The following is a 72,089-nucleotide window of genomic DNA, read 5'->3' as shown; positions in this document are numbered from 1 at the left end:
TTGACATATTATGAATTGTGCCTTTTGTGAGAGCTTTGGAAACCCTTTGTTGAACTATTACATTTGTCCTAGAGTTTGCAAGTAAGGTTACTACCTTCTTGAGGATTCTAATAGATTAGGTGCCCTTCATTCCCAATTAGGTGGTGTTTTGGTTAATTTCTCCATTACATTTTTTAATTGTTTGAATTTATTTGTGTCTATCTTTCTTTAATTTTTATCTTTCCATTTTTATCTTGTTCTTATTTCTTGTTTCACATCAGACACGCCTGGAATATCTGACAGTTGTGGAATAATATTTTGGTCAGGCAGATTTTACTGAAAGAAATTCTAATGTTTTTTCTAGCCCTAGAAGAGATGCTAGTTACAAAAGACACTCTACTTCGAACAAATACGTTGGAGGAAGATCTGGTTGTGGCCGTGGTGGTAGAAATGGTAATAGTTCTCATGGGCAGAACTCAAACGGGCCTTCTCAATGTCAAGTGTGCAAAAAATTCGGTCACATGATCTCAATTGCAATCATTTCAATCATGCGTATCAAGCTGCTTCCAAAACTCATATAGGAGCCTATGTAGCTTAGCCTAACGTTGTGTCCGATGTTGCTTGGTATCCTGACTCGGGTGCCACAAATCACCTTACTAATGAACTCAATAATTTGACAATCAAAGGTGACTATAATGGCACCAACCAAATCTTGGTTGGTAATGGAGAAGGTTTGTCTATTTCTCACATTGGTGAATCTAAATTAACGTCCTCTTTGAAAGCTTTGCATCTTAAAAATATTTTATGTGCCTGCGATTACTACGAGTTTATTAAGTGTGGCTCCATTTACTTCTAATAATAATGTTTGTTTTGAATTTCACCCTCGATTTTGTGTTGTGAAGGATCGGGCTACGAGAAAGTACTACTGGAAGGGAGACTTGATAATGTCCTCTACAAGCTTTTCCCCTCTACAAGATCTCACTGGCTTTCTTCAAATAAACTACAAGCATTCCTTGTGTTCAATTCCTCTTTTGATATTTGGCACAGTCGTTTAGGACATCCTTCAATTAAAGTATTTCATATTGTTGTTAAAACACTCAATTTATTAGTTTCAATGAATAAAAATTCTAGTGTTTGTTCATCTTGTCAATACGGCAACAGTCATAAGCAACCTTTTCCTATATCTTCTTCTTTATCTTCATATTTGTTGGACTTAATTCATTCTGATGTATGGGGTTCGACATCTTACTATGTAAATAATAAATTTCGCTACTATGTTATCTTTATTGATAATTGTACAAAATTCACTTGGCATCTCATGTCCTCCAAAAGTGAAGTTTACTCAATCTTTTTGCGTTTTAAGTCACAAGTTGAAAGTTACTTTGAACACAAAATAAAATTGATCCAGTTAGATTGGCGTGACGAATATAAAAAATGTTCAATTTTTTTTTTGAACATGCTGGAATAGTCCATCACATATCTTTCCCTCATACACATGAACAAAATGGCTCAGCGGAACGTAAGCATCGTCATATTGTTGAGACTGGCTTGACTTTGTTGGCTCATGCTGTATTACCTCTTCACTTTAGGGATGATGCCTTTTCTACAACAGTACATCTCATCAATCGTATCCCTACTCCTCTTCTTTAGAATATTTCTCCTTTTGAGAAATTGTATTAGAAAGTTCCTGATTATAATTTCTTAAAAGTTTTTTAGTGTACTTGCTATCCATATTTGAGACCCTATAACTCAAACAAGCATACGACCGAATGTATCATAGCGCGCACGAATCATAACCGGCCCGGGAACCGGTGAACGAAGTCATAATAAGGGCACGAGCGGAGTCGTGAGCAAACAATGCAACTTATAAGTCAAAACACCTTTTGAAACTTAATAATATCATATGCTAACTCATTAATCAAATAGTTCGAATAACTAGTCAATACGGGGTTCGTTTCACAAAAGTATTTCCAACATAGTATTTATGGTTCAAAATATAGTTTAGAATATCGTGGCAGTCAAACATTATTTTATGATAGCCAAATTCATAACCAAAAGTGTTTTGCCGACATTATACAAGAATGTGCATAATAGAGCAAACAAAGAAGTCTCGATGCTAGCGGGCCCACCGCGGGTCAAGTCGAGGTGGCGGACATGAATCACAGACATTTGGGGTCTATGGAATCATACATGGAAGTCTCGAGGCAACTTGATTACGTTTACAAAAGTTTCGGACATTAGATCACTTTTCAATATAATATGAGTTTTATAATTCAATTCAATTGAATGAATAATACTAAATTCCCAATTCCGATTTCTAGGAATAGAATTGCCCTCGGGGCTCCAATATCGACCTAGTATACCTAAGACATGCCAAAAGAAGGAATGGGTAGCCTTACATACCTTTTATGCGTCTTACGCTCGCCCAAAACTCAAGTCCCGTTTCGCTCAGAATCTGCAAATGGTCAAAGTTGTCAATTAGGGATTTCAAGGCTTAAGAATTCACTTAACCTCATTTTTGTCTACCGAAATTTCGGCAGCATTTCCCCTATATATATAACACCCCGAGACTTAGCTCGGCTCCATATACAACAACAACAACAACCCACAATATCACAGACATCACAAGTCATAACAAAATCACTCTAACGTCACTATTCTTTCTTTCTACATAATTCAACAACTTTCATCCAAACTTCACAACATCAAACCAATATCAACATTATCATATTCTTTTACTCATTCAAAGTTATTCAAACACATTCCAATAATATCCCAAGCGATATACATGAATTTAAGCAATCTGCTACTTTCCATATTCTATTCAAAACGTCCACAACTACGACGAACATACTAACTCGCATTATTTCCTTCCAAATTTATTAACAACAACCATAATCCGCATTTTAAGTCTTGCTTCCACAATTATATAAGAATATACAAAAATCATATAATTTCCCATAAAAACCCGCAACTATCTTCAATGCCAATTCGACTCGCTAAACGTTCATTTACGTCATAAATGCCACAACGACGCAACTAACAAACTAAACAAAATCAAATTCACCTCCCCTTCCACACCACATGGCTCACGGCCAAACACACCCTTCACACACACACACGGCCATGCTCAACACAACACAATCCCATAATCTTCATGCAACTCTAATCACTATAACATATATATCCATTCCATAACATAAAAACATAGAAATCTTACCTTTTTCTTGAAATTCCGACTTGCCGCAAACGTCGCTCTCTCGCTAAACTAATTGTATCCCGTCGGAGAGCGTCTTGAACTTACTACGATTACAAGAAGAACAAGATTTTTAGGATCAAAGCAAGGCTAGAGAATCGTTTTTTTGTTTTGGAGGGTTCGGCCGAGAGCCTCTTTTGAGGTGTTCTTCAAATTTTTTTTTTGTTTGTTTGGTTTTCTAGAAAATTCTAAAAGATGAGCATGAATATATCTTGCTCATATGGTCACATGGAACTCACATGACCACTTAAAGTGGGGCTTGGGCCTTGGCTCCTTGGCCGGCCACCCCTAGCATTTGGGCTTCAATTTTCTTCCAATTTTTCTTGGCTCAATTCGTTAGAGATTTCATTTGTAATTTCTGAAATTCCAAATTTTGCCCTCGGCCTTCCCCGACGTCTTTGCACCAATACTTTCATAAACGACATAGGCATATTAACTAAAATCAAAGATATGGCCTTATAACATACAAGTCTTAATTATTTTCAAGATTTCAAATTATGCGAAAACACGGGACATAACAAAACTAGTATAAAATCTCTTTGTCTCATTACTTTCTGTTCTCTATTGTTTACTATTATCTGTCTGCTAACTAGTGTTTGAGTCTTTGCAGGGAAGTCGACTAACTATCCAGACAGTCGACTAACTTAATTTAAAAAGAGTTACCATTCACCCCCCCTCCTGTGTTTCAATTGGTATCGAAGCAGGTCTTGCAGGAAGTCGCCTAACAGCATGTGAGTAAAGATCAAAATGTCCAGTTTTCACATTCCCGATGCAATTCTGCAAGATGGTCACTCTCTATTGAAACCACCATACTTCAATGAATAGCATTACAACCACTGGAAAGAAAGGTTAAAAATTTTTGTTATCTCAACTGACTACCAAGCATTGCTGGTAATAAAAAAAATAGACTTAAGCCAATACCTAATGTTGATCCCAAGACCAAATTTGACAGTGAATCATTCAAATTCTCAAAAGAGCAGCAAGAGGTAATATCAATTAACTCTAGAGCTATTAGTTTGCTTTATTTTGCAGTTAGCGGTGAAGAATTTGGAAAGATCTCAAACTACGAAACAGCTAAAGAAATGTGGGACAAATTGCAAGTCACTTATGAGGGCACATCAGAAGTCCTCTCCAAAAGGAATATGAAATGTTCATGATGAAAGATGACGAAGACATCGAATCTATATTTACTCGCTTTAGTAAGATCTTAAGTGAACTAAAATCACTTGGGTCTGTCTATACGAGTAGGAAAACCCGTAAGGAAACTGATAAGAAGTTTGCCTAAGGCATGGGAGACAAAAGCTATTGTCCTTGAGAGTTCAAAACTGGATGATATGACATATGATGAACTCAGAGGAAATATTATGGCCTTTGAGACAAATCATATCAAAAGATATGCTCACGAAGAAAAGAAAAGGACTGTCGCATTTAAAGCTATCACTGATGAAAGTGACGATGATGATGACAACAATGAGGCCTTTGCAATGATCAACTGAGGAGTCAAAAGTATTTTGAAGAAAAGGAGACAGAAACCACGAAGTGGTTACAGAAACAATGATGAACAAAAGAATGATGACAGATGCTATCAATGTGGAAAGCCAGGACAAATTAAAGCTGAGTGTCCAGAACAAAAAGAGAAAAACTATAGAAAACAGTACACCTCGAGATCATATGGAACCTGGAGTGATGAAGATGAATCAGAGTCTGAAGATGTAGCGAACATTTGCTTCATGGTAAAATCAGATACTTGTGAGGTAAGAACTCCTACTTGCTCTAAATGCATCGATCTTCATGCATCTCTTGACTGACTCACTGATGAAATTCAAAAGATGATTGATGAATATAATAAATTGGCCAAAAAAAAAAAATTGGCAAATTCAACTAGAAGCAAGTCAAATTGAAGTACACTTGCTCGAAGAAGAACTAGGTGAAATCAAAATGCAACTGAATAACATTAAGAAGTCACCTACCCACAGTTCTATTAGATCGAATAGAATTCCTTTTTATACTAATTCTAGATTTGGAAGAAACTAGTCGACTAATGATTTTTCATCAACTGAATTCTATTCTACTTCAAGCACTTTTCAAAAACCCTTCTCATGCTATACTTGTGGCAGAATAGGTCATAAATATATTAATTGCAAGTACAAAAATACCAGATCAGGTAAATGGATTCGGAAGCCCAAAAACACGAGTGTTGGGCAAGACACCACTAACCCTCCAAGACCTAAGACAACTTGGGTACCTAAGAGAAACTAAATTCTTTGTCTTGTAGGAAAAACCCAAGAAGACTTTTAAAAAGGATATGTGGGTAATTGATAGTGGGTGTTCCAGACATATGACGGGCAAAAGAGAGAATTTCAAATCAGTGAAAAAGATAGATGGGATTAGATTTGGTGACAATGCAAAAGGAGATGTTGTGGTAGTAGGATGCACCACTCTCAGAACTTCATGTGATCTAGTGGGAGTGTATCTGGTAAATGGACTGAAATACAATCTATTGAGCATCAGTAAACTATGTGATGCATGATTTAAAGTTTTATTTGATGCTATCAAATGCACACTGAGTCATGCAGCAAGGAACCTTATCATCATTGGCGACAGAGTAGATAATATTTATGTCTTGAATAATGTTGATTTACCTATTCTCACTTGTCTTGCATCCATAGCCAGTGACCCTTGGCTGTGGCATAGAAAACTAGGACATGCTAATATGCAGGTTCTTGAGAAACTCTCTAAAAATGATTTGGTCCTTCGACTTCCTAAACTAAACTTTTCTAAAGACCATATATGTGATGCATGTCAATTAGGAAAACAGACTCGTTCTTCTTTTAAACCAAAATACATTGTTAGCACCACTAAACCTCTTCAACTTTTGCATATGGATTTATTTAGCCCTACTAGGACTGCTAGTAGAAATATGGATTTGTCATTGTAGATGATTATTCAAGATTTACATGGGTTATGTTTTTAACTCACAAAGATGAAGCTTTCACCCAATTTGAGATCTTTTGCAGAAGAGTACAACGAGAAAAAGGATACTTTATCTCAACCATTCACAGTGATCATGGAAAGGAATTCAAAAATAAATCATTTGAAGAATTCTGCGCTCAACAAGGCTACACACAAACTTTTTCTTTACCAAGATCCCCTCAACAGAATGGAGTCGTTGAGAGAAAGAATAGATCACTTCAAGATACTGCCAGAACAATGCTTCTTGAACAAGGATTGCCCGACTGCTTTTGGACTGAAGCAGGAAGCACAGCTTGTCACATTTTAAATCGTTGTCTGATAAGGCCAATTATGAAGAAGACGAGTTATGAGCTCTGGAAAGGTAAGCGGCCAAATATAAGATATTTTCATCCTTTTGGATGCAAGTGTTTCATTCACAACAGCGGTAAGGACAATCTTGGTAAATTTGATCGTCACAACGATGAAGATATTTTTATGGGCTATGCTCCTATTAATAGATAATTTAGAGTATTCAATAAAAGAACCATGACTATTGAAGAATCCATTCATGTTGTTTTTATTGATACTAACCCAAATGTCCAAGACACAAGTGTTGTAAGTGATGATACAAGAGAAGAGACTTCTGCACCAAAGTCAACTAATGATACTATCGAGTCGACTACTAAGGTGCCACCACCTAAAATATCTCAAACTCATGAAACTGAAGGAAATCATGTTTAAGAAAAAGTTAACAAAACTACTTCTGAGTCTTAACAAATAAACGTCCTACGAGAATGGAGAAGCGAGGCTAGTTTTCCAAATGATTTTATCCATGGAGATCCAAAAGCCAAAATTTAAATCGGAGCATCTCACAAGTAGATGACTGCAGTCGCGCTTATATCACAATTGGATCCCAAGAAAGTTGATGAAGCCTTAAACGATGAATCATGGATAACTGCCGTGTAGGAAGAGCTTGATCAGTTTGAAAGAAATCAGGTATGAAAGTTGGTTGCTAGACCCAAAAATGTATCTATCATAGGGACAAAATGGGTCTTCAGGAACAAGCTGAATGAATCTGGACAAGTGGTAAAAGATAAAGCATGACTTGCAGCCTAAGGCTATTCACAACAGGAAGATATCGATTACGATGAATCTTTTGCTCCCGTTGCAAGGTTAGAATTTATTTGCAGCCTACTAGCATATGCATCCTTTAAACGTTTCAAATTGTTCCAAATAGATGTAAAGAGTGATTTCCTATATGTGTTTATTAAAGAAGAAGATTTCGTAAAACAACCACCATGTTTTGAAAATTCCTCCTGTCCCGATCATGTCTTTAAGCAAACCAAGGCTTTTACGGACTCAAACAGGCCCTAAAATCCTGGTATGAAAGACTCAGTTCTTTCTTGTTAGATAACAATTTCAGAATAGGGAAAATCGATACCACTCTATTTATACAAAAATCTTCCAATTGCATTTTAATTGCTTAAATTTATGTTTATGATATTATTTTTGGAAGCTCTGACCGTCTTTTATGTAAGAATTTCGCTGATCTCATGAAAGGAGAATTTGAAATGAGTATGATGGGTGAACTTACATTCTTCCTAGGACTTCAAATTAGGCAGTTGACTAATGGGACGTTTGTAAGACAAACTAAGTACACCAAAGAACTTATCAAGAAATTCGGTCTGGAAAAGGCGAAAACGTATGGAAAACCTATGAGTCCCTCAACATGCCTCGAAACAGACGCCCCAGGAAAGAATGTCGATAAAAGAACCTATCGTGCTATGATAGGATCTTTACTATACCTTTCGGCCAGTCGACCAGATATAATGTTCAGTGTATGCAAATACGGCAAATTCCAGTCAACTTCCAAGGAATCGTACCTCACTGCAGTAAAGTGAACCATTCGCTATCTTATTGGAACTCAAGACTTTGGCCTATGGTGTTGTATCCCGTATTTTTGAACGTCAGATTATTTGCTGAGATGGGACCCACACATTGATATTTTTTTGGGACATCTGAAAACTCATATGAATCACATATGAGAAGTTAAACACAACTCAAGAAGGACCCTTGGGCCAAATCAAAGTGGAAGTCCTCCAAACGAGTATTTTAAGAAAACGTTTTCCGGTGATCTGACTTCAAGGGGCAAAAACGGTATTATACGTTTGGAATTTGGAAAAGTACCAAGAACTAGAGGTTGTAGATAATTAAATTAGCTTTCCAACCATAGGTCGTGGGTGCCCAGGTGACGTCGGTACAAGGAGATATGAACGTTTTAAGGTCGAACGGTCAGTGGGCTAGGCCCAACTCGGGACCAAACCGAGTTGGCCCAAAAAAATAAAAAAAATAATAAGGCCCAAATTTGTGAGGCCCAACCGGCCATGGTTATGGCCCAAGCCCATATTAAATAAAATTTGGTCAATAAATAAGATGACTAAGTCATCTTATTCCACATAATGTTCTAGAAATTTCAAGAAAAGCAAGAACAAGAGAGAGAGGAGAAAAACTTAAGGCCATTTCGGCCAAGAGCAATTTTCACAAGAAAAATTTGCAAACATTCTCCAAAAATCATTTTCTACCAAGTAAAGGGTGATTAACAAGGTGGAGTTGTTGTTGGAGCAAGAAAAATTCAAAATCATACAAGTTGTCAAGTTGTAGTCAAGTGAGAAGTTGAAGAAGAAAGGTGAGTTTTGATCTTGTTTTATGTGTTATATATGGTTTATATGTGTTGTAGTATGCTAAAATGGATGAAATTCATGAAGGAGAGAAATATAGTATATGGCCGTGTATATATATATGTGTGTGGGAGTCATGCTTCAATTATTTTAATTAGTGTTTAGTTGTTATTGTTGTGAATGATATGTGGAAAATGGAAGTTGAATGAGTTTGGAGAGATGGCAGCAGTTCCTGGCCAGCAGATGGCAGAGGCCATCCAGTTATTAACCCAGCTCGTTGCCGCACAGGCTCAGCGGCAAGATGTAGACCTGGGAGGCAGAGCGATAAGTGCAAGGGCCCGCGACTTTATCACCCTGAAGCCTCCAGAGTTTTATGGATCAAAACCAGAGGAGGACCCGCAGAGTTTTATAGATGAGATGCTGAGGACTCTGGGGATCATACATGCTTCGGATACGGAGTCCGTAGAGTTGGCTTCATACAGGCTGCGGGATGTGGCAGTTCTGTGGTACAGTAGCTGGATATCATCGAGGGGAGAAAATGCACCCCCTCCGGTTTGGCAGGAGTTCACTGAGGCGTTCCTGCGACATTTCCTACCGCCAGAGGTTCGACGGGCTCGAGCCGATATGTTCTTGAACCTGAGAAAGGGAAATATGAGCGTTCGAGAATACAGCCTCCGTTTTAATTCATTAGCTAGGTATGCCCCAGCCATGATAGCGGATAAGGGAGATCATGTACACCGATTTGTGAGTGGGCTAGGGCCACATTTGGTTAAGGAATGTTTGACAGCTTCACTCCAGGACGGGATGACTATTACTCGAATCCAGGCCCACGCCCAAAATCTGGAGGAACAATATCAGCCACGGCGAGAGGAGCGTTACCCAGATAGGGGTTCCAGAAAAAGGGGCAGGTTTTCCAGGACTAGAAGCGAGTACAGAGGGGGACAGGCACAAGAGCTATTCAGGCATTCAGAACAACCGGCGGCCAGTGCACCGCCTCGATTTACGGATAGGGGACTTGACCGTTCTACTCACTCACGACCAGATCAGGGTACTAAGGCGTCAGGATCCCAGTATAGAGCTGATTCTAGCAGGATGATGCCACCCCCGCCACGGTGTGCGCGATGTGGTAGACCACATTCTGGAGAGTGTCGCGCAGGTACAGGTGCATGTTATACTTGTGGGCGGGTTGGCCATTTGATGCGTGATTGCCCACTGAGGTATGAGGGAGACCAAGCCCAGCCCGTCGGGTCCGCGGTAGGTTCATCGTCGACCGTACGCCCTCTTGGACAGACCTCCCAAGCTCCAGCGGGCCGCGGCCGAGGTAGAGGAGGGGCACCTAGTTCAGCTGGTCCTCCGCACCGCCTATATGCATTGACAGGACGACAGGACCCTGAGCCTTCCGCAGACGCGGCCACAGGTACTTTTTCGGCACCTTCTATGATGTGTATGTTAATTGATTCGGATTCTATCCTATCCTACGTTGCCTTTATATTGCTGATCATATTAAGAATTCAGAAATTAGGACGAAAGGTAGCCATACGCACAGGTAAAAAGACGAATACTAGAGATTGCGGAGGTTAGAACCGTAAATAAAAGAAGAGATGTGTTACGCGGCGTTTCGAAAACTGCTAAGACCCCAACTCGTTCCATAAAATGTGATATAAGTAGTGCGAGGGAGTGCGGGCGAAAATACTAACGCTAAGACCCTGAAATGCACTAAAGTTTCAAGGTTAAGCGTGCTAGGGTGAGAGTAATTTCATGATGGGTGACCCCCTGGGAAATATAATGAAATTTTCACAAATGTGGGAACAAGAGACGAATGTGAAGCTAGGTAGTCCAATGTAAATTAGAGTGTGTGGAGTGGTTACAAACCCTATAAAAGTCATGTAGGCTGAGACGGACAAGACTAACGGAAGAGGAGAAAGCGTGACAGAAAGGGGACTTATTAATGTAGGGCCAACGTTCAGAGCTTACTCAATGGACTTACGACATAAAAGCGACCTAAGCGACATGTGAGATGTCTACGAAGGAGACCTCCCCGAAGTATTATGATACACTATGAGGCCAGTTTAACATTCGAGGACGAATGTTCTAAAGGGGGGAGAATGTTGTATCCCGTATTTTTGAACGTCAGATTATTTGCTGAGATGGGACCCACACATCGAGATTTTTTTGGGACATCTGAAAACTCATGTGAATCACATATGAGAAGTTAAACACAACTCAAGAAGGACCCTTGGGCCAAATCAAAGTGGAAGTCCTCCAAACGAATATTTTAAGAAAACATTTTCGGGTGATCTGACTTCAAGGGGCAAAAACGGTATTATAAGTTTGGAATTTGAAAAAGTACCAAGAACTATAAGTTGTAGATAATTGAATTAGCTTTCCAACCATAGGTCGTGGGTGCCCAGGTGACGTCGGTACAAGGAGATATGAACGCTTTAAGGTCGAAAGGTCAGTGGGCTAGGCCCAACTCGGGACCAAACCGAGTTGGCCCAAAAAAATAAAAAAAAATAATAAGGCCCAAATTTGTGAGGCCCAACCGGCCATGGTTATGGCCCAAGCCCATATTAAATAAAATTTGGTCAATAAATAAGATGACTAAGTCATCTTATTCCACATAATGTTCTAGAAATTTCAAGAAAAGCAAGAACAAGAGAGAGAGGAGAAAAACTTAAGGCCATTTCGGTCAAGAGCAATTTTCACAAGAAAAATTTTCAAAAATTCTCCAAAAATCATTTTCTACCAAGTAAAGGGTGATTAACAAGGTGGAGTTGTTGTTGGAGCAAGAAAAATTCAAAATCATACAAGTTGTCAAGTTGTAGTCAAGTGAGAAGTTGAAGAAGAAAGGTGAGTTTTGATCTTGTTTTATGTGTTATATATGGTTTATATGTGTTGTAGTATGCTAAAATGGATGAAATTCATGAAGGAGAGAAATATAGTATATGGCCGTGTATATATATATGTGTGTGGGAGTCATGCTTCAATTATTTTAATTAGTGTTTAGTTGTTATTGTTGTGAATGATATGTGGAAAATGGAAGTTGAATGAGTTTGGAGAGATTGTAGTGGTGTATACATGTTGGAGCCGTGTGAGTGTGCATGGTATATGTGGCCGTGTATACTTGATGTATAGTCGTGTATATTGGTGAGTTGTGAAAGAATAATGAGCGAGTTGTAATTAATATCTTAATCGTTGTGTTGTAGATGTTATATCGCAAATAAAGACTTGACAAGTTTGGTGAAGTATTGGCAATTGGAAGTTTGTGTAAATTGAAAATAATGTTTTTGTATGGAAGACATGTAATGGTATTACTATGATGTTGTTGGAATATATGTATTATAAGGTTATTGTTGTTTCATTGGAATTGGAGAGTATTGAAGGAGGTAGAATGTTAATTGAAGTGTTGGAATGCACCTTGAATGGAATATGTGAATATTTAGTGTGATTGTTGAATTATGTTAATAGTTTGGTCGGGTTTGAATTCCCGGATTGTGATTGATGAGAATTTGGCTATGTTGAATGTTGAGGATGGTATATTTACAGAGGAAGTGCTGCCAAAATTTCGGTAGCCAAGTGGTTCCTTAAGATTCTAACTCTAAGTACCCTAATGAAAGTTTGGGTAAATGTGACCAATTTGCAGATTTTGACGAGATTGCAACGTGAATTCGGAATAGCAAAAGAAGCGGAAAGAGGTATGTAAGGCTTCACCCTTCTTTCTATGGCATGTCTTAGTTGAAATAAGTTGGGTACGAGCCTCGGGGACAACTCGGTTCCCCGGAATCCGCACCTAAAGTTTTCCACTTTTTGTTCAATAGAATTGAACTAGAAAGTGTGCCAATTGTTGGAAAAACCTCCTACACCCTTAGAACTTGTATAAATGGGACCCGATTACCCTAAGACCCTCACAAGTAACGCTATGACACGTAACATACGTAAATCGTATACGCTACCTCATACGGCCCGAGGTGGGCCCGCTACTCTCGAATTTTTCCTTACAGTCTTGCTTGACTTACTTGAAGTGAATCCAAAGGGAACCTTTGATCCCGATTTCGATACCAAATGATAAATACTATGACTCCTCTAACGAGGGCACTTTCATGACGATAATGATAACAATGATGTTAGATAAGAGAATATGCCTATGATACGTACTACCGGAACGACTCTATGACTTAGATGACTAAGCTAAGTATCTTATGTAAACATGAAAATGATAAACTAATTTTTGAATCTTATTTATATTTCCTAGCTATGACTTTATTTTCTAAAAGATTTCAAAGTCTATGAACCGTCATCTATGATGCCCCGATTTCATTCTACGTTTACTTTAATATTATTCCCCGTTGGTAGTCTCACCTTAAAATACTCGTTCCTTCAAGGTGAGACAAAGCGATCACGAGTATTCTATAATATAATTGGAGGTCACCGACCTTACGTCACTCCGATGACTACATGATTCTTCTTTGGGCTTTCCTGCGTGCCTATGAGACATATGTATATAGGATACGTAAATGCATATAAGACATGTAAATGTATGTAAGATATGTGTATATATTTTTTTAAAACATGCACATGACGAAAGAGCTAGAGCGCTATAGACGCTGATGTACCTACACGACACACGTATATGTATATGATAAAAGAGATAGAGCGCTATAGACGCTGATATATGTACATGATATATGCATGTGTATACGGGGAAAATGGAGGTAAGGGGAGAGCGTTATGAACGCATATCCACCTGATCAGTTGGCATTACATGATATGATATCGTCCTGGACGCGGGATGCCCGGACGCGGGATGTGTATATTTATGGTTAAATGGATCGGCTGCCGACGCCTCGGCAATATGAGATGTCCTATTTTATATGTATATGTATATGAACAAGGAAAGATTCTTAAAGGAAAGCTAAGTACGCATAGCACCTGCCAAGGGTATATATATATACAGGTTATGTTTCTATCCCAGGACATGTGTTGTAACTCTCTTTTGTCATTATACATGATTCATATTTTCTGTATATTACTATTCATGCCTTACATACTCGGTACACTATTCGTACTGACGTCCCTTCTTGTGGACGCTGCGTTTCATGCGCGCAGGTCAGCAGACAGGCGGATTTGATCCTTAGAAGCTCTACCAGCAGTGTTGACAGTGCTCCAGTTATTCCGGAGCCTCACTTCCTTGGTACTATTTTGTGTATATATATTCGGGCATGGCAGTACTCAGCCCTTTCTATGTATAAGTGTACTACGTCTAGAGGCTCGTAGACAGATATGTACAGTCAGTTAAGTATAGTTAGGTATATGGTGTTTTGGCATGCTAATGTTGATGTATAAGTGATAATGAAGTTTATTAGTCTATGTTCAGAATGACGCCGCTAATGTTAATGTTCAAAAAACAAAATGGCTCTGTTTACATGGCTTGCTAAGAGGTAAAGGTAAAACGATAGACAAGGGGTGCTCGGTACAAGTATATGGTACTCGTCACGGCCCCTAGACGGGTCGTGACATATGGTATCCATATTCTACTAATTTTAATCTTATTGGATATTCAGATGCTGACTTTGCAGGTGACAAAACAGATAGAAAAGGTACAGATGGTACTTGTCAAATTCTGGGAGAATCAATTATATCTTGGCATAGCAAAAAGCAAACATCTGTTGCATTATCAACTACTGAGGTTGAATATTTAGCCTTAGGAAGTTGTGGAACACAACTAGTATGGATGATGCACCAATTGGTTGATTATGAATTATCTTATGACTCTGTGCCTATTTGTTGTGATAACACTAGCACAATTAGCCTTTCCAAATATACTGTTCATCATTCTACAGAGCGTATAGATATTAAGCATCATTTTATTAGAGATCATGTAGAAAATGGTGATTTTTCATTGGAATTTGTGGATTCTGAAAATCAACGTGCTGATATTTTTACAAAACCCTTGCTTGAAGAAAGATTTTGTTTCCTCAGAAATTGTCTAGGAATTATTTAGTTTAAAAAAAATTAAGGAATCTCTTTGTTTGTACCATAGTTATTTTATTTACTTGCCTTAATTATCGTGTGTGTCTTTCATTAATTGTACTTCCCGCCTCCTCTTCCTATCATCATTACACCCCTTCCTAATACACCGTTTCGTCACATCAGTCACTTCTTTTCATCTTCCGACACACCTTTACCCTTTCCATCTTATCCTCTATAACTCCCCTTCCTCCGTCATTATTCTCCAAAAACCCTCAACCTTCCCTCCCTCTTCTAACCCTTCCTCTTCTCTCAAAATTGTTCTTGTCAAAGGAGAAGGTTCTGGTTGTAGATGCTCCAGCCGTCGTCTGCAAAGCCTAAAAAGGCCTGATGACTATGTGAATCTCTCTGACTACTTCGATGATGAGACCATCAGAATCTTTGCTGAAAAGAAAAGAAGTGCTCTTCTTCCATCCAAAGAAAATACTTCAACGAAAATCAAGAATGGGGAGGATGACGATTTTGGACCCGAGGAGATGCAACTATTTTGGGGATCTGCTGAGAAAGAAAAAATTAATCTTTTCAAAAAGTGGCGTATTGCTAATGGTAGACTCATCAATCTTGATCAACTCAAAGACTGTCATTGCAATGTAAGTGCTATTTTCAAAACCCAAAAATTGCCTCTTGTGTTTGCCCTCTCTGAACTAGAAGTTTTTGAGGAACCCATAAGAATATTCTATGCCAATCTTAGGGTCTCTAAGGCTAGTGGAGAATTGGAAACCCTAGTTATGGGAACTAGGATTGTTGTCAACGATTTCTTATTTGAAAAGGTCTTTGGAGTCAAGTTTTCTGGTAAAATTGAGTATATGAGGACTGTTTAGCTAGAAAATTTTGAAGTTACTCTTGAAGAGGCTACGACTTTTATATCTAAACCTGATTCTGACATCTCTGATTTCAGGCCCTCTAATTTATGCTTTATTAACCGTGTTCTTGCTCATATTGCTGCAACTATCCTGCTTCCTCGAGTTGGCTCCCTTAGCTCCATCGCTACAAGGGATGTGTATGTTGTTTATTGTCTACTCAAGAAACACAAAGTCAACTGGGCCACTTGGTTCAAGGAGTATATGCTTGAGAGCGCCTTAGACACCTTTCCCTCCACCACTTCCTTATAGTATGATCATTTCTCGCATTTTAAAGGACTTGTTTGTGGATCTTATAGATTTTCGTCCTTTTGTGGTCACTGACTCCTATGATCATCGGGCCTTTGCAAGTATGTGGTATGTGTTCTTAAATGGTGAGTGGGTAAATAAGGAAGTTGCCAAGGTAAAGGTTGAGAATCCTGCTGAGCTAGCAACTCTTCAAACATATATTTCAGAGGTGCTTCGAGAGATTGCAGAGGTGAAGCACAATGTTGCTACTTTGGATACTCACCTCCAGCAGGTGTTTAAGGTTCTTAAGAAGGTCTTGAGCTCTTCAAAAGAGGTTAGCGCTAATGTGGGAAAGCTGCGGGTAAGCATGCAGGGTCTACAAAAGGAGGGTGTCAAAGTTGTGAACAAGCTGACTGCTCGAGTCGACTCCCTGAGCAAGGAAACCACTACTTCCAATATTGATCTCGCTGTTGCTGTTGCTGTTCAGGACTCCTATTCCACCCTATCCCATAACGTTGAAACCTCCTATAATACCTTCTCTTCAAACATTATCAATACCCTGAAGTACTATTGGAAAAGGGGCTATTAATCCCTTGATGGTTTATGTGTATGTTTAAGACTATGTTTTTTTAGCTAGACTGTATGTTTTGGATTACTATTTGGTTGGGGCTGTTTGTGTCCCCTACAACTATGTGCTAACTTAGGTTTCTTAGTTATTATATACATATTTGTGCTTGCTTGGTATTTACTATGCTCGTATGCCTGTTATTGCGCCTGTTTTTTCTTTTCTTTTCTTTTTTATGATGTCAAAGGGGGAGAAAGAGCTCAGGGGGAGCATGATAGATAGATGGACTAAACGCAGGGGGAGCATCAAGTCAAAACACAGGGAAGTAAAATGTCACACTCCTTTTTGGTTGCAATCATCAAAAAAGGGGAGATTGTTAGCCCTGTAGGTTAAAAGCAAGTAACTGTTTTAATGATGACATTGTATTATGCAGGAACCAAAAAGGAAAACGAAAGCTGTGAAGGACTAACTCAGCAATACAAATCAAGATAACAGAAAAGGAAAATATATTCCAAGACATCAATCAGAGAAGAAGTATATGTGAGTCAAGATCTAATCTAGCCAATCAAGAAGACGTATATGGAAAGAAGTAAAATCAGCAGGACAATACTATACAAGATCTGAAGGTTAACAAAGGAAGATTTATCTCGTCACTAAGGAAAGAAGGTCAGCAAGATTTCACGGCAAATTACATCACTGTCACAAAGGAAAGAAGACCAGCAGAGCAGATTCATATCTCGGACACAACGGAAAGAAGACCAGCAAGATTTCAAGGCAAATCACATAATTGTTACAAAGGAAATAAGACCAGCAGAGCAGATTCATATCGCGGACACAAAGGAAAGGAGACCGACAAGGAAGATCAATCAGGAAATCACTCAAATTCCTGATTGAGGATAAATTCCCTTGGGTTACCTTAGAACGAGCCAAATCAAGATCAATCCTAGGAAAGATTAATTCACTGCCAAAATCTCCAGACGTGAAGCCAGCTATAAAGAGTGACATCACAAGCCAAAGACTACTACAACTTCACTTGAGCAAAAACATCTATTCATTCTTCATCTTGTAAAAAACATTATAGCTTGTAAAAGTCTGTGAATATTAGAAAAAGAAAAGAGAGAATAGATAGCTATACAGGTAGAGGCTGTCACTAAAGGACAATTGGAAAACTGTCCAAAATAGGAACTATGGTTCAAAACGAGCCACTGCTATAATCAAGTTACCACCAAGGCTCTAAGGAAACCCTTGTAACCCAAGGGAATTGGATTGGGCACCAGACCGGTGATCCGAACCGATATAAAATCTCTGTGTCTCATTACTTTCTGTTCTCTACTGTTTACTATTATCTGTCTGCTAACCAGTGTTTGAGTCTTTGCAGGGAAGTCGACTAACTTAATTTAAAAAGAGTTACAATTCACACACCCCCCCACTTGTGTTTCAAATCTATCTTCTCAGCTTAAACGTACCACTTCCTCCAATTTTGTTCCCCATCATATGATTACCCACTATAAAGCTAGGAATTTTCAGCCTGATGCAAATTTATCTACCAAATAACCGTTACCTAATACCACTCTTCCTTCTCAGATGACTTACTTTACTCAAGCCTATAAAGATGTTCAGTGGACAAAATCTATGCGAGAGGAATATAATGCTCTCGTACAAAATGTCACCTAGACCCTTGTACCTGTATTAAACACACAAAACATTGTTCGCAGTAAATGGGTTTTAAAACTTAAACTCAATTCAGATGGTTCCATTGAGAGGTACAAGGCTCATTTAGTTGCGAAGGGATTTAATCAACAAAGTGGGATTGATTATCATGACACCTTTAGTCTAGTAGTGAAGCCTATGACTATAAAGGTGGTGTTAACTCTAGCTTTGTCCAAAGGGTGGTCTTTACGTCAACTTGACTTTAAAAATGCATTCCTACATGGTGAGTTACAAGAAGAGGTTTACATGACTTAACCATCGGGTTTTGTTGATCCTAAGAACCCGAGCATGTTTGCTGCCTTCATAAAGCTCTATATGGTCTCAAGCAAGCTCCTCAGTCTTGGTTCAATAAATTACCAACTGCCTTGTTGGATGTTGGTTTCATTTCCTCCAAGTCGGATACTTTACTGTTTATTCATAATTCTTGTGGCATTTTCACTGTAATTTGGTCTATGTTGATGACTTTCTCATTACAAGCAATTCTGAAGATTTTATCAATGATCTAGTACAAAAACTTTCCTCTTGTTTTGCATTAAAGGACTTGCGCAAACTTCATTGTTTTTTGGGAGCAGAAGTTAATTACACAGGCTCAGGTTTGGTTCTCTCTCAGTCTAAGTATATTCATGATCTTCTTCGTTATGCTAACATGGACGGGGAAAAGCCTATATCATCACCTATGGTAGGTGGTTTACAACTATCTAAAACTAGTAATGAGTCTTTCTCTGATCTAGTTCTGTATCGCAGCCTAGCAAGAGCACTTCAATACCTTTCTATTACTCGTCTGGATGTGTCCTTTTGTGTCAATAAATTGTGCCATTTCATGCAACCCCACTCTTTCTCATTTTCAGGCTATGAAACGTGTTTTACCGTATTTGAAAGGTACTATGACTCATAGGTTGCATCTCCAGTGATCTTTGAAGTGCTTCTCAATGGTTTTACTGATGCCGATTGGGCTAGTTGTTTGGATGATATGAGGTCTACACATGGATACCGCATTTTTCTTGGTCCAAATTTGATTTCTTGGTGGTCAAATAAACAACGAGTGGTTGCTCGTTCAAGTACTAAATCTGAGTACCGAGGTTTGGCTGCTGCTACTGCTGAAATTAATTGGCTTCAACACCTCCTCCATTAATTACATATACCTCTTCCTGCTGTTCCAAAGTTGTGGTGTGATAATTTATCTGCTACATATCTTGTTGCTAATTCAGTTTTCCATGCTCATATGAAGCACATTGAGTTGAATTTTCACTCTGTCCAAGAAAAAGTTGTGTCAAAGGATCTTGAAGTTGGTTATATCAGTTCACTGGAACAGGTCGCGGATACATAAACAAAGAGTTTATAGACGCTTCTTTTTCCTTCGCGACAAGCTTGCTGTGGTTGATTCTCAGCTGCGCTTGCGGATGATGTTACGATAACTATTGGAGTAAAGGATAAATAATGATCCCTCCATCCCAAAAAATTTGTATTAATTTGATTTGACATGGAATTTAAGAAATAAAGAAATACTTTTGAAATGTGCGGTAAAAAATAAGCCTTAAATATTTGTGTGGCTGTAAATCATCTATGAAGTTAAATTGTTTCTAAATGTATAGTTGTGTCAATCTTTTGAAACAAACTAATTGTTACACCTTGCACTTTTAGAGCATGAGCATGCCACGTACTTCACCGTATTAATGGAGTATTGAAGACGTCCCATGAAGTTTTGGAATGTACAAGCCATGGGAAGTACGTAAAAATGAAGTAAAGGATGAATTACGATCTCGTAAGTCGTAACCGGGAAGGACAACCTTGGAACCAAAGGACATGACTATTATCAAGTATGATTAATGCTAAATATCATGTATGGTGAGTTTCGGAAGATTCTAGGACCAAGCAAATCGAAGAAAATAAGTTTGTCAAAAATTTGGAAAAAAGTTGGCAGAATTTTGGACAGAATTTTAGGTCAACTTTGGAGGGGTATATCTCCAGGTATATTAGGAGTTTTAAGGTGTTTCAAAATCCTAAAATGAAGTTCGTCGAGTCTAGTTTCCAAGCAACAAACCGCTCGTCAAAACGACATCGGAGTAAGGAGTTATGGCCATTTTAAGATAACCTATCCAAGTTGCCAAATGGCTTTTGTGGGTCCCACTTGGGAAAGTCGGTGGAACCGACCTATGAGGGGTATAAAAACCCCCCATCAACCCATTTTTTCATCATTTTACATTCCTATGAGTCCTAGAAACTTCCTAACACATCCCCCAAACATTTATAGCCCATTAAATCAAGAATTTAACAAGATTACACCAAACTAGTCCATGAAAGGTGATTGTTCTTGCTTCTACTTGATGTTGTGGTGAGTTTGGTCTTGAAGAAAGTTGGTGTGGCTAAAGTTCTTCAAGTACAAGGTATGTTCTTCATCCTATATCTTATGTTGAGTTGATTTGAAGGTTTAGCAAGTCTTAAAAGTGAAAGTAGTTATGGAGGAAAGGTCATAAAGTGTTGTGTTGTAGTTGTTGAGTTTATGGATTGTTTTGAGCATGTTGTGGCCGTGTGGCTGGGATGATTTCCATGTATATAGATGGTATCTAATGTTGTTGGTGTGTGGATGAGATTATGCTCCTTGATTGGGAAGAAAGGAAGTGTATATTATTATTGTATGTTGATAAACATCGTGTGGGATGTTTTATGGAATATTTTGGTATTGATGGTGATGTTATTGATATTAGTATTGCTATTGTTGTTGTTTGTTGGTATTGTGACTTTGGACTAGGGATATAAACAGGGGAGATGTTGCTCGAATTTCGGCAGACTTTAAAAGGAATTAATTTGAGGGCTTAAGACAAGCATATGTCGATAAGCCTAACGATAATATGAATTCGCTTGAATGTAGATTTACGAGCTTGGGAGGATAAGCGTTAAATAGTTAAAGTTAAGGAGACCAAAAAGGTATGTAAGGCTAGTCCCTTTCTTTCTAAAGGCATGACTCCTACGTTACGATTCCATATATGTCTTCCATAACATCCTTGTTCCCGAAAAGCTAGAAGTTCATGATTTTCAAGGTTTTTATGATATTAAAGACAAGATGTTTTCTATGAGGACCATGATGACAATGATGACTTCTTCCTTGTGAATCCATACATGTCTTCCATAATGTCCTTATTTCCAAAAGCTAAAGATTCATGATTCTTAAAGTTTCTTATGACGCTAAAGATGATTATGTTTTCATGATGAAAATGATGATGATGATGATGATGATGATGATGATGATGATTCCGTTTCTAGAAGTTTCAAAGTTTATGATTTTAAATGCTATGATGAGGTTGTTGAGCTTATTTCATGATTTCCTTGATTTTATTCATTGTTGTCGATCTCACCTTACAATTATTGTTCCTTCAGGGTGAGATATAGCGATGATGATTGTTCCATAATATAAATCGGAGGTTACCGACCTTATGTCACTCCGATAAAGTGGTAACTTTTATTTGGGCTCCCATGCATGCTACTTATATTATATATGTATATGATGTATATATATGTATATAGGGGATATGGGAAAATGGCGAGGCGTTATATACGCATAGCCACCTGATCATGCCTGCGGGTAGACAGGTACACGGATCTGACCCGTAGGTGATTTATCAGTGGATTCTCAAGACCACTCCACTCACTTCGGAGCTGCAGTCTATTAGGATTAGTCCTTATAGTCACTTGTATTCTATGTAGAGGCTCGTAGACATGTGTGTATAGTTAGACGTTTCATAAGCCTACCAGTTCATATCATTGTATAACATTTTAGTAGCCTTGTCGGCTGGTGATGATGGACATACCTGTTGAAGATTATATAAAGGTGTGCCGTTATATTGTGATATATGTCTTTACAGATCATGATATCTAGGAGCTATTTTTATGGTCCACCCAGAAATGTTTATGAGATGTATGTTTAAAGGTGCTCGATGTGTTAGCTCCGGGTGCTCGTCATGGCCCTCTGATTGAATCGTTACACTAATAAAGAAAGTAAGATAATTTTTTGGAACGGAGGAGTATGTAACCGTATGCTTTCAAATCTGATCCTATTCATTATCTGATAAGCCTTTGAACACTCCTTCCCTTAGTAGGACTCTGCTATTGTACTTTTATTTAACCATTGGGTGTAGCAGCAAATAATATACACGAATAAATTAATAGTATAAATCATATTTCATATTTGTTAGAAAAAGTGCATTCAAACAATCAAATATTATTGACAAAATCTATAACCAAACACAACGTCATCTTCAACTTCAACTTCAGAAACTTCAAATAAAGTGAAAATATTTGATTTTTGTGGCCAAACGCCTACTAATAAATCGAAGTCCAAGAAGGGAACTGGTAAATAGAGAAGTGGCACAGATCAGTCAGTCGGATTGGCGTTTTCGTCTCTTTTGAAAATTAAATATGGATATTTGATTTGTCTATATTTGTGCTCTTTCTCCTTTCTTGGACCTTTGCACATTTGTCTGTAAAATCACGTAAAAAGGGAAGTGAATTATGTTAATAGAGACATTTAACAGAGACTTGATAGCTGCGTCGCTTGAATCATCCTCAAGCTCTGAGCCTAGTCTGCTTAATTCTGTTCTGTTTTGAACTTAAGACGACTTCCAATTCAGTGAGTACAATTAGTATGTAATTATATACTATATAGAATTTAAGTCTAAAGTACTAAATTTAGCTGACCTCAAAAACTTGGTCCTAGATTTGTTGCATTCTGCTGACCAACTCTGTCAATTTATCTAAGTAGATGTTGCGACTTTTCCCGCTAGGCTTTAGAGTCTGCTTGGATCGGTTTATTTTAGGTGTTTTTAAATCAAAATAACTTTTAAATACTTTTATACCGTTTGAGTAAAATAAAAAGATATTTTTAAGCATTTATTTTTAGGCCAAAAAGACAAAAATAAATCAAAAATCATAACTTAGAATTTCTAACTTACTTTTGGCTTATAAGTCAAAAGTCATAGGTTATCCAAACTGGCTCTTAGTTCGCCCTGTAACTCTACTGTGCAAGCTTTGAACCTAATTCTTTTTTTTTTCATTTTTTTTTCCTGCAGAAAAGGAATAATAGGAAAAGTGAAAACTTTTGAAGAATGCTTCCAAGTTTTCTTCGAGAACTTTTTCACATTGCGTGTGTTTGGATGAAAAAGAGGAAAAATTGTTTTCCGATGAATTGCACATTCAAACTACATAAAATTAAACTGTGAAATCTGTGGGTATTATATATGTTCAATAGTTACTCTACTCGTTAATGAATCTGCCACTGTGACTTGTGCGCGAATTGATCCTTCTATTAAAACATCTGAAGTTCAAGCTTATATTTAGTTCAAGTTACTTTTTGCATCATTTTGTATTTATGATGCAGTAAAATATTATTTCTTCAGTCTCGATTTATGTGATTATGTTTGAGTGAACGCAAAGTTTAAGAAAGGGAGAATTTTTGGTAGATATACGTGTGATGGCAAATAATATCATTAAGGATAAATCAAAGTTTTAAAGTTTTATTGTTTCAAAAAATACTATAGAAAAGTGACATATTTTCTGGGATGAATTAAAAAAAAAAGGTACTATGCAAAATTTACACTTTAAAAGAAATCAACAGTATTGATTTATCATTTGCTTTCAGGTCTAGGCGACTAAAATATTGTTGCGTCTCAATATATCTCGTGGAAGGAAACAAAATATACTACTCCTAAGTCCTACTACATTATAAGGCCAGTTTCCTAAAGAGTGTTCTGTGCAGTTGTAGTGCCAATTATTGACAAAAAATGATCCCATTATATTTTGTGTAGGAGGCTAAAATCCCTTTTTAGTCCGAGTAGCTTCTTTTTTCTTTTTCTTCTTTCGTAGTAGCTCAAACTTTGAAATCCAACTTTATGGACAGTGCCAGAAGGTGGAATCACCTTCTTCTTCCCAACTCTGCCCATTTTTCCGCCTTGACATGCCCAACTCTAAAAAGTTGTTTGGTTCGCATACAAAGTTGTATAGAAATTATAAATATGGGATTTAGTCCTAGATGTTTTGTTTGGTTTATCGTATTAAAAAACAAAATTATGTATACGGATAATCCAAGACAAATGTTTGGTTTAAAGTCGAACAAACTTGAATTTTTTTTAATTTTTCAATTTTAACTTTGAATACTTCAATCTTGACAATAGTAAAAGCTACCGAGGGGGATAATATTGTTATTTTAATCATTTTATCCAATTATATATAACTAATTCTGGTTATTATCCCATTGGATGTGAGATAAGTAATACCTATAAGTAATACCTTAGGGTCGTTTGGTACGCAGACTAAATTATCCCGGGATTATAATCCCGGAATAAACTTATACATTTTATCAAACCTGGTACAAAATTAATACCAAAAATATTGCGGGAATATCCCAGTATACACCATGTACCACAATCCTAAAATTTTAAAAGCGGTATTAGCCCAAGTATTGGATAAACACAATCCTAAATTTATACCGGGACTAGAAACCTCACGAAGACAACTTTAATGTGGACTTAGGAGCCATTTGTCCATAAAATATTTTTCTTTTCAATTCTTTTTGGCACAGTGTTTAGTTATACATTGGACCGACTTTCTGAATTTCTTTTAGGGCCTGTTTGAAAAGCCATCCAGGTAATTGGAATTGGATGTAATTACACAGTTTGACTTATTTGTTTAATCAAGTAATTACTAGGTTATGTGAAAATAGGTGTTGTCACACCCCTTTTTTTCACCTAAATAAATAAATTAGATTATATTTATTAAAAATGGTTTTTCCAATTAAAGTGACGTTTTGAGAAGGAATTATTTATTTACAGAGTCGCTATTTGGAATTGAGTGTTGGTGTTCCAAGTCACTTTATGAATCCATAATCAAAAGGAAATGACTCTATTTTTATTGGTCTGCGAAAACAAAAATCTGGAAAAGGAATTCTGTTGACCGAGGGGAAGGTGTGAGACACCCCTCAAGTCCTGGGTTCTAGCACGGTCGCTTTATCAATTTATATTCGGCTTAATTATTTTGTAGCATACATTATGCTTACGAGCTTAAGATGCTTATTTTGGCTCTTTATTGTTTTGGAATTATTAAAAAAAATTGTCTCATTTTTGTTAGTGTGTGATGTACTGGTAGCAGCGCTTTCCAGCCTTAACACGATTTTAATTTGTATCTCATGCCTTTTGAGGCCTTTATGAACCGTTCCCACTTCCCGGGTCTAAATAAGCATCTAACGTACTTAAAGTCTAGTCATCCCAACTAATTCGGCTTTGAACATGGTAGTTGAATTTTATTTTAAATGATTCATCGGTAGCAGCGCTTTCGACTTCATCTTTAAAATGACTTAAATTTATTTACTAACTTAGAAATTTTTGGATTTAAAACCCACCCTGTTCTTTTTGAGTAATTTTTCTCTCTTTAACAACGGGTTTTGAATTCAATCCGTAACCCGTTTCGCTCTTCTCACTTATGATTAATTAATTTGGCCTTAAACATAGTCTAGGCCCAATATATCATTACACCATGGGTCATGGTTTTAGATTTAAGCACACAAATAGCATAACTTTCAAAATTCTTCAAAAGGAGTAGACTTTATTACATTTATGATATATCCAAAAAATATGCATATAATTAACAATCCCATTAAAATAGGGATTCAATTTTAGTTTCTCTATTATCATTTCTATATCTTCCGTAATTGATACATACTCGGTTTCTTCACTTCTCTCTTTTCTACAATCAGTACACTCCCAACTTCTCACTTCTCTCTCCTTTTCAACCTGTACACTCACATAATTCTCTGGCTCCAAAGACACCATAATTCTCATGCTAAAATTTTCTAAAGAAGATGTGTATTTAATTATAAGGTGATGATGTCTAATTTGGGTTTCAATTAGTCCTTTGTTTGGGTTAGGGCTAACACTTAAATATATTTTAATTTATCTTTCATCTATTTTAGTTTACTGTAACACTTGATTTGTGATTTTGTTATTTTTGAAATTAAAGTGTTTTTCTTAGCAAAAGTTTTGACTTTAATTGATCTTTTTCTGATACTTGATTGTATAACATTATTGATTATACATGGTTTACACCGTATAATCGTCATTTATTCTTAACTTTATATGCTACTAGCCTATAAATTTTGTTGTATACAAATATAATATATATTACTGATATACCAGCAATATTATGAATATAATACTGTATTCTAATAATTATACCAGTAATATTATTATAAGTGTAATAATGAGTATAATTATAATAATGTATATTACTAATTATAACATTAATATTATGAGTATAATAATGTATACTAATTATACCAGTAATATTATGAGTATTATCATAATATTGTACATTACTAATTATACCAATAATACTATGATTATAATATGTGTATCATTACCAGTAATATTATAGGTATAATAATATAGGTTACCAATTATACTAATAATAATATGAGTATAATTCTAATAATGTATATTACTAATTATACTAATAATATGAGTATAATATTAATAATAATAATTTTATTAAAATAAAGACGGAAAACATATGTATAATTAAAGAGAGAAGGTTGAAATAAAGTAAAATTACCATTATAAATAAAATAATCATTTTATGTTAATGATCAGAATTATTTAGAAACGAGATAAACATAAATCTATTGTGCATGAAATTAGGAACAATGCTGTTGAGATATTTTTGAGGTGCCTAACTTTTCGCTGGCTTTAGTGACGAGAATACAGGGTTTAAGAATCTCTTATGAAATTCATTGACATACATGTAAATTAAATAACTCTGCTAAGGAATTGTAAATATTTTTAAAAAGCTGCACAATTATGTTTTTTACCCTTGAATGTTACCCATCAGACCCATGAATAAACTTGAAATAATTAGCTCATTAGCTTTTCTTCAAAAAATAAGTGAAACTAGGCAACGAAATGATTTCAATATATTATTACACGGACAATAAACGCAATCAGATCCAACAGTAAATATTTTACCTAAAATATCCTGATTTTAAAACATGACATGGTCCACTAAATTCTTTAGCCAATTGTTCATTTTTGTCCAAATAAATTAAAGAAAAATCCTATTGAATTCTCTTAAGTAGATTAATACCCTCTCTCAAACATATGAAACCCTCAAACATTAATAACAATAAATGGACATTTCAGGAGTAAACCATATTCAACAGTGACAAAGTCTTCTTTTAATTCAAAATAAAAATTAAAGTCCAAATCTTCATTATATCATTTCAACTTTACATATTATTTACGTAATGAAACAAATTACTAAAGTTCAAATCTTCACTATATCATTTCAACTTTACATGGTAGTTACGTAAAGAAACAAATTACTGCAAATTTAACTTGCAAATGTGGAAAATTAAACAACAACAACAACAACAAAAAAAAAAAAAAAAAAAAAGAGAGAGAAAAAAAAAGAAGGAATTTGCAGCAACAATATATAAGGAATAAAAAACGAGGAAAAAATTAGTGTTTTCATAGAGAAAGTGGATACTTTGATATCTGAATTTAATTTTCATACAGCTATGTTTTATACGTTACTAATTGCTTAAGCACTTGCTTTTTCACTTTGCAATTCTCAGATCTTTTTATTTTTTGGAAAACTTTGTAGTAACAAGTAAAGAAAATAAAATCACCATATACAGATAAAAAGCTCTTCTTTTAATATGCATGATTCAGAAGCGTTTGTTAAAAAACTTTTCGAATCATTCAGGTTATCAAGTCATTAATAACCAAATGAGTTTAACTTTAACAAAAAATTTACATTATCATAAAGAGATTAAAGGGCAGCAAATTAGTATTTAAGGTTACTTGATATTTCGTGAACTTTTATAAATAGAAACTTAAGATTACAAAGTAGTATTCATGAAATAGGTGATGAGAATATTACATAGAAGGAAAATCTCTATCACGACCCAATTTCACTAAGTCGTGCGGGCACCTACCTTTCCCACCTCGGTAGGCGAACCCTTATCCCAAAAATATCAAAAACATGAAATAATAAACAAATAAGTGGAAGAGATAGAAATACGTAAGTCTGACAATAATGATATAAAAACATGCGGAACTAAGGAAATACATCAAATCCACCCTGAGTCTGGTCTAACCATACTAGAGCTTCTAACTAGATACTACAAGTCTGAGAGTAATAAAAATACATCAATAGTCTCAAAAGTATGTCTTAGAATGGAAATAAAGACATAATAGATAGAGGAATCTTCGGGTAGCGAACGTTCCCCTGCTCATCCTGAAGACTAGAATCAGCAGATCCTCGAAGAGCTATCAGCCACGAGGTGTAGAGGTCGAACCCACTTGGAACTTTGCATTAATAAAAAAATGCAGCAAGTGCACGTAAGTACAAACAACAAGTACTGGTAGGTATCATAGGACGACTAAGATTAGCTAACATATATCAAGGCAATAACGTAAGATAAACAGGTAAATCAACAAGGTATAAATCAATCACGAGCCAGTAACCAAGTACACGTCACCACCTATGTTATAGCATCTAAACTAAATGTGCCAAGTCTCAATATATCAATCCAAATCTGTATATCACAAGAATATCACAATAGAAGCTATAGTACAATGCAATGCAGTAATGTATGGAATGTGAATTCAATGCATATGCACCATACACATGTCCTCTGATGATGGAACATCACATCTCGGCAGCACAACCCATGGGGGATCCGTGAAGTCCATGTACCTCATGATTCCGGCAATAACCTCGGCAATCGCTACCTCACGATGCTGACAACAACCTCGACAATCGCTACCACTCATCCTCGATTCCGGGATAACCATCGGACATCGGTCCTCACGTCTCTCTCATCCAACTGAGCCTAGCTCGTAAGAGTATTTCCTCAAGTATCATCAATGTATCAACAGTATATTATGAAGGATGAGAATGCGTGCAATGTATGAGTTCAATGTCAATAATCAAATCAATATCAAAGTAGCACACATGGACACACTAACAATATCATTAAAAGGCTACACAATAAGCCATAATCGAATCACTATCCCCGTCTTAACGACTACAAGTGAGATACTATAATATCATAATCAAGATATATCAATAGTCTCCAATATCTACTATCTCCACGTGGCATCAAGCCATCAACAATAGAACAAGATAAGTCAAAACACAACAGGGCCCAACCTAAGACAATATCCAACCCAACTTCATACCCAAAGGTTTACATACGTTCTCCAACAATATCGTCTAAATATATACTTCGCTAAACGAAGTCTCACCATAGGGTAAACCGTAACCTACTTGGAAGGCCGAACAACAAGGTCTCCACAATCACACCTTAGCCTTTCCTTTCCTTTGAGCCTCGAGGTAAAGAAAGTCTAAGCACATACGAATCAAGGAATTAGGATCAAGAAGAAAATCGATCAAACCTTACTTCTATTCAAGACCCAAATCCCCAACCTATGAAATGGGTTTTATGAACTAAAAGGGTAGAATTAGGAATCTAAAGGTTCTAACATGAAATTAAAGCTCTAGGTGATCAATTCCCATCAATATCAAGCTAGAATAACCAAAATTTTACTCAAATTCGAACTCTAGGCAAAACCCCTAAATTTGGGTATAAACCCTAACTTCCAATTCCATAAATTAGCCACTAATTAGGAAGAATTAATGCTATTATAGGTTCTAGTCATCAATTCCATGCTTAATAGAGCTAACCCAACCAACAAATCATGGTTTAGAAGCCTAAAAAGAAGAACTCATGGAACCCTCTCTTAATCTTCAAACACCTAATGAACTATCAAGATAAAGGGATTCTAAGGTGATTAAGGATAATGGAATAGTAAAGGAATTAGAAGAACTTACCATCAAGAATATCCTTGAAAAGATCCCAAGAACTCTAAAGTCGAAATAATAAGGAATGGGGGACTTACGGCTTTTAATGCTCAGTTAATGAATTAATCAGTCCGATACCGCTTCTACGACAGCGGAACCGCTATAGCGGTCCCGCCTCAACTCCGAATGTCGTGATGGTTGATCCACAATATCACTTGGCCGCTGTGGTGGCCCATCCCACCGCTGTAGCGGTGCCGCTGCGGCTGTACTAGTGCTGCTATAGCGGGCACCAGAACCAGATTTTTCCCAAAATAATCACAATCCCAATCCGAAATTCGGACTATCACCCGAGGCTATCTGCTCACATACCACATACACAGACATACATAAGAATACTCTACGAACGCACTCGTGGCCTCAAAATTCCCAACGGAGGTCTCGTTGACCGAGTCAAACCTCGATACCTCAATTCCAACTTCCCAACCCAAGTCCAAAACTGCACCCGAGTGCATTGGGAACCTAACCAGATATGCATACAAGTTCTAAATGACCATCCGAACCGCTTGGAATCGACGAATTTTCGAAAAAGGTCCGTTTACAAAAGTCAACTTTGAGTCAACTCTTTTTCGCTTAAAGCCCAATTTTCCAAAAAAGACACCCAAATCAAATCCAAATACCTCGTGAAGCGTGTCAACAATCCCTTTGGGTCACAAGTGACCTAACAAGCTCGGGAAAAGGTCAAAAAGTGCCGAAAAGACTATAGCGACCAATCGGGTCGTTACATCAGATACCAATTAAACCATCGCTCGTTCTCAAGCGATAAAGGGAAGAGGACAGAGAAGTACCTGAATCAGTGAACAACTGAGGATATGAGCTACGTATATCGGACTCAGTCTCCCTAGTGGCCTCCTCAACAGGACGATGCTTGTATTGCACCTTCACTGAAGCAATCTCCTTAGACCTCAACTTTTGAACCTGCCTATCCAAAATCGCAATAGGCTTCTCCACATAGGTCAAATTCTCATCAAGCAATATGAAGTCCCAAAGAAAAATATAAGTACCATCGACATGGTACTTCTTCAGCATAGACATATGAAAAACTAGATGAACTCCTGCCAAGCCTTGCGGCAAGGCAAACTCTTAAGCAACATCGCCCACACGGTTAAGAATCTCAAATGGCCCAATATACCTCGGACTTAACTTGCCTCTCTTCGTAAACCTTATAGCACCCTTCATGGGTGAAATCTTCAATAGAACCTGATCACCAACGACAAACTCTAAATCTCGGACCTTCCGGTCCGCATACATCTTCTGTTAACTCTGGGCTACCAAAAGCTTGGCCTGAATGACCCTTACCTTCTCAAGAGACTCTCTCAAATATCTGCACCCCAAGGTCGAACCTCAAACGCATCAACCTAGCCAACCGGAGATCTACATCTCCTACCATACAAAGCCTCAAAAGGCGTTATATCGATACTCGAGTGATAACTATTGTTATATGGAAACTCTGCCAACGTCAAGAACTGATCCCAATGACCACTAAAGTCTATAACGCAAGCTCTCAACATATCTTCGAGCACCTAAATGGTCTGCTCGGACTGCCTATCGGTCTGAGGGGTGGAAAACTGTACTAAGATCCAATCGGGTACCCAACTTCTCATGAAAATCTCTCCAGAAATGGGAAGTGAAGATAGTACCCCGATCAGCTATGATAGAAATAGGAACCTTATGAAATCTTATAATATCACGAATGTACAACTTGGATAACTTCTCTGCGGTGTAAGAAATCTGAACTAGAATGAAATGAGCGGACTTAGGCAACCGATCAACTATCACCCAAATCGAATCAAACTTACCCAGGGTCTTTGTGTTACACCTTGGAAAATTTCGCGTCGTTTACATTATAAGTAAACTAACGTAAGATCAAAGTGGACATGAAGCCCTTACGAGGTTAAGGAGGATATATAATAATATTAAGTATGTACCTTAAGGTTTCAGAGTTAAATGAATCCGCAGAAGAAAGTTCGTTGAAGGTTAGAATTGGTGTCATGTTAAGATGTCGCATCATTTGTGCTATACATTGTTTAGCATTATCTTGAGAGGGAGTTACAGGTCTCCTTATATGGTTAATGAAAGTTTACATAAGTGTCAAGAAGCTATCATAAGGATTGGAGGTCAAACGAATCGAGAAGAACATGTTTTTGTGAAAATTTGGAGTTTGTGGGCAGTTTGCAGCCACAAACTGAGTTTGCTGAGCATTAAAATGGCCCCAAAATTTCCTTCTAAGGCAGCCTCACTGCCCAACACCACCCCAAAGTGCTGTTGAGAGATGCGGCCGCAAGTTGTTAGGCAGCATCTCCACAATAAGTTGGGGCGGTGGGGCGGTTCAAGGGCCTTTTTAAGTTCTAAAAGGTCCCATTTCCTATACTCACTTTCCACACTTTTCTCCACATATTATTAAAGTGTTCATTAAGGTTCTATAACATTTCAAAACCTTCCACACCATCAAAAGATAAGATCAAACATTAAAACCCCAAGATAATCTATGGAAGATGATTATTTTTGCCTCTACTCAATGTTGCGATGAACTTGGTCTTGGAAGAGTTGAGTGAGGTGAAGTTATTCTGTTATAAGGTATGTTCGTTTTCTTATTTATATGATTGAGTTGACTTAAAGGTTCGTCAAGTTTGAAGGGGAAAGGAATCATAGTAGAGAGGTCACAAAGTATCAAGTTGAAGTGGATGACTATGGGTTGATTTTGAAAGGGGATTTTGGATTGACTTAAGTTTAATTTGAATGAAATATCTCAATTATGGTATTGTTGATGTTGTTATTGTTTTTGGGGGTTGATTTGGTATTTGGTGGAAATAGACAAAATAGGGGAAGTGTTGCTCAAATTCTACTAGCTCACTAGTTACTTTAGTTTGAACTTATGAGTGTTTTCAAAACTTAACTCTAGTATAAATCCTCTTGAATGTAGATTTGTGAGCTTGGGAGGAAAAAATTTAAGTAGTTAAGGAGATGAAAAGGTATGTTAAGGCTAATCCTTTTTTCTTATGGCATGATCACTTCGATATGAACATATATGCAAATGTCCTCCATGATGACTCCATTTCTAGAAATACTAAAGCTTATAGTTCTTAATGTTTCTATGATATTATTGAACTTTGTTCTATGATTATTGATCTTATTCATTGTTGTTAATCTCATCTTATGGTGATTGTTCCTTCAAGGTGAGATATAGCGAAGATGAAAATTACATAATGGCAATCGAAGGTTTACTGACCTTACGTCACTCCGATAAGAGTTATAAATTTCATTTGGGTTCTCATGCATGCTTTATATGTACGTATGTATTTTCTCACACTGCGCCACGCTATAGTCGGCCGGGTAGGCACGTAGATGTGGACACCACTACAGTGGCCAGATAATGATGTTACCTCGGACGCTAGATGATGATGATATGATGATAAAACCGAGCCTAAATGGCCGGGCAGGATACTATATTTATTTATGTGCGATAATGTTTTCTTTTTAAAAAATCTAAGCATACATGACATCCGCCTTAAGAGGTATTCAGAGGGACAAATTGATCTCTTTATCTTATGTTGTCTTCATACTTTCCTTATTTGGTTACTCATGCCTTACATACTCGGTACATTATTCGTACTGACGTCATTTTTTTGTGGACGTTGCATTCATGCCCACATGTAGATAGGGAGTCGAACTAGACCCCTAGGTTGCTTCATAAGCAATTATACAGGAGCGCTCCATTTGTTTCGGAGCTGCGGTTCAGCTGGTATTATTCTTTTGTGTACATATATGGGCATGGTGGGATCCTGTCCCATCTTTATGATGTTAAGCACTCCATGTAAAGGCTCATAGACAGATGTATATAGTTAGATATTCTATAACGTCATCGGTTCATATTTTTGTATATCATTTTTGGCAGCCTTGTCGGCTTGTATATATGAGCATAGTTGATGGTGAGTGAATAGATGTGCATTTATCTCTTGGACTCATGCCTTGCAGATTATGATATTTATGAGTTATGTTTGTGGTCCACCTAGATATGATTATGAGTTGTATTTCAAGAGGTGCTTGGTAGGTTAGCTCCGGGTGCCCGTCATGACCCTCTGGTTGGGTCATGAAAAAAGTGATATCAGAGCAGATCATCCTAGGGTTTGTCTACGAGTCGTGTCCAGTAGAGTCTTGTTTATGGGTGTGAAGCGCGCCACACTTATGAACAGGAGGCTACGGGGCATTTAGAAATTATTGACTTTTCTTTCTCATCTTAGATCGTGTGATAGAGCCATGTTATAAGGATTTCTTTTTTCTAGACCGTGTGTTATGATTTTAGCGATGCCTGTGAAGAAAAAAGCTACAACGGCCCAGAAGGGCAAGTCAGTGGCAGGTAGGAGAACTAGACAAGTACCACTTAATGATGTAGAGGAGGGAGAGTCACAGAATGATATTCCATCTATGTCCTCCCACACTCCTCCCGCTCCAGAGGAGCATAGAGGAGCTCTAGCTCTAGCACCCCCAGTTCCTCCACCGGATGCCTCAGGACAAGAGATGAGAGAGGCTATTCAGTTGTTGACTCAGTTAGTAGCCGCTCAGACTCATCGACAACGTGCGGGTCATGGTGATAGGGATATTAGTGCCAAAGTTCGTGATTTCATTAATTTAGACCCTCCAGAATTCTTTGTTTCAAAACCAGATGAGGACCCGCAGAACTTCATAGATGGGATGTTGGGGACATTACGGGTAATGCATGCTTTAGATGTTGAGTCGGTAGAGTTGGCCTCTTATAGCTTACGGGATATGGCTCTTCATTTGTATAATACCTGGATGTCTTAATGCACCTCCGCCCGTGTGGCAGGAGTTTGTAGATGCTTTTCTTCGACATTACTTATTGCCAGAGATTCGACGGGCCATAGCTGATAAGTTCCTGAACCATAGATAGGGGAACATGAGTGCTCAGGAGTATATTCTTCGTTTTAACTCACTGGCTAGGTATGCCCCAGCTATGGTAGCTGATATGGGAGATCGTGTCCACCGATTTATGAGTGGTTTGGGACCACATTTGATTGATGATTGCTTGACGGCCTCATTTCAGGAAGGTATGGATATTTCTAATATTCAGGCCCACGCTCAGAATCTTGAGGAGCGACAACAGTAGCGGAGGGTTTAGCGTGAGCATGATAGGGGTTATAGTAAGAGAGCTAGATCATCAATTGCTGTTAGTGAGTTAAGAGGGGGTCAGAGGCAGCAGTATTTTAGGCACTCCGGCCCCATTCAGCGGCTAGTGCACCTCCGTGATTTGCAGGCTAAAGATTTGAACGACCTATTCATTCCGAACCAAGTCAAAGTTCCAGAGCCTTAGGTTCCCAGTATAGGGGTAGTTCAGGCCAGATGAGGCCAACTTTACCACAATGTACTCAGTGTGGTAGGCTATATTCGGGACATTGTCGTTTAGGTTCAGATGCTTGTTATGCTTGCGATCAGGTAGGCCATATGATACGTGACTATCCATCGAGAGGTGGTAGAGGTATAGTTCAGCCTACAAGATCAGCAGCAGGTTCTTCATCATCTGTACGCCCTCTAGGATAAAGCCCACAGACATTAGCAAGCCGTGGTAGAGGTAGAAGGGGAGCGTCCAGTTCGAGCGGTCCTCACAACTGTATTTATGCACTGACTGGCCGACATGATCTTGAGTCTTTGCCCGATGTTGTTACAGGTATATTATCAGTATCTTCTCATGACGTATATGTATTGATTGATCCAGGTTCTACATTGTCATATGTTACTCCTCTTATCGCTGGCCAATTTGGGGTGGAACTTGAGTCGATTAAACCTTTCGAAGTGTCTACACCCATTGGTGACCCAGTGATAGCTAGACTGGTATATAGAAATTGTGTGGTTGTAGTCTGTGACCGTCATACCATGGCTGATTTGATTGAGCTAAATATAGTAGATTTTGATGTTATTATGGGTATGGATTGATTGGCTTCTTGTTATGCCAATGTTGATTGTAGAACGAAAATAGTTTGTTTCCAGTGTCTGGAAGAACCAGTTCTAGAGTGGAAGGGTAATACAGTGTCTCCGAGAGGTAGGTTTATTTCCAATCTCAAGGCAAGGAAAATGATTGCTAAAGGTTGCATTTATCATTCCCGCCAGAACGGGAGATTGATTTTTCCATTGATGTGTTACCAGATACTAAGCTAATATCTATCCTTCCTTATAGAATGGCACCTGTAGAATTGAGGGAGTTGAAAGAGCAGTTGGAGGATTTGCTTAAGAAAGGTTTATCAGGTCTAATACATCGTTGTGGGGAGCACCAGTGTTATTTGTAAGGAAGAAAGATGGCTCCTTGCAAATATGTATTGATTACAAACAACTGAATAAGATGACAACAAAGTGTAAGTATCCATTCCCAAGAATTGATGATTTGTTTGATCAGTTGCAGGGTGCCAAGTGGTTCTCAATGATAGATTTGAGATCAGGGTACCACCAGGTGAGAATAACAGAGAAGGACATTACAAAGACGGCCTTCAAAACTAGATATGGTCATTTCGAGTTCGGGTAATGTCATTCGGATTGACTAATGCACCAGCGTTATTTATGGATATGATGAACATTAGGCCTTTCCTAGATTCATTTGTGATTGTGTTTATCGATAATATCCTGGTATATTCTCTATCCAAAGCAGAGCATACAGATCATTTACGTGTTGTTCATAGAGTTCTTCAGGCCCGGAGGTTATATGCAAAGTTCTCTAAATGTGAGTTCTAGTTGAATTATGTGACTTTTCTAGGGTACATTATTTCGGCTGATGGTATTCGAGTGGATACCCAGAAGATTGAAGCTGTGAAGACTTGGCCGAGACCTACAAGACCTATGAAAGTTCGTAATTTTCTAGGCTTGGCAGGATATTATAGAAGATTTATAGAAGGTTTTTCTTCTATTTCTGCACTACTGACGAAGCTGACTCATAAATAAGCTAAATTTCAATGGACGGATGCTCGTGAGCGCAATTTTCAGGAGTTGAAGAATAAGTTGAATTTGGCCCCAGTTCTGACACTTCCAGAAGGATCGAAAGGCTATGTTATCTATTGTGATGCTTCAGGTGTTGGACTAGGTTGTGTATTGATGTAGCACAATAAAGTGATTGCCTATGTTTCAAGGCAGTTGCGGAAACACGGGCAGAACTATCCAACCCATGATCTAGAGTTGGCTGCGGTGATTCATGCATTAAAGATGTGCAGGCACTATTTGTATGGCATTCACGTTGATATCTATATAGACCACAAGAGTCTCCAGTATATTTTCAAGCAGAAGGAGTTGAATTTGCGGCAAAGGCGATGGTTGGAGCTATTGAAAGATTATGATGTTAGCATCTTATGCTATCCTGGAAAGGCGAATGTAGTAGCTGATTCCCTTAGCCGTAGATTCATGGGTAGCTTATGTAGCTAGCCTAGGAGTTCAATTATTGGACTCGGGCGATACGGGAGTTACTATTTAGGATTCTGCTATCTCATCTTTAGTAGTTGAGGTGAAAAAGCGCCAATATGAGGATCCCATGTTAGTTCATTACAGAGATACGTCTCCTCAGAAGATAAGTCACCATTTGAGATTTCTGTAGATGGAGTTCTTAGATATGGAGGCAGACTATGTGTTCCTGATGTGGCAGGTTTACATCACCAGATTTTGGGAGAAGCCCATTGTTTCCATTATTTTGTTCATCCGGGAGAGACAAAAATGTATCATGACATTAAGTCAATTTATTGGTGGGACGGAATGAAGAAAGACATAGCAGAGTTCATAGCTCAATGTCCTAACTGTCAGCAGGTAAAGATCAAGCATCAAAATCCTGGTGGATTGTTGCAAGCTATTGAGATTCCGACTTGGAAATGGGAAGTAATTAATATGGATTTCATTACAGGCTTGCCTCGTTCTCAGCGTAAGTATGATTCCATATGGGCAATTGTGAATAGACTTACAAAATTAGCGTATTTTCTACCTGTCAGGTCTATGTACTTAGCTGAAGATTATGCAAAGATTTATATTAAGGAGATAGTACGACTTCATGGTGTTCCGGTAGCCATTATCTCCGACAGAGGTGTGCGGTTTACAGCTAATTTCTGGAAGTCCTTCCAAAAGGGGTTGGGGACTCAGGTGAGTCTTACCACATCATTTCACCCCCCGGCTGATAGACAAACTGAGCATACCATTCAAACTATCGAGGATATACTACACGCGTATGTGTTAGACTTTAGAGGTAGTTGGGATAATCACTTGGCGCTTATTAAGTTCGCGTATAATAATAGTTATCATTCCAGTATCCAGATAGCTCTGTATGAGGCTTTATATGGGCAGAAGTATAGATCACCAATTGAATGGTTTGAAGTAGGGGAAACTGAATTAATAGAGCCAGATTTGATCCAGCAAGCAGTAGAGAAGGTCAAGCTTATTCAGGATCGATTATTGGCAGCCTAAAGTCGTCAGAAGTTTTATGCGGACAATCGCCGATGAGACTTAGAGTTCCAAGTTGATAATTGGGTATTCTTGAAAGTGTCACCTATGAAGGGCTTCATGAGATTTGGCAAGAAGGTTAAGCTTAGTCCTCGGTACATTGGGCCTTCTAGGATTGTTCGCAGAGTGGGCCAGGTGGCTTATGAGTTAGATCTACCTTCAGATTTAGAGTCAGTCCATCCGATTTTCCATGTATCAATGCTTCGCAAATGTATTGGAGATCCTTCCAAAGTTGTAACCATCGATGATGTCTAGGTTACCGAGCAATTATCTTACGAAGAAGTTCCCTGCTATCCTAGATAGGCAGGTTCGGAGATTGAGGACTAAAGATGTAGCTTCAGTAAAGGTCCTTTGGAGGAATAGGAATAAGGAAGAAATGACGTAGGAAGCTGAAGAAGATATAAGGTCCTATCCACACTTGTTTCCATTCCCAGAGGAGGTTTAGACAGAGACACCATTGTCTTCAGGTGTGTAATGCTTTCTTTTTGTGATATCTTGGTCGTGCGGGGCCATTATTGTTATTATTGTTGTGGCCCTGTGAGGTGTTGCATATTTGTATGTTTGTGATAGGATGTTAGTGGTATAATTACAAGGGAAACCTTTTGGAAATTTTTGTAAAATCCTAAAGAGTCTAACATTCGAGGACGAATGTTCCTAAGGGGGAAAAGATGTTACACCTTGGAAATTTTTGCATCATTTGTATTATAAGTAAACTAACGTAATATCAAAGTGGACATGAAGCCCTCTGTCACGAACCAACCCCGTAGGCCGTGACTAGTGCCCGATCTGGGCACTCAAACGCATTCTAGTATATGGCAGAAGCCGACAAGGCTTTATTCTAAATTTAGATAATTTCCAGAAAAATTTCGGCAGAGTTTCCTTTGTTTTACGGACTATCCCAAATACCCTGCACGCAGAAAATACCAACAAAGGCCACACAGGGCCAACAGAGCAACATCTAAATATATGCGGACCGGCCGCCGCGGCGAAGGGGATCGCCCAAACACAACACATACACATATCTGTACAGAAAGATCCCAACCCACAAACATGTCCACAGACCTCTAACAGACCGACAGAATCATAAGACGGGACAGGGCCCCGTCATACCCAGAACAATGTACATATCCAGATAGCAGTGACAGACTGTACCAAAAGTGGGCTCTGAAGAAGAGAGCGCCCCAAAATAGCAGAATGAGGTCCTAAGCGGACGGATCAGCAAACCTGTCGTCGGTACCTGTGCGGCATGAAAACGCAGCCCCCGAGGAAAGGGGGTCAGTACGAAACATGTACTGAATATGTAAAGCCTGAGTTACAGAAACAAAATCATAACTGGTACAGAACATACAGAAAGTAAACGGAAAATCCAAAGTATCAGATACATATTTCCAAAACATGCAGAGTGTGTACAGAACATATGTCATATCAAATCCGGCCCCTGCCAAGGGACTCGGCAGACAGAACGTGGCCACCCTCCCGACGCTGGTGCCACAACACAGAAGAATCGGAATAGGGGCATAACCCCGTAACATAATATATCATATCAGATGGCCATAGTAAATCATATAAGAACAAGTGTACATGGCACAGTATACTTCACAAACCCATGTACGCGTATACCTGTCCCCTCACATCGAGGCACGGCGAACAATGCAGAGGATCACGCTTGACAACATATCCTGGCCCGGGCTCAGTGTGGGAAACATTGGGGCATCCACGAATAGAGTAGTGAGAAACTAAATGCAGTCAAAATATCATAAATATTTTCAGAGACTCGATGAGGCATATTAATGACAAACAAATCCAATGAAGTCAGACGGAGTCATAATACATGGGGTTCGGATGTCATAAAGAATTACAGAAGCATAATCTTTCTGAAATCGTTCCGGGTGCCAAAACAATTTATAAGACTTAATGGAATATTTAAAACAGTTTTTGTTTAGTAATTAAAAGAGTAGTTAGGACATTTCTTTCAAAAACTGCTCGAAAACAAGCCTTAAGTACAATAAGGGTAAAACCGGGAATAGTGGGCCCACCTCGGAACAAGCAAGGCGGTGGGCTCAAATTACGCCCTTTAAGCTTATGGGGTCACCTATAAAGGTTTTACGGACATTCTATAGCTTTTCAAGGAGTTTAGAGAAGGTTTACATAATTTCAGGAAAAGCATATCAAAATGGTTCAATTCTACTGAAGGAAAAACTGAGATTTCCTCTTGCGGATTCCGATGGCCAAGAAGGTCTTTTGAGGCCCGAATCCGATCCTAAAACACTTAGACATGCCAAAAGAAGGATCGGGGTAGCTTTACATACCTTTTAAGCTCCTTACGCCTTTCCAAACTCACTTCTCGTTTCGTCAAAAATCTACAAATGGTCAAGTTTACCAATTGCAAGTTATAGATGCTACAAATTCAATTCAACTCTTATTTGCCTACCGAAATTTCGGCAGCACTTCCCCTATACATATAGCACCCCGAGAATTCAACTCGGCTATAAATCATCAACAACAACCCAAACGGAAACATCAATATCAACAATGAATCATTAAAAACACAAATATCCTTCAACTAGTCATTTTTCTCACAAGTTGACATAACCTTCATTCTAACCCAAACTTCCACTAATATCAATAATTTCACATTCAACAAAAATCAAGATCATCACCATATAGTCCTAGAAACATTTCATATCGTTTGCCTTAAGATATACACTCGATATACATGATATACAATCTTCCGCCAAAATCATAACTTATGCAAAACATTAAATCTTTGGCATACAACTTCATAACAAGTTTCCAACTTCCAAATTCATCAATGATCATCATAATTCACAACCAAATAACTTCATTTCCTTAATGTCGGAAAATCATACTAAAACGACATAAGTTTCTACATTCCAATTCAATACAAACTTATATCATTCTAACTTCATTTACATATCAAGCATCACAATAACACTTTAACACACTAAACAACTTAATTCATTTCTATCCCAATTCCAACATACTATACGACCATATGCTTATTTTGGCAACTTCAACTAAATCATTCAACTTTCAATCCCAATATGAATTCCACCATACTTACAACTAGAATACAACATAATTTCAATTCTTCATTAGCATATAATGCATGCATATACACGGCCATACCTCAAATTTCCAAACCCACTTTGCAAACTTCCATTTTTCCATATAATCAACACATTGCTACATACTACAACACAATCAAAACTTCATAACACAATAAAAAGGCAGAAATTCTTATCTTTTCCTCTAGTCTTCTTCACTTGGACAATTGATCAAATTGATGAACCAAGGCCTCTTTCTTCCAAACCAACTACACCAAGTTGAAAAGGGACCTTGAATTAGTAGGAATTCAACAAGAAATTAATTTTTGGAGGGAGATTTTTTAGGGTGAATTTCCAAGGGCCAAACCCGAAACCCCTTTTTTCCTTGCTCTCTCTTTGCTTGTTCTTTCTCTTCTAATTTTTCTTGAACTTTCTAATGTATATAATAGTCCCTCAATTAAAATTGTCACATGCTTACCATGTGACTTGGGTTTGGGCCAAGTATGTTGGCCGGCCACCCCTTTTGTGTTGGGCCCAAATTTCCTTCATTCATTTTGGGCCCAATGACGTATGGCTCACCTTTTGTAATTCCCGAAACTCCAACTTTTCCCTTGGGCTTCCCCGACTCTTCCACATTAATATTCTTTCATAAACAACTCATGTGTTAATTAGAATCAATTATGGCCTTACTTCTTAAAAGTCAAGATTATTTCTAATTTTCCAAATGTGCGAAAACACGGGATATAACATCCTCCCCCCCTTTAGAACATTCGTCCCCGAATGTTAAATTAATCTTATAGGGTTTGAAATGGTTTCGGGGGAGTTTCTGTTTATAGACAGCACAATTAGTACACATTCATTATCGAAAAGGAATTAAGCAAAGATTCGAGATTACCTGTGGGCATAGGGAACAAATGGGGATATTTCTTCTTCATCTCCTCTTCGGCCTCCCAGGTCATTTCCTCCCTATTATTGTTTTGCCACAGCACCTTGACAGAAGCTACATCCTTGTTCCGGAGCTTTCTTACCTGGCGGTCCAAAATAGCTACGGGCTGCTCCTCGTAAGATAACTGCTCCGTCACCTGAATGTCATCCGCAGGGAATATTCTGGAAGGGTCACCAATGCATTTGCGGAGCATAGACACATGGAATACCGGATGTACCGCTTCCAAATCAGATGGCAGATCTAACTCATAGGCGACATTTCTAATTTTTCGCACAATCAGATAAGGCCCAATATAACGCGGACTGAGCTTCCCCTTTCTGCCAAACCGCATCACGCCTTTCATAGGCGATACCTTCAGGAATACCCAATCACCAACCTGGAATTCCAAAGGACGACGTCGTTTGTCAGCGTATGATTTCTGTCGACTCTGGGCTGCCAATAGTCGCTCCCGAATAAGTTTCACCTTATCAACGACCTGCTGGATCATATCTGGGCCGATTAATTCTGTCTCGCCAATATCAAACCAGCCAATAGGCGACCTGCATTTCCTACCATACAGAGCCTCGTACGGAGCCATCTGGATGCTGGAATGGTAGCTGTTATTATAAACAAATTCAATCAATGGCAAGTGATCCTCCCAGCTACCTCTGAAATCGATAACACAGGCCCGCAACATATCTTCAAGTGTGTGGATAGTGCGCTCGGCCTGTCCGTCACTCTGAGGATGGAAAGCTGTGCTCAGGCTCAGCTGAGTCCCTAATCCTTCCTGAAAAGATCTCCAGAAGTTCACCGTGAACTGAGCACCTCTGTCATTGATAATAGATATAGGAACTCCATGAAGCTTCACTATTTCTTTAATATAAAGCCTGGCATAATCCTCGGCGGAATAAGTAGTTCTGACGGGGAGAAAATGGGCTGATTTTGTCAGCCTATCCACAATAACCCAGATGGAGTCATACTTCCGTGGAGTGCGAGGCAACCCTGTAATGAAGTCCATATTAATGATCTCCCACTTCCACGTCGGAATTTCCATTTCCTGCAACAGTCCACCCGGTTTCTGGTGTTCAATTTTGACCTGCTGACAATTTGGGCACTGGGCGACGAACTCTGCAATATCCCGCTTCATGCCGTCCCACCAGTATAAGCATCGGAGATCATGATACATCTTTGTAGACCCAGGATGGACCGAGTAGCGAGCATAATGTGCCTCGCTCATAACCTGCTGCCGAAGGCCTGCAATATCAGGTACACACAGCCTGCCTCTGTATAACAAAGTGTCGTCCGGTGAAAACTCGAACGGAGTCCTCTCCTTATCATAGGTTGTGTCCCTGTACCGAGCTAAGACAGGATCTTCGTATTGACGCCTTTTAATATTGTCCCTGATGGATGACTCAGAAACCCCTCGAACAGAAATCTGGGTATCTCCAGAATCGGCCAAACGAACCCCGAGACTAGCCAACTGCTGAATATCACGGGCTATCTCTCTCCTGTCTGGTTGTAAATCGACCAAACTGCCCATAGACTTCCGACTGAGCGCATCTGCAACAACATTAGCCTTACCCAGATGATACAGAATATCCACGTCATAATCTTTCAGAAGCTCCAGCCACCTCCGCTGCCGCAAATTAAGCTCTCTCTGTCTGAAAATATACTGGAGACTCTTATGATCAGTATAGATATCCACATGAATGCCATATAAATAGTGTCTCCATATCTTCAGAGCATGGATCACTGCTGCAAGCTCCAGATCGTGAGTAGGGTAATTCTTTTTATGCTTTTTCAATTGTCGAGAAGCATAAGCTATAACTCTGTCGTGCTGCATCAATACACAGCCCAATCCCACGCCAGAAGCGTCACAATAAATAACATATCCATCGGGTCCCTCTGGAAGAGTCAGAACTGGGGCTGTGGTCAGCTTCTCTTTCAGCAACTGGAAGATTCGTTCACAAGCATCAGTCCACTGGAACTTAGCTCCCTTCTGAGTCATCCTTGTCAAAGGCGCTGAAATCGAAGCAAACTTCTCCACAAACCTCCTGTAATAACCTGCTAACCCCAGGAAACTACGTACCTCGGTGGGCGTCGTAGGTCTGGGCCAATTCTTCACGGCCTCAATCTTCTGTGTGTCCACCCGGACACCATCAGCTGCGATAATATGCCCCAGGAATGCCACTGAAGCCAGCCAGAATTCACATTTAGAAAATTTTGCATATAATTTCTGATGCCGAAGTACCCCTAATACCGCTCTCAGATGATCTGTGTGCTCTGCATCAGACCAAGAATAAACCAGGATATCATCGATAAATACAATTACGAACATGTCTAAGAATGGCCTGAATACCCGGTTCATTAAATCCATGAATACCGCAGGAGCATTAGTCAGCCCAAAAGACATAACTCTGAATTCATAATGCCCATATCTGGTCCGGAATGCTGTCTTAGGAATATCGGCCTCCCGTACCCGTACCTGATGATAGCCAGACCGAAGATCTATCTTCGAAAAATACTTGGCGCCCTGCAACTAATCAAACAAATCGTCAATCCTGGGGAGGGGGTATTTATTCTTTATGGTTACCTTATTCAGCTGCCGATAATCAATACACATACGCAACGACCCGTCTTTCTTACGCACAAATAATACCGGGGCTCCCCAAGGCGAAGTACTGGGTCTAATGAAGCCTTTTTCTAACAGATCCTTCAACTGCTCTTTCAGTTCTTTCAATTCTGCCGGTGCCATTCTGTACGGGGGAATAGATATCGGCTGAGTATCTGGAAGCAAATCAATAGTAAAATCTATTTCCCGCTCCGGAGGAAGGCCTGGAAGCTCATCTGGGAATACATCCGGAAATTCATTAACCACGGGAACTGACTGAAGAGTCGGCGCTTCTGCTATCAAGTCTTGTACCCGAACCAGATGATAAAAATAACCCTTCCTGATCATTTTCTTCGCCTTAAGGTATGAAATAAACTTACCTTTCGGCGATGCTGTATTACCGGCCCATTCTATAACTGACTCCCCGGGAAACTAGAAACGAACTACCTTATTTTGGCAGTCAACATTAGCATAACAGGAAGCTAGCCAGTCCATACCCATAATAACATCGAACTCGATCATATCTAACTCCACCAGATCTGCCTTAGTGTCTCGGCCGCATATAATTACAGAACAGTCTTTATATACCTGTTTTGCTACAATAAAGTCCCCAATCGGTGTGGCTACCTCAAACGGCTCTATAGGTTCAGACGTTATACCAATTTTACAAGCAACCAGAGGCGAAATATATGACAAAGTCGAACCTGGATCAATCAATGCATACACAGACCGAGAGAAAACCAATAATGTACCTGTAACGACATTAGGCGATGCCTCCTGATCCTGGCGGCTGGATAGAGCATAGATGCGGTTCGAAGGACCGCTAGTACCAGAAGCTCCACCACGGCCTCTGCCGCGACCCGCTGGTGCTGAAGTACCCGGCCCCGCAGGGCGCATAGCCACTGATGAAGATGAAGACCCGGCGGCTGATCCGGTAGGCCGCGCTGCACCACCCGAACTACCCTTATACGGGCAATCTCTCACAGAATGGCCCTGACGGCCACAAGAAAAACATGCACCGGTGGCTCTGTAGCACTCCCCAGGATGGTATCTGCCACAGTAAGAACACTGAGGCCTAGGTGGCCTCGTCTGACCAGAACCCCTGTCTGTCCGCGAACCTGAAGCCCTGGAGCTCTGACCTGCTCCTGAATAACCTGGGCTATCAAATCTGCGACCTGTAGGCTGTGGAGGTGCGCTCTGTGCCGGCTGGGATAGATGTATGCTAGGCTGCTGCGGCTGCTGAGGCTGCCTGCCCCGAAAATCTCCAGAATACCCAGATGATCTGGCCCTCTTGGGCTGTCTCCGATCCTGGCTCCTATCAGGCTGACACTCCCTATGCCGGTCCTCCATGCCCTGGGCGTGGGCCTGAATCCGGGCAATATCCATGCCGGGCTGAGCAGCCAATACCAAACAACTGTCGACAAAATAACGGTCCAGCCCCATAATATACCTGTGCATCCTGTCAGCCATAGTAGCTACCACAGTAGGTGCGTATCGGGCCAATGAGTCGAACTCCATACTGTACTCTCGAACACTGCGACCCCTCTGTCTCAGCAATAAGAATCTGTCAGCCTTGGCCCGCCGTAACTCCGGAGGCAGAAAATGACTAAGAAAAGCCTGAGAAAAATCATCCCAAACTGCTGGGGGAGCGCCGTCGCCTCTGGATAACTCCCATGACTCGTACCAATTTGCCGCTACATCATACAACCGGTACGAAGCCAATGTGACTGACTCCGTCGGTGAAGCATTAATAAAATGTAAGGTGCGCCGCATCTTCCTGATAAACTCCTCAGGATCCTCCTCGGGCTTTGTCCCGAAGAACTCTAGAGGGCCACAAGTCAAGAACTCACGAGCTCTCGAACTGTCACGCCTATATGCTCGGTCACCTCCCAATCCGTGCCCCGGAACCTGTCCCGCCACAAGTCTGGTCAATAGCTGGACTGCCTCTCTCATAGTTTGATCCTCAGTCCCTGGCCGTGGAGCTGGAGGCTCAGGTACTGGAATCTCGGGAGCTGGCGGTGGAGCCGCCCCCCGACCTGCAGCTGCTGCTGCTCCAATCTCCTCTACGTGTGGCGGTGTGGAAGAGCCCTCTGCCGGGGGAAAAATATCAGGAGCAATATGAGCATGGGCCCTGGTAACCCTCTGGGCCCGACTAGTCTCTCCCACAGCTGCTGCCTTGGCCTTTTGGGCCGCTGTCGCCTTTTTTGGAGGCATAACTGCAAATGTAACAATTCGTTAGGGAGGAATCATCCTGATAACACAGCTCTATCGCACGATCTAAGACAGAAAGAAGGGTAGTATCCTAAATGCCCTGTAGCCTCCTGTTTATAGGTGTGGTGCACAACACACCGATAAACAAGACTCTACTAGACACGGTCTGTAGACATTCCGAGGACGAACCGCTCTGATACCACTTTTGTCACGACCCAACCCCGTAGGCCGTGACTAGTGCCCGATCTGGGCACTCAAACGCATTCTAGTATATGGCAGAAGCCGACAAGGCTTTATTCTAAATTTAGATAATTTCCAGAAAAATTTCGGCAGAGTTTCCTTTGTTTTACGGACTATCCCAAATACCCTGCACGCAGAAAATACCAACAAAGGCCACACAGGGCCAACAGAGCAACATCTAAATATATGCGGACCGGCCGCCGCGGTGAAGGGGATCGCCCAAACACAACACATACACATATCTGTACAGAAAGATCCCAACCCACAAACATGTCCACAGACCTCTAACAGACCGACAGAATCATAAGACGGGACAGGGCCCCGTCATACCCAGAACAATGTACATATCCAGATAGCAGTGACAGACTGTACCAAAAGTGGGCTCTGAAGAAGAGAGCGCCCCAAAATAGCAGAATGAGGTCCTAAGCGGACGGATCAGCAAACCTGTCGTCGGTACCTGTGCGGCATGAAAACGCAGCCCCCGAGGAAAGGGGGTCAGTACGAAACATGTACTGAATATGTAAAGCCTGAGTTACAGAAACAAAATCATAACTGGTACAGAACATACAGAAAGTAAACGGAAAATCCAAAGTATCAGATACATATTTCCAAAACATGCAGAGTGTGTACAGAACATATGTCATATCAAATCCGGCCCCTGCCAAGGGACTCGGCAGACAGAACGTGGCCACCCTCCCGACGCTGGTGCCACAACACAGAAGAATCGGAATAGGGGCATAACCCCGTAACATAATATATCATATCAGATGGCCATAGTAAATCATATAAGAACAAGTGTACATGGCACAGTATACTTCACAAACCCATGTACGCGTATACCTGCCCCCTCACATCGAGGCACGGCGAACAATGCAGAGGATCACGCTTGACAACATATCCTGGCCCGGGCTCAGTGTGGGAAACATTGGGGCATCCACGAATAGAGTAGTGAGAAACTAAATGCAGTCAAAATATCATAAATATTTTCAGAGACTCGATGAGGCATATTAATGACAAACAAATCCAATGAAGTCAGACGGAGTCATAATACATGGGGTTCGGATGTCATAAAGAATTACAGAAGCATAATCTTTCTGAAATCGTTCCGGGTGCCAAAACAATTTATAAGACTTAATGGAATATTTAAAACAGTTTTTGTTTAGTAATTAAAAGAGTAGTTAGGACATTTCTTTCAAAAACTGCTCGAAAACAAGCCTTAAGTACAATAAGGGTAAAACCGGGAATAGTGGGCCCACCTCGGAACAAGCAAGGCGGTGGGCTCAAATTACGTCCTTTAAGCTTATGGGGTCACCTATAAAGGTTTTATGGACATTCTATAGCTTTTCAAGGAGTTTAGAGAAGGTTTACATAATTTCAGGAAAAGCATATCAAAATGGTTCAATTCTACTGAAGGAAAAACTGAGATTTCCTCTTGCGGATTCCGATGGCCAAGAAGGTCTTTTGAGGCCCGAATCCGATCCTAAAACACTTAGACATGCCAAAAGAAGGATCGGGGTAGCTTTACATACCTTTCAAGCTCCTTACGCCTTTCCAAACTCACTTCCCGTTTCGTCAAAAATCTACAAATGGTCAAGTTTACCAATTGTAAGTTATAAATGCTACAAATTCAATTCAACTCTTATTTGCCTACCGAAATTTCGGCAGCACTTCCCCTATACATATAGCACCCCGAGAATTCAACTCGGCTATAAATCATCAACAACAACCCAAACGGCAACATCAATATCAACAATGAATCATTAAAAACACAAATATCCTTCAACTAGTCATTTTTCTCACAAGTTGACATAACCTTCATTCTAACCCAAACTTCCACTAATATCAATAATTTCACATTCAACAAAAATCAAGATCATCACCATATAGTCCTAGAAACATTTCATATCGTTTGCCTTAAGATATACACTCGATATACATGATATACAATCTTCCGCCAAAATCATAACTTATGCAAAACATTAAATCTTTGGCATACAACTTCATAACAAGTTTCCAACTTCCAAATTCATCAATGATCATCATAATTCACAACCAAATAACTTCATTTCCTTAATGTCGGAAAATCATACTAAAACGACATAAGTTTCTACATTCCAATTCAATACAAACTTATATCATTCTAACTTCATTTACATATCAAGCATCACAATAACACTTTAACACACTAAACAACTTAATTCATTTCTATCCCAATTCCAACATACTATACGGCCATATGCTTATTTTGGCAACTTCAACTAAATCATTCAACTTTCAATCCCAATATGAATTCTACCATACTTACAACTAGAATACAACATAATTTCAATTCTTCATTAGCATATAATGCATGCATATACACGGCCATACATGGTATAAACCCACCCCTTTTTCTACTTTTTCTGCATTTTACAACGGATATGACTGAGTTCCTTAATGGTTTTTGTTTGTGCTCATTTTTCAATCTACAATTTCTATTGGTTCATGATGAACCATGCAGATTGACCTAGTTTGAGTCAAATCCGACATTTTCTTGTTTATTTACCTTGAATCTCAGCCGTTAGATGTGGTATGAAGAGAAGCAATTCTCAGAATTGTAAGACTCCCACATTGAATTTGAGCTAGGGTTTGAGATTTTTGGGGTTCTATTCACACTTTGACTGGACCGAATATCATATATTCATCCAAAAACATAGATTACCTAGGGTTTTGACATTTTTACTGAGACCTTTAACTATTAGAGTTAAGTTAAGTTTTAAATCTTGTTTTTTCTTTTGTTTGTGCCTGAGTTCTAAGCTTGGGTGGAGGAACAAAGGTCTCCAAGTCCATTCTAGATCTAAGGCTGCACATACAAGATGTAACCTCCTTCCCTTTTTATTTTTTTGTAGCTTTTCCCTGCTTAAATGTTAATATATGTGCTTAGTTTACTTTAATGATGTGATTAGCATGTTCATTATTTAAACTTTAGTTAAATATGTGTTAGTTTTAGCATCGCGTATTTTAACTAGTACTATTAGTTTTAAAATTCTTGTTGTGTAGTTCATATATGATCAGTATGTAGTTTGTATTATTGCCTTAAGTAATTTGTTTATAGTCCTGCTGCTTAAATTTTCTAGATTTAACCACACAGCTGATTAGTTTAATGATGATATTTGATCAGATTCAGTATGTATATGTTAAATATTAGCCTTATTTGAAGTTTGTGTGTTTCTGTCAGCTTAGAAATAGGTAAAGAATATGCCAATCATATTTTATGGTATTATCAGTCTAAAACTTGATTAAGTATGTGAGTAGGTGGTTTGGTGGATATTGTGCCAGTTTTGGATCCGGTTTGGTATATCCTTAATAAAAAAACCTATGTAATTCTATTTATGTTATTTGTTTGCTGAATGTATTCCTAGCATGATAGACCACAGTATTGAATGCTTTTAAACCATGTAGGCTAGTGCCTGCCCTATTAGAGACTATCAAATACCTTAGTATAAATCATATTGCATGCCTAGTGATTAATAATGGTGCCTACAGTGGTGATAGCTTGTGTAAAAATGCAGTAATACTAATAGAACAAGAAGTTGTGAATCATCATGTAATCAAGATAGGGCCTATTTGTTGCTAAAATGGTTTGATATGTTTTGTTAGTCTGCAGTGGTATAGCAAATTAGAGATTGAGAATGTGATCCTATATTCTCCTATGTTAGTAAGTCTTAGATCACCTAGATTCAAGCTAAGAGTCACATTATACACTATCTGAATCACATGCTGTAAATGTATAAGATAATCATATGATCATGATATGGCCTATATTATATGTTGTTGTTAACTGGGGATCTGTGGAATGTGTCCAAATAATTGATGCTTGCTTGACTCATATATGCTCAATCTTAAACAACCCTTAATCCAAACTAGGCTTGTTGATCTTAATAGGATACTCAGTTGACCATATTGATTAATCACATGCTCATGTAACTTGTCTATTAAAATTGTCCCTGTGGTCAGCTAGGTTTTAAGTCAACTGTTGAAATGCTTTATGATTTAAACAATGATGTTGGCTGGAAAGTATGATCTAATGTCCATAAATATCTTAACTATGCCTAGCTGAGGATCAAAAGATGTTTAGTTTTGTTGAATACTCTCTTACACTATTTTGGTCCTATTTTAAAACCCACCACTGCATATAGTTATTGCCTTACCCTTTACCAGTGTAAAAATGTGCATGTTTTGCCTTATTCTTTCCTATCCTTTCATAGTTATCACGCTGCATATCTCTAAATTTTCCTTAAGCTGATTTTTTTTTTGCTTCTAAATATGTAAAACTTGCAATGTGATCTGGTAGGAGCACCTTTGTGCAAATTTTTTGTTACTTGTCTTCCCTGAGTGTTCTGTTTTCTTTGTGGAAGCTATCTTGCATATATTAAAACTGAGTATAGCATGATCAATGTAGTGAGAGTTGTCTGTTGTATGGATTTAAGTAATCTAAGGTATACAACCTTGTTGTGCCTTTGGGTATACTAGGGTATGTATACTAAAGGTATACGGAGGTATATCATTTATGTTATGTCTTGTGAACTGCTTTCATGTTCCTTTTAATATGTATCATGTCATGATAAGTCCTTTGTGAACTTGTATTTGAATGTAAACTGTGTGAGGAAATTTGTCCTGTGCCTTCTAAAGAATCTTGGGAAGTTCCTATGGAGATTTTAGAGAGAGAAATACCGCATCCACATGTTGATCCGAGCAAATCGGGAAGAAGGAGGACAAAGAGGAGGCGTGGAATCGAGGATCAATTCCAACCAGGAAAAATAAATGCTCCATATACAAAAGAGCTGGCCACAAAAGAACTATATGCCCAAATCGAAATGCACCATAGTTGTTAATCTCGCACTGTCTTGTAATAATAATTACTATTGTTGGTATTTGTGAACTTGAGTTTTATGATATTTTTATGTTGTTCTTTCTTGTAATGGAAAATTCTGTTGTTTGTGTTTGTGAACTTGATTTATATGATATGTTGATCTTGGTCAAATCACAAATACATGTTTTGTTGTTAATAAATTGTTGAACAGTTTTCAACAAGTAATAAATCTGTTGCGACAGCTCTGTAACATGTTGGAATTTTTCCAACAAATAACTGAACATATCACAACAAATGGGAGGATATGTTGCAACAACCATTTATTTATTGGACTTTATCCAACAAGTGACAGGACTGGTTGCTATTAACAAATCTGTTGCAGCAACTAAGTTACTTGTTAGGGTTACTCCAACAAGTGACACGACTTGTTATAGCAACTAAGTTGTTTGTTTGAGTTTTTACAACAAGTGGGATGACTTGTTGCAGAAACAAGGTAACTTGTTGTCAACAAGTGATATGACTTGTTCAACAGCTATGTTACTTGCTATAACAGATATTGCAATTGTTGCAACAACTATGATATGATTCACCTATATTTAGTGATCAACAAAGGGAATCAATGATATTTAGTGTTAGACAAAGAGATTTAGTGATATTTAGTGATCAATATATGTACTTAATCAATTTGATGGTATTTTGAGTCAGGGCAGATGATCAACTAGGTCACTATGCAATAAATCGAGTGATCATTAGAGCAGTTTGATGCGACCTACTTGATTCATCCATATTTAGTGTTAAGCAAAAGAAATTTATGGTATTTAGTGATCAATATATATATCTACTTAATGGATTACATAGTAATTTCATGTAATTTCATGGATTAGATGGGCAATTCTAAGTGTATTCTTCCTAAATCGAGTGATCATTAGAGTGATTTGATGTGAAGTACTTTATTCAACCATATTTAGTGATAAACAAAGGAAATCAATGGTATTTAGTTATCAATATATATACTTAATCAATTTGATGGTATTTTGAGTCAGGACAGATGATCAACTAAGTCATTGTGCACTAAATCGAGTGATTATTAGAGTGATTTGGTGTGAAGTACTTTATTCAACCATATTTAGTGATAAACAAAGAAATCAATCGTATTTAGTGATCAATATATATATATGTGAACATCCTTAAAAGATTAGATAGTAATTTCATGTAATTTCCTGGATTAGATGGGCAATTCTAAGATTAGATGGGAAATTCTAAGTGTATTCTTTCTAAATCAAGTGATCATGAGAGTAATTTGATGTGAAGTACCTTATTCAACCATATTTAGTGATAAACAAAGGGTTTCAATGTTATTCAGTGATCAACAAAGGGATTCACCGATATTTAGTGATTGATATCGTGAATATGTTGCAACAATTGAGGAGTTGTTGCAACAGATGAGATATCTGGTTGCGATAGGTTATTTAGTTGTTGCAACAATTTAAGCAACTGTTTGATTTTTTCCAACAAGGTGAGCAATTTGTTGCTACAGATGAGTCATCTGTTGCAACATGTTACTCATCTGTTCCAACAAATTATTTAGTTGTTGCAACATCTTTAGCAATTGTTCTATTATTTCCAACAAGTTAGGATTCTGTTGCAACAACTATGTGACTTGTTTGAAACTACTGAACATATAATATATAAGAGTACTGAACATAGAATTTATATTTAATAGCTGACATAGAATAAACATAATTTCTTCATCCACTATAACTCAACAACTGAACATAAAATGCAAACATAAAGAGAAATTGTTTATCCCCACATTAGGGCTCTAAAAACATAAATTTAAAATAATTGTCTTTCAACCCATATTAGGGCTCCAACAGCTTATCAATAATTCCACAAGCCCACCTCCATTGCATCCTTGACACAGTATTGTCACTCATTAAAGTATTGGGCTTGGTCATAGTCGTGCCGGTAAGCAAATGCTCAATAAAACCAAGTGACCACGAACCACATGCCCTATTAGTCTCATTGCGGGAAAGATTTTTTTTCCAATCAAACTCCCATGGTTCATCAACTTTTCAGGCAAGTGTGATAACATGCCACTCTGCTTTAGTAACTTGGGGAACAAGTCCAATACGAGCTGCATGTAATAGAAGAAAACATCATCTGGATAAACAGGGAGGTTGCAATCATAAACATTTATGACTCCCTCCTCAATCATGAACTCAAGAGTGGCAAAATGGGTGGTATTAATATTCATCACAGTTATGATCATTTTGGCATCAACCCACTCGCAGCCACCTGGGTAGGGTCTTCTACCTTTGGGATAACCGAGAACATCATTGTCCCACAGAAACATAGCAAGTCTTTGCTCCAAGGGCACACCACCCTCTTTTGTAGCCTCATCGGTCAACTCTGCGTACCTTTTACTCATGTTATTGTAGAAGTTGAGGTCTAAGATTCTATCAGAGGAATCATAGTGCTAAAGGAAATTGAGCTGCCTAATACGCATTAGCAGTATGATTTCATCTACATACTGCAGTAAAAGTATCAAAACAGTCAGTTACTTGTTGCAACAACTAGTTAACTTGCTGCAATAGATAGATAACTTGTTGCAACAACTAATTAACTTGTTGCAACAACTAGTTAACTTGTTGCAACAACCAGTTAACTTGTTGCAACTAATTCAACTAGAAAAGACTTGTTGCAATAGCTAGATAACTTGTTGCAACAACTAGTTAACTTCTTGCACCAACCAGTTAACTTTCTACAACTAATTCAACAAAAAAGAGGACAAGTGTTGTTGAAACTTACACTATCCAGCTACCACTCATCCATGGTTGTCATCATCTTGAAGTCATGCCATCAAATTGATGCATTTGGGTATAAAACCAAGGGAATTTTCTTGGCATTGATAACCCTTTCAAGTTTTTTTTTTTTTTTTTTGTGGCATTTGCATGCTTATAAATTTCTACCTTTTTAAGTATAGTGACTTGTCCAACATTAGCAATTGGAGTATCAAATGGCTTCTATGGAGTCGAGGATTTTCTTGATCTGTAATCAGCAAGTACCTTCAAAATTGCTTGACTTCTCTTCTTGATCTCAATAGGAGTATATGGCTCTAAAGCCTCTTTGAAGGATTGACACCTCTCTTGGAGATCAATTTGTTGAGAGCCTCATTTGTTTCTTTTTGAGCAGCCGTCAAACCTTCCACCTTCTTGATCAAGGAGTCCATCTTCTCTTTGCAAGTTTTGCATTCACAAGCAAAGGAAGGCACCTTAGATGTATCGACACCAATTGAGGAAAATCTACCACCACAAAATCCACTAAGTGGAGTATATCCACCAATATCATCATCATCATCTCTTATTTTTTCTTCGGCAATACCTACCACAACAGCATCAACACCAACAACAGGATCAACACCAACAACATCATCACCACCAGCAACCATACCAACAACACAAGCATCAACCCTAGCTGCTTCCCTTGTGATGGTTGTCACTCCATCCAATTCCTCTTTGAACCCATCAATTAATCTGTGAGTCACAGATTCTAGGGGCACAAAGGAAACAAGGCATGACATCTCCAACTCTTTTATTATCGAAAAAAGCCATGGATGCACAACCTACAACACGAAAGTAGATATATTAAAATGGTTTTTTATCATGAAAAGCAAAACCTATTTAAAAGAAGTTATCAGCTCACAGGTTGTTGCAACAGGTTATCATACTTGTTGGACATTGTCCAACAAATGAATAACATGTTGCAACATATTATTGTACTTGTTGGACATTTTCCAACAGATGAATAACTTGTTGCAACAAATTACTTAATTTGTTGGACAATGTCCACTAGGTGAATAACTTGTTGCAACAGATTATTATACTTGATGGATAATATCCAATAGATGAATAACATGTTGCAATAGATTATTGTACTTGTTGGACAGTGTCCAATAGATGAATAACTTGTTGCAACATATAATCATACTTGTTGGGCAATGTCCAACAGATGAATAACTTATTGCAACAAATGCATAGGTTGTTACAGATTACAAAAGTGTGTTCTAAGGCTTACTGCTTCATTAAGGGGGTTAAAAAGATCAACACTCAATTTTGTGTTGTTCTTGGAAGTCATCCATCTAAGCATCCTTGAAAAACTAACTTTTTTGGAGTAGTCCTTCACTTGATGCCGGAGGTGAGAAATGGCTTCAAATGCCTAAGCCTAGAAAAAAAGACGCCATCAAAAATCAAAATAATGATTGAAATACAAAAAATAAAAAGATAAAACTTTGATGAAAGTTTACCATGAAAGCCCAAGGGAAGCTATATAGGTTGTCTGTCTTCACATTTGGCTTCAAATCTCTCAACAAATACTCAACAGTCAACTTAAAGATTTCCCAACCCCATGCATAATTGTTGAATGCATCATGGTCCTCCACATGCTTAATCAAATCAAGTGGTCTGTTGTTATTTGTGCCTTTTTCCCAAAGAACACTGTGCATAAATCAAACTAAGCACAGTGACTCCTTGTGTTTTTTGACACAGTTTTGGACTCCAAATCTTCCATCAAATTCTTCTCTTTGTACCTCTTACCCACAAAATCCACTAGAGATACATCATTCTTAGCTTTTCCGCCCTTTGCATCCTTGGATGGCTTGGCTACCTCGACTGTCTGGGTTGGCTTCGCTAATGTAACAGTAGGAAGAGGCTCACAAGGATGACATCTCAAGCCGGTAACTATGGCAAACTCCTTCATGCCAAAGAAAACCGGCATGCCACAATAGTTTATCCAAACCTCATCCTTCTAGTACAAATAATCCTACGTTTTAAAAACCCATACACCATGGTCCTTTGAAACCGTGCATCGATTTCTTCAAGAAAATCTAAATAAAATCCAAGGTATCTAGCACTAAAGAAATCCTCCAACCCCTGCTATTGAAATATGCGCCTAAAATTATCGAAGCCCTTTCCCATGCTTGATTTGACCACAATATCACCGGTAAAATCATTAATTTCATTCAACATCATCCTCACGCAATACTTGTCAATACTGAAACTCTTGACGACCTCGTCAATGGAAGGTCTGTTGGGATCTATGGCCATACTACTAGAAGACCCAAAAATATTAGCATCCACATTATGTTTTTTCTATGTTCTTATTTCAGCTAAGGTCGTCGACAAATGATCTGTATTTTCTTCTTCATTATCCTTTTCAGTTCTCCATCTTAGTCATCTCCTTCAGGTACTTCATTTCCATTATCATTTGCTTCATCTTCTTGTTCTTCTTTACTTTCTTCATTTTTATCTCCTGCTTCTTGGCCATCCTCAGTCTGTTCATCATGCCCAACTCCACAAACTTCTACCTGAGAGGTTTCTTGGGTTTTTTCTCTTTTTGAGGGTTGTTTGTCAGTTTGACTATCAGTTTAACTATCTCTTTCCTCTACATTTTCTGATTCAGAAATAATATTTGCTAAGACAGCAAGCTCCTTAATGATGTTTGTACCCTAGCTTTTTTACTATCTCTATGACGTTCAGTTAATTTCTCTCCTTTTCTTTTGCTTGGAGACATTTTATCTACACACAGGAGATAAACAAAAAACAGTTTCAATTGATTAGTGCATCATTCAAAGTAAACAGGGAAAAAGAAGTGCAGCAGTTGATCAAAAAAAAATACAACAAGTAACAGGATTTTCCAACAACTGAACAATCTGTTGCAACAAATGATGAAGATGTTGCAACAGGTGAATAAGTTGTTGCAGAAATTGAATCAGTTGTTACAGCAGATGCTTCAGCTGTTGGAAAAAATAAAACAGTTGCAACACCTCAGCATCAACCTTAGCAACTATTTTGATTTTTTACAACAACTTGTGAATATGTTGCAGCAACTGCTTCAGTTGCTGCAAAAACCTCAGCAATTGTTTTGATTTTATCCAACAACTAAGGAATTTGTTACCCCGAGTTCATCAGCTGTTGGATAAAATCCAAACTTTTCCTAAACCATACCATACTAGGGCAACAACACCAACAACAGTTATTTCACTACAAACACACAACCATCACAAGTTAAACAAAAAACACCAAATAGGGGTTCAGCAATTGTTTTGATTTTATCCAACAACTAAGCAATCTGTTGCCCCCAAGTTCATCAATTGTTGGATAAAATCCAAACTTTTCCTAAACCATACCATACTAGGACGACAACAGCAAAAACATCTATTTCACTATAAAAAAACAACCATCACAATTTAAACAAAATATACCAAATAGGGGTTTTTTAAGCATGCAACCTCAGCAGATGTTTGCAACTGTCAAACAAGTGTTGAAATTGCTGCAACAACTTACTCAGTTGTTGGACAAAATCAACAAAATTGCAAGCCCTTTTTTCGAAACCCTAAGGAGAAAAAGAACAAAAATAGCACCAAAAACCATAATTTCATAACCACATACACTATTTACAAACACACAAACCCCAACAAGTGAAACAAATACCCCCAAATAAGGGTTTCACTAGCATGGAACAGTAAAATAAACAACACTAAAGACAAACCCATATTCTTCTTCTTCTCTAACCAAAATCATCATTTGCAGTCATTGATTTCAAAATTGTAATTTTTTCCCTTGAGTCACTAATGGACGAGCAGTAGTGAAAGAGAAAGGAGAAAATTGTTACTTGAGAAGTTGCAGAAATGGTGAGAGAGAAGTTGGAGAAGTCGAGGAGCAGCAACAGCAACCACAACAACAATGGATCTTCACTCTGAGAGGATGGAGAAGAGAGGAGGGAGAGAGACAGTTTTCTGATGATTTTTTTTTTTTTTTTTGAAATAAGAAGTGGGTTTCATGGGGGTTGAGTTGGGGCTAAAAGAGAAGAGAATTAAAAGGGGGGCTATTTTGTACTTTGGAAAAGTTTAATAAGTTTTAAAAATTATAATTCAAACCCCATTTAACTTAATCACATATTTAAGTGGAGTTTGACCTTGGCTGGTCAAACTTGTCACCTTTTCTAATTAGTGGACTTGAAAGGTATCTTTAGTTTATTTTTCTCGTCTATTTACAAAAAGTGAAAGTAGAAATATAATTAGTAATGTTAACTAAAGCTCTCCCTTGTGCTTCACGCTGACTTGTTGTAGTAGTAGTTAGACGACGACATGAAGGACTTTCACTATCTCTGATTAATATTTTTTGAACCTGTGATGGTAGCTCCCAAAATATCAAAACTTTATCCCCGAATTCACTATTAGCTGCAATACTAGCTAATTTATCCACTGCCATTTTAAGCTTCGTGATTTGAGGGTCATCCAATCTGTTGATCAAGAACCTGCAAGCATCCATAATAGGTGAGTGACAATACCACTCAAGGCACTAATTTTTCCAGATACGCCATATGTATTAAGCTTAAACATACCTGTGGTGGTGGCTGCCACTTATTATACATAGCTAGCATATTTGTTTGTCACTAGTATCTGCCTCTATTTTCTATTTGTTTCTGGAATTGAAATTGAAAGAATATCTTAAAGAATAATGAGCTCCTTTCTAATTTTTTTTGGTCTTTGAAATGAATTTTTCATTGAAGAATTGCAAAAGAGGTCCAAAAAGAAAATAAGAAAATAAAGAAGAGAGAACAAATGTATTAGGTCAGAAAAAAGAGAGGAAGTTGCAGAAGAAAAGTAGGAGAAATGACGAGTGAAAGGGTAAAAATGTCATCTGCTTTTTTTTTTATAAAATAAAATGAGTTTTTTTTTATCGTAAAATATTCTAAAATAGGGATAAATAGAAAATAACAAGAACGCGTGGGGACAACTAAGAAATTAATTGGGGTGTTCCCTAAGGGACTGGTATTCATTTTTTTTTTTTTCGTTTTTACATATGTTGAAAACGTAGGTATGTTTGGGTTATGGCAAAGTAAATGACATATGTGCCCTTGTAATAGAAATCGACATATCGCAAGCTTTCGGAACAGGCTATGGTTCGAGTCAATTAAAAACTTGTGATGATATGGTATGATTTGTAACTAATTTAGCATGTCAGCTAGGTTGATTATAGCTTGAAGTCATACAATCTGTCATGACTTTCATGCCACAAATTCTAAAATGTATTTTTTGTCTTTATAGCTTTGAAATCATAAAAGAGAGGTATAATAAGTGAAATATAATAAAAATAATTGAGAGATGTATCACAATTGAGATAGAATAAATAAAGGAGAGACACAAAAAATTTAGACAAAGTACCATAGGTGAAAATTTGGCGGAACCAGGATTTTCATTAAGATGTGTCAAAAAATTATAAGTAGGTTGCAAGTTAGGATCAAACTTGCTACCTTAGAGAATTTTGCAACCCCTTAACTGTTGTGTTGAACCTTCAGCTTATGTCAAGAGGCGTTAACATTGGTATTTATACTTATAAAACTAAATTTGACCTATCTATACAATACAATTTTTGCGAAGAGATATCGCTTTACACCCCTCGGTCAAGGTAGCTCCGTCCCTGCTGGTATGATTTGTGAGTAATCCAACCTGACATCTACATTGAATATAGCATGATGTCGTTCTGTCATGAATTGTATACCACATTCATAATGTATTGTTTTCGTCTTTTTTGTTTGTGTAGCATTTGATCATGATGATGGTATGTTTTCTGAGTATTCAAACAGGACAATTAAATTGTATACAACACGAGGTCATATTGATTTGTCATGACTTAGATGTCACATTTTATCGGTTTTGATTCCTCTTGTCATCATTTATATTGTTCAACTTAAGAATATTTTCGTTCGAAAATTTTCTATTAAACTTTAAAAGACTGTTTCTACAAAAATATTAAAAGTGAATATATATATATATATATATATATATATATATATATATATATATATATATATATATATTGAAATAACAATGCAAAAAGTATCCCCTGTGTGCAATTCACCCAGGACAACTCAAGCAATTTCCCGAAAGTTCTCGTAGCACTAACCCGTGTCCAGTCCAACTTGCATCCTGTGGCGCGTACACGCTATTCCAAATCCTCTTCGCCCTGCTCCTTCCTTTTTCTGTCGCCATTTCAACAAACTTCCCTTTCACTCCACCATTTCCTTCTTATCACCCCATTCATCATCTCATCTTATTCTAAACCATTTCTATAGCCGATTAATCTCCGTCTAAATCCAACCCGTAATTCTGTAAACATGCATAACGGCGACGTTAGCTCTTCCTATTACCAATATTACCAACCTCACTTACAGAACCCAAACCCTAGCTCTACTCCGTCTGATCATCCCTACAATCCCGTACAATACGCCTCCGCTCCTCCTGAGCCGTCCGATCAACAACAACAACAACAACAACAACAGCAACAGCAACAACCTTACACTTTCCCTCACCTTCATGCTCCTCACCCCAATTATTACCCTTATGATCAAAATCAAACCCCTGTGAATTACGATTATAGCACCCAAAATCCTCCTAATTATGATTCATCGTATTCGTCTGCTCCTCATAATGGCTTGAATGGTGACCAAGGTTGTTATGATTCGGGTATTTATAAATATAATGGTAGGAAAGATGAATTGTACAGTGACAGTCGACCCGAGTCGAATAAAGGGCCAGTGATGTTTGATGATTATGGTAGGCCTATTAATATTCAAAATGAGAGGGAGGAGAATAATAAAGAATATGAGAGTAGTCGTAAAATTGTGAAAGCAACTCCAAAGATGGAGGAACAACAGGATGTTAGTGCTGGTGTGTTGAAGTTTCGCGTTAAACTTTTATCAGAAGGGATTGGTCAGAGCGATGTGGATGTACTTTGTCAGGTTAGAATGTTAGTAGCATTATTGGTGTTTGAAAGGGAAAATAATTGCAGGTTCAAGTTATAATTTGGCCTGCTTCAATCAATCAATTAATCAACTAGGCCTCAAGTATAAACTAGTTTGAGTCGGCTATATGAATCTTCTGTATCTACTTACTCTCTCCGTTTCAATTTGTTTGTCTAGTTTTGACTTAACACGGAGTTTAAGAAAGTAAAGACTTTTGAGGATTTCTTAATTCAATTAATTTATATATCAATCAGAAAAGCGAAGAGAGTTCCATTACATATTGATTGTTGAGCTAATCAATATCAAATATGAAAGGGAAATCGTTAAATTATTCAATTAGGTAATAATTTAAGAATAATTGAATTCTTTTTTCAAGTTGATTCAAATTATTCTAACGTTTTAATCTTGTGCTCTTAGATATGTAGAATGTACCAATATGTCCTTAAATCTTGTGGTCTTAAACATGCCATGTGGAAAGTTGGAACTAAAGAGTTGCCAAATTAGGAAAGAGACTTTCTTTTCGAAATGGACTAAAAAGGAAAATTAGACAAACAAATTGAAACAGAGGGAGTAGCATTGTTGGTGTTTGCAGAACTTTGATAATCTTGAAAAGGAAACTAATTGCTGGTTGAAGTTATAATTTGGGCTGCTTTAATCAATTAATCAATCAATCAATAAATCAGCTAGGCCACAATTACAAACTAGTTTGAGTCGGTTGTATGAATCCTCTGTATATTCTTAGTATTTAGGAACTCATTATGTTTTAACTATTTTTATATTGACTATCAGCTTATTTCTACTCCACTATTTTTTGGGACTGGCTATGCTTTGGCCTGCCTATCACTGTTAATTCATTTATTTACCAGTTCGCCAATTATAAATTCTATTATAAATTCTAAGTTTTGCATTGAAATTCAAATTCAGATTGGTCTAGATGGAATTCGCATACTTGATCCCGCTACGAGCCGAACTTTGAGAATATATTTACTTGAGAATGTGAAAAGATGCGAGGTAAGCTTGTCATTTTGGTTGTATTCTGGTATATGTTATGTCATTTGCAGACAAGATGGTGAAATAAGTTCATTTGTTATCCTTTCTCTGTCAGGTGTTGGATTCATATATATTTGCATTTTGGGCCAAAAACTCGGTTGACATGGAACCTAGACGAATCAGGCTGAAATCAAATAGCTATACTGTGAACAATATCCTGGACACTGTGACAGCCGCAAGTATTCAGGTGAAAAGATCTCTTACTCTTTAAAATTTGATCTCATCCCTCTGTATGTTCGTGTTTGATAAATCTTCCTTGGAATCGCTACATATAAGTTTAAGCCCTGCAGTAGTGGAATGTGTTGAGTTACACAAGTTTTAGTCTTCTTTATCTGACTTAATATCCTTCTTTTGTTTGGCATAAATGTAATCCTGCTAAGGGATGTCTGACCTGTTGTCTTACTGGTGTTAGAACTTATATGTTGCTCTCAGGGCATGTAGTTCGTGCCAGAAAACTAACACAAAATGCTTAGGCATTTGCTGATTTTTCACACACTAATAACTCTGGAGGTAAGACATCAAGTGCCCTTTAGTTTCTTTTTCCTGTCATGGAAGGTTTATGTTATTTGGTTTTATCCACCATTTGTGCTAAAAGAAGTCTTAGTCCATATCAGTGACGTGAGCTTTTAAATCCAAGAGGTGTCTGGGTTTAGCTACTTATTTGGGGATAAAGAATTCTGGAGGATAGAGGCGGGCTAGGCTCTAATTGGTTGTGGAACAGATGGAGAGATTGTTCCGTGTTGAGGTGAAGTGAGGGAGGGGTACAGGAGAGTGAGGACTAGGAAGGAGGGAATTATGGGGGGGATGAAAGGAGAATTGATGGTTAAGCTTTTGCCTGTTAGTATTTGGCAGCTTACAGCATGAAGATACTCAACAGGATAGCTAATTTAATTGGAGAGCAACATGGGGAACGGGCTATTTGATTGGTTCGGGATTGAGTTGTTCCTGATTTGAGGTTTTGATATCAAGTTTAGGCTTGCCAAGTAGGTAGGAGCTTGAGTGGTTTATTGTAGAAAGAGGTAACAAGAGAAGATGCGGCAGTTCCAAATTTGGAAAAGAATTATGCTCAGACACACGTAGAAGCGAAAATTGAATGGAGTATATGAGATCACAAAGCAACAAGGATAGTTGGATTGCTGTATGGCCATTAATGGAATGACATCATTAGGGGTGGAGAGCGCAAGAAAGTTTATTCAAGAGAAAAGACTGGCTAAATGAGCCCAACATGAATTAGCACAAATATGTTAGGAGATCTGAAATCAGGACCCATTAATGGGGCTTATGGAAACAAAAAAGTGTAAACGAATTGAAAGTATCCTAATTTTCTTATCATCATTATGGGAAAATTGCTAGGCCTTTATGCTTGGCCAGTAACATGGCATTGGAAAAGCACAAGAGATTTGGTCCCATCAACAGAAAGGAGGTTGTGATTGACTACAAAGTGTTTTCTTTAACTTGCTATGGACATGCGAATTTGGTGCAGTAGGGATGGCAAATTTACTAACCCATAATTTTCTGCATCCCTACTATTAGCGAGTTGTGGATGGGGATCGACTAAGTGACCACCTTGTCCATCCCTCCATATCTTTGAAATACCTTTGAAGGTTACTTCAATTTTATTTTCACTTATAATAGATATTACTTTCCTTGCTGGTACTCTGTGATTAATTGGGATATCTTTGGATATGTATGACTTTGGGATTTAATTGGAGAACTTAGGTATGTCTTATGGGTAACAGTAGAGGACAGTAGTGATGCAAGTGACTTTGGTGGGTCAAGATATTCCTACCCGTAGAGGATGCAGATAGGTGGAAGGCTTGCAAACCCCTCTCCTCCGCCCCCCCCCCCCCCCCCCCCCCCCCAAAAAAAAAAAAAAAAAAAAACCCCACCCACCCTAACCAAGCAAAACAAAGAGCCACAGTCATCACCATCTTGGTTTTTTTTTGGGGAGGGTGTAGAACTTGTACTTTTCATGTTATACTTGGGTCAATTCGACATGTCAAAATAGGTTAAAGTGGAGGTTATAATTTTAGCCAGTTTTGCTAGCTGTTTAAGGTTTTATCCTGTATTCACACAGCAGTAGACTGAAAGCTTCAAGTTGCATTTGGCGTATCCACTTACATTGGCATTTCCATTAGATTTGTAGCCTTCAAGTCATCAACTGAAGCAACCACTATAAGCAACTGTGAGCTTAATGGATTAATTGTACACATGCTTCTATTATGGAACTCAGATCAAGGAGATGGGCGAGAGTAATAAACCTTCAGATTCAATCAAGGGATCTGATCAAGCTGCTGAGAAGAAGAAAGGTTTTGCCGATTTGATGAAGTTGATGAGACCACTCAATGAAGAGAAAGAATTCTGGGTTAGATTTATGATCAACAATTGCATTAATTTAGTGGTCGTCCTTTCCATTATTTTCTGTTGAATTGACTACTGCAAGTAACTCTTACAAATTTGTGGCTCTATTTTGCCGAATTATTGTCGTATAGATTCCTGATGAAGCAGTTCGCAAGTGCACTTCTTGTGCGACAGATTTTAGTGCTTTCAATAGAAAGGTACATTTATTTTGAACAATGGTGTAAATGTCACTTTTTCGTATTTCGTGTTTTAATTTTTTTTTTTTTAATCTCATTTCTTCTTTAAATCTGTATCAGCACCACTGCAGGAATTGTGGGGATATTTTCTGTGACAAGTGCACACAAGGTAGAGTTGCCCTCACTGCGGATGAAGATGCACAGCCAGTTCGAGTTTGTGACCGATGCATGGTATGCCCACATAAAATAACGGGTTAATTGCAGGTTTATGGTTTTCTTTTATAAAGATGTTAACTGTGACTTATTTTTTTAAATTAATGGGATGTTAAATGTGACTTTCCATGCTTATATTTCTAAGGTGATGGCACACTGTATTTGTTCAGATGAAGTTTGACTAGAAAAATGTTGTATACACTTTTCACCTCAGCTTTTCACTCACTGGTAAAAGTAGACACACACTTATTCCAGATGATTTACACCCTTTTCTAGCACTTGGGATTTTTAGATATTGTTTGCCAAATCCTTTTACCATATTTTAATTTTTTTGGCACGAGATCTCAATTGTTCTGATTGATATAACTTTTGCACTTCTCTTATCTGGAAGCTTGGATGGGAGATTTTTATGGTGTTGGTAGTTGCAACCAAAGAGTCAATTATGCTCCCTTACTGGAAAAAAATTATAAAAAGTAAAAACTTTCGTCCTACTGGACAAGCTTGATTTTGGGATTTTCTCCCATAAAATTGACCTTAATAATATATCATTCAGCTCTAAATCTTCTAACCTCACCCTTAAGTTTGTCAGAGTGTGAGATTGGTTTGAAGCAACACAAGTGCAATTACTACCTGTAAAAAGTGATGCTGAACTAGATCTGATAGGAGAGTGATAGGGGAACAAATTGAATAGAAGTGGAACCGGGAAAACTTGTGGATTAGGTGCACCAGAAAATACTTTAGGGAAAAGGGGACATAAGGAAATCATGGAATCTCGCTGGAGCTCACTGTTTCATGCTTGAGGGATATAGATAGATGAAGTGGTTTAACACCATGAGCAGCTGCAAAGAGACTTTCCTTTTCAAAAGCTACTAAATGTTTTAATAACTGAAAAATTTCTGCCAAAACCCCAATTAAATGTAGAAAAGATTGGAAATCTAATCTTTATCAAAAAGAAAGGGGAGATCTAATGCTCCAACTACATAATTGAGCCCATTAAGGAAATAGCGCAAGATAAAAGCACTGCAAGTGTTCCATCTATTTGGAAACATTGAAGAACATAGTATTTAATTATTCTGAACAGAAAGCTGCTGTTGCTTATTAAAGATACTACCACATGGGAATTTTAATTGGTGACATATGATCACACATTGCCCTAGGGGTAGTGATTATTTGCTTTTTCATTATTGCATCTTCTATCATCTGGCTAAAGAATATGACTATTTAATTTTAAAAGGAGGGCATTAAACCTATCAACATTTTTTGGACTAGAACCTTTCAACAGTCTAATGAAACTATGGACTCTTAATTTCTGATGGTTACTGTATTCTAAAGCTTTTCAGTCCTTCATGACAGTGTCTTTCAACATTTACATTCTTTGATCTGTTATTTTGTTCAACATGTTGATCTTCCGCGTTTTGCTTTCCTTTGTGATCTTATTGGTTGCAATAGTCTTGAAGGCTTGAAGCAGTATTTCATAAGATGTAATAAGATTGAACTTTCCTCATTTTGCAGGCAGAGGTAACTCAGAGACTCAGCAATTCTACAGAAGCAGTGACAAAAGTTGCTGCATTGCGAAGTCATGAGGACCTTACGAGAAAACTCAAGGTGAATACTGACTTCCTAGGTTCTTTAAATTATTTATCAGGACTGTTCAGAATTTTGTTTAGATAGGTCATTGGAAGTGTATCTTGAAAGTCAATACTGATTAGCTTGTGTCCACAATTATGGAAGTTACATTACTTTGAACATTTGTTGATGTTTAACAATTTTGAGATGAGCAGTTGGATAAGCGAATTGGATAGAGAACATGTAAGCAAACAAAAAATCATAACTCTTTGCTACTTTAAATTCGTGATGTGCTTTATAAAGCTTCTGGTTAGGGTTGGCATGTATTTTATCAATGGATTATAAGTTCTTTTTCTTTTAATGTTCTATTTTCCTTCTATATTTGGCCAATGTGTTATGTGTCCCTACTTTAAAATTTTCTATTGCATCTTCATCAGAATATACTAATTTCAACAATTGAAATTCATAAACAGGAGGAGATGGACAAAAACCGCAAGACCTCGACAGGTAGTATCCATGGCTGAAAACAGTTTCTTATTTAATTGGCTTGAAAATACACATGTTTAGAATGATTGCTATCTGGAAATGGCATGCAAACCTTTCTATGGCTATTACAAGTTGGAGAATGTTTTCTCTTGGAGCTGATGGTGTATCATTTTCAGGTCTTAGTTCTCAAGCATCTAAGGGGATGAGAGAGGTAGAGTGTCCAACTTGCACAGTCCATTTGCAGGTTCAGTACCATAGACCATGCTTTTGTCTTCTTATGTTTGTGCCCTATCCTGAAAAACCTTTTCGATTCTGTTAACCCAAGAATATACTGCCCCTGTGGATGAATTTTATATGGATTTGACTTTGCAGGTTGAAGTGCCAGCTTCTGGATCAGAAACTATAGAGTGCAGCGTCTGCCAGCATCCGTTCCTTGTTAGTGCCCATTGATCTGCAGAGTTTGCTTTTGTAATATTCCTGTACTAAAAGCCATTGTGATTGTCCTATAACTTATAGTTTTCAAAGGCTATTATGGCCTTTATGAGTGAGATTTGCATTATTCTCTCTTTCCAGAATGTTGGTTCTTGTACAAAAACAGTTACAGTTGTACATCTGTATAGTACTTAATTCGGTTTGGGAAGTAATATAATCTTAGAAACATATTGATATGTTGATAGATGCCAAGGGGCATGCAAGCCAAAATGTTAAGTTCATTGTACAATCCAGATTTTTCCTTGTAATCTTTTCTATACTTTGGATTATTGCTATAGATCTTAGTAACCTTTATAATTAGCATAGACACTCAACGGTATGGGGTTCAGATGAATCAAAACTCTAAACCTTCAATTGACTGGCCGAAAGAACAATACATGAGCCAAGAACTCTTTGTAGAGGTCCTGATGATTTGCTTGCACATAAGAGCCGTGAAAGCTATTATATCTCTATTCAACCAGGCATGTTAGTGTAGTTTACAAAGAAATACCATTTGCATTACGAAATCGTTTCATCTAGTTTTTTGACCTGGCATATTGCTTTTGGAATTTCATCAACTGATAAACTTTGCTTAGTGAGAATTGATGCTTGCATACAGGCATCTAAGATGAGCACCTTTAATTGTTATAAATCATCACCATTATTTTTTCCATATCAAATGAGTTCACTCGCATATGGTGATTGATTACTTCTAGTGATTTTTTAAAATCGAAATCTCCTTAATAATGGGAATACAAGTCTCAGGTTACTTTCGTTTTAACAAAATTAATTTCAAACGTAAGTGTTACTTTTACAATTTCCTTAAGTTCAATAATTTGATTCAAGTTCTACATCCACCTGACCATCAGTTTTCCTGTTTCGACTAGATAAAGAAGTTAATTAACAAATCAACACTTTAATAAATTTATGTATAAAAATGAATAATTTTCAGTTTAACATATTGAGAGTAACACATTCATATTCCACGATAATACGACTTTCATATATTGTAGTATTACCGCTACTACACTTGCTTGAGAAGGTTTCAACTGAGAAATTTTCTTGCTGAGTTAATTTCTATGCGGCAAAATATATTTTCATAAGCTAGCCGCGCTTAATCTCTTTGTCCATTTTATGGGACACTGTTTACCATCTAGCCTGTTAAAAAAATAAAAATAAATTATAGTTAAAAATAATTTAATCTTAATTCTCATTGTTATGCTTCATGTTATGCTTTGATAGTCATATAAATAGGGGCGAATTTGTACATTAATTTTTAGGCACATGAACACATTGTCTCGCCGCAATATTAGCTATTATATGTAGATATTTTCTAAAATCAGTGTAATATTATATGTTGGAACTCATGCTACAAAAAGGCTAGATAGTGCACTTGGTTGAAGGTTGAGTTATTTATCTAGAGAACTAGGGATCAATTCCCAGTTAATAGAAATCTCATTGCACTTATAAGATCATAAATTTCAAAAGTCAATTTTTTCCCCTCGACATCGTACTCAATCAAACAACCGCCATATAAATTGAAACATCATATCATATTATCTATCTACATAATATTAAAAGCATGAACTCCAAAACTTAAAAGTTAAATTACGATTATATTCTTATAGATAACCTAAATCTATTATTTTTTTCCCTAGACATCGTACTCAATCAAACAACCGCCATATAAATTGAAACATCATATCATATCATATTATCTATCTACACTATATTAAAAGCATGTACTCCAAAACTTAAAAGTTAAATTACGATTATATTCTTATAGATAACCTAAATCTATTTAAGAGTGGGGAAAACTAACGCCAAATGTCTACAAGCTAAAGAAAATAAGCAACGCTTCATACATATGTTTTGCAGAAAATGATGGTTTCTAATCTTTCTCCAGTGAAGAATTGGTACTGTTCAGTTTTATTCTCTTTACCATTCACAATTCAGAAACAGTTATGGCCCCTTCTTCTTACTGTCCAATCTTCTATGTTAAAAGAGAACCCACAAAAATTATCATTGACTGCTATTCATTATTCTCATACCAACCTTTATAAATTAAATATTCAATCTCGTCTTGAATCTCACTTCAAACATTCCTTTGTCTGGAGATTCTTCTCTACACACGTCCCTTTGACAAATTAATTTCCCATGGTAACCAAACCCGACAAGAATCAGAAATCCTCGCTCAATTCTCCGGATTTGTTGGCCCTCCTTGGAGATTTGCACGACAACCGTAGAGGATTAAAATTTTGTAACATGTTTCATTTATTTGTTTACATTTTGATTGATAGAGTTACTGATACTTTTATTGGTAAGAAATAATAGATATCTTGTGGAATAATCTGAGGCATGTGACAAGTGATCATGATATTATCGTTATGTGGAATAATGGCGCGGGAAAACTTATCATGATATTATTGTTATATATATTTTTTTTAATAAAATTAACACCTCAATAGGTAAACATCTATTGCGTATATGTTTCAAGTCTAAAGATAGTTGTTCCCATATGCTCAACGGACACTTGATGAAAATTTATGTACTTGAATCTTGTAGGTCAGTAGATAATGATTTCTTAAGAACTTCTATTTCACATTTGATTATACTTTATGTGATGTATTATTGTACAATTTAGAGTTTCTGTGACCTATAATCATGTTAAATAAATATATTAGTAAGCCTAGATATTCAATATCAATTGTGCATATTTTTCCATCGATGTGGCTACCGGGATCGGAAAACTGATATTTTCTATATGGAGTCCCGCGACCACCATCTTCGTCGTGTCCTTGTCCTCGCTTTCTGTATCATCGATATCTGGTCCGTTTATATTTACCTAGGCGTTCTCCAAAAGACCGTGTGTAACAATTTTCCTTCTCTCTTTTATGATTTAGTAAAGCTTTGTTCACTTTTTTTTGTTTAAAGAATTCATGGTATTTAGTGCACGTTTTTTTAATATTCTATGAAAAAGTTGATGTTTAATTCTCGAGCAATTGATCGAATTGGCGAAACTTACCTTCTCCCAAATGTTAGCACCATTCGCAAATTTCAACTTTGGGTTTAGACAATATTACAAAATAATTTTAAATAACAATATCTAGAGTTCTCATTTCCCCCCCTACCAGGTTCGATGTTGAGTATACACAATTCGTGAGTTGTATGCGCGCTTTTAGTGTATCCTTATAACTTAGTTGTGTAAAGAGTTTGTATTCATTCATTTCTTTATTTATTTGGGTGATTTTATATTCTGGACAGAACAATGAGAGGTTTTACTAATTGACATTCCTAAACTTGGCACAAAATATAATCTGTCTAGTAAGGTCATTTATAAGTAAGGTTACGATATGTTCAAAGGTTATAATGAATACAAAAGAACAACCGTGAGTTGCATAATTGTTTAAGTATT

At 37.8% G+C, this 72,089-nt stretch overlaps 1 protein-coding gene across 1 annotated transcript; it reads left to right on the top strand.

Annotated features, from left to right (window-relative positions):
• Nucleotides 1-61,464: 61,464 nt before the first annotated feature.
• LOC132625194 (protein FREE1-like) lies at nt 61,465-68,970 on the top strand. Its single transcript, XM_060340022.1, has 10 exons — nt 61,465-62,348; nt 63,276-63,362; nt 63,457-63,588; nt 65,635-65,766; nt 65,894-65,959; nt 66,059-66,169; nt 67,664-67,756; nt 68,191-68,224; nt 68,380-68,447; nt 68,576-68,970. Exons 1-10 carry the CDS (start codon nt 61,725-61,727, stop codon nt 68,651-68,653), a joined length of 1,425 nt encoding a protein of 474 aa, XP_060196005.1. The 5' UTR covers nt 61,465-61,724; the 3' UTR covers nt 68,654-68,970.
• Nucleotides 68,971-72,089: the final 3,119 nt, after the last annotated feature.

The sequence above is a fragment of the Lycium barbarum genome, chromosome 12, assembly GCF_019175385.1.
Source record: "Lycium barbarum isolate Lr01 chromosome 12, ASM1917538v2, whole genome shotgun sequence".
Classification (NCBI taxonomy): domain Eukaryota; kingdom Viridiplantae; phylum Streptophyta; class Magnoliopsida; order Solanales; family Solanaceae; genus Lycium; species Lycium barbarum.
Note: the sequence above shows the minus strand (reverse complement) of the source record. Positions and strands in the feature narration are given on the sequence as shown.

What these genes read in the sequence shown, in the direction of transcription:
- LOC132625194 (XM_060340022.1), top strand. Translation starts at nt 61,725, where the DNA reads ATGCATAACGGCGACGTTAGCTCTTCCTATTACCAATATTACCAACCT. An exon ending in TGACAGCCGCAAGTATTCAG is followed by an intron (nt 63,589 to 65,634) that starts GTGAAAAGATCT and finishes TATGGAACTCAG; the next exon opens with ATCAAGGAGATGGGCGAGAG. An exon ending in ATGAAGAGAAAGAATTCTGG is followed by an intron (nt 65,767 to 65,893) that starts GTTAGATTTATG and finishes ATTGTCGTATAG; the next exon opens with ATTCCTGATGAAGCAGTTCG.